Source organism: Zea mays, chromosome 8 (genome assembly GCF_902167145.1).
Source record: "Zea mays cultivar B73 chromosome 8, Zm-B73-REFERENCE-NAM-5.0, whole genome shotgun sequence".
Lineage (NCBI taxonomy): Eukaryota > Viridiplantae > Streptophyta > Magnoliopsida > Poales > Poaceae > Zea > Zea mays.
In genome coordinates, this window is record NC_050103.1 from 167,829,964 (window position 1) to 167,901,540 (window position 71,577).

The window sequence follows — 71,577 nt, forward strand, 5'->3', positions numbered from 1 at the left end:
TCCGCCCGACCCCAGGGCTCGGACTCGGGCTCGGCCCCGGAAGACGACGAACTCCGCTTCGCCCGACCCTAGGGCTCGGACTCGGGCTCAGCCCCGAAGGACGACGAACTCCGCTTCGCCCGACCCCAAGGCTCGGACTCAGCCCTGGCCTCAGCCGACGGTCTCCGCCTTGTCCGACCCGGGGGCTCGGACTCGACCTCGACCTTGGAAGACAGACTCGACCTCGACCTCGGAGGAGCCTCCACCTCGCCCAACCTAGGGCACGGACCGACCACGTCGACAGGAGGCGCCATCATTACCCTACCCCGAGCTAACTCAGGCTACGGGGAACAAGACCGGCGTCCCATCTGGCTCACTCCACTATACGAGTAATGATGGCGCCCCGCATGCCCTGTGTCGACGGCGGCTCTCAGCCCCCTTACGGAAGCAAGAGGACGTCAGCAAGGACTCGACAGCTCCGACAGCTGTCCTTCCGCCAGGCTCCAGCGCTCCTCCGACGGCCACGACACCACACGAACTGGGTGCCAAAACCTCTCCGGCTGCCACGATGGCATGTACTTAGGGCGCTAGCTCTCCTCCGCTAGACACGTTAGCACACTGCTACACCCCCCATTGTACACCTGGATCCTCTCCTTACGCCTATAAAAGGGAGGTCCAGGGCCCTCTTACAGAGGGTTGGCCGCGCGGGGAAGGACGGGACGGCGCTCGCGCGAGGCCGCTCGCTCCCTCCCGCGTGGACGCTTGTAACCCCCTACTGCAAGCGCACCCGACCTGGGCGCGGGGCTAACACGAAGGCCGCGGGTTCCACCTCCCACGCTTGTCTCCCTCCGGCTGCTCTCCCCCCTTCGCATTCCGCCTCGCGCCGACCCATCTGGGCTGGGGCACGCTGCGACAATTTACTCGTCGGTACAGGGACCCCCCGGGTTTCGAAACACCGACAATTATAGATGCACAAATTAATAATTAAGAAAAATAGACAAAAAATAGAGATATGGTCATATATTCTAATCTAACATAGATCTTGATGATCCAAGTAATAAAGTATGTCAAATCTGAGAACTCTTATCAAAAGTACTCACAAACATTTGATTATACCGAGCAACTAAAATGAGCGGGAAGTTATATTATAGTCTTCCTCCTGGAAAAAAATTATGTACATATAGGATGTAAACATCATCTATTACAGTCCTTCACATCCACCACTTGAGGCCCACAAAAATATATCAAAATTTATAAAATAACCTTTTAGTAATTTATTTTTCTTATATTTATATGAACCAACAGCTGGTGTATGTGAGAGGCTGTAAAGAGATTCTTTACACCCGGTATCTAAAAAATTCCTTCCTCCTGTAGTTTATAATTTTTAGTTGCTAAAAAATGAGTTCGCCATGTTTCGTGCCACCCCAAGCCCTTCGCCGCCGTCGACAATCAGACGCTTGCTCTGCCCAGACGACCGCTGGCCACTCGACCCCTCCGGTGTGTCGGGTCAGGATCAGACCATGGTTTTCGACCCATGGATAACACGATCCGAGAAATCTCCACCCAAAGTACGAAAAACCTGAGAACGAGTTCGCGCCGCCAGTGCGTCAGGTCGAGCTCCGGACAAAGACCCGACCGTCTCCGACCAAATGTTTGGTCAGGTCTGAGCAGCTCTTGTCTCTCTTTCCTTTCTCCCCTCCACCATAGGACAAGATCTGGCATGGTTGGCTTATATAGATGGCTGTTGGTACCTAATGAACAAGCCGACCGATACACTCCAACCGAAACAAACAGAATTGCATCCAACATCCTGCCTGCACAAGCTCATCCGTGTGGGCAACTGAAAGTGGGCATTTTTACACGATTCTGAATCACATAGTAACTTAGGGAAGAATTTTCCATAGATTAGACCTATCAGAACAAGCTGAAAAATGGACATTTTTTGTCATGGTTTTTCAGTATGACCGAGCCTAGTGTTACAACCCATGTGTTTGGTGAACAACAAGAGCGACTGCCTGCCTATCCTAGCACATGATCTTCATCAGAAAGTCGCGCGTCTACCACGACGAGAAGGGGAGGGCCTGAATGGCGGCGCCATCTGGGCTGTTGTTGCCCTGCTCGCCACCGCTCACATGGTAGTAGTAGCCATGGTGGTACTGCAGGTGCTGCTGTGTTGCAGCTGCAGTGGCAGGACCGGGTGAGGACGTTGTCAGATTGGAAGCCTGCCGGCTGTCTCCCACCCTCATGTACGACATCCCGGCGAGGGAGACGTCGTCGTCGTCGCCGCCAGGGAGCCTGCCGTACTGCGATGCCGTGGCGACGAGGGGCTGCGCGGTAGGGATCGTGGCCGTCTGTGCCTGTGCTGGTGTCGGGTTGTCTGACAGAAGAGAGAGAGCACAGTTGCCGTTGCTGTGCTTGCTGCTGCTCTCTGAGGAAGCCGTCGTGGTGACGGTGAATGGCTGGCATCCATTGTTGTGGTTGGTCAGGAATGGGAGGTGCTTCCGGTCCTTGTCGTGGAAGAGGGCGCCGGCGCCGGCGCCGTTGAGGTGGACGGCAGGGTAGTACTGGTCTTGGAACGCGTCGGTCTCCGTCTTGACGACCGCCCCCCATTCGGGCTTTGCGATGGATGTGGTGAAGCGGTGTGGGTACGATGTGAACCTTGTCACTCCTCCTGGACAACACATGGGAAGAATAAACTAGGTCAGATGTTTCATGTTTGGCCAGATCAACAACGAGGCAATGGATCAAAACAACACGGGCAGAAGCACAGGTTGAATCAGACAATCAGTACATGGTAGAATGCAGCCAAGTCCGTTTCTTTCTGATGTTCTCAGTTCTTTTTTTGTTATGACAAAGCACGAGTCGCTAGGAAGGTTCTGAGGAATTCGTGTGTAGCACGCTTTCAAACCTCAGAAGCATGCAACTTCAGAGAAATTTTCCTGATCAATTATGACAAAGGTTGATTGAACTACGGTTGCTTTCGAGCGGTAGTCTACATTCATCATGACAGTGCAGGACTGATGGTAGACAAGTTCCTTTTGGTCTCCTTACATTGGATGGCAGCACCTGTAACATGTGAAATGTTTGGTTGCATAGCAATGGTGCCACAAGTGTTGTCAGCTCCGAGTTCTCATGCATGCATGCATGTTCAGATCTAATTGACATGCCTTGCCTTCTCCCTGAAACCGAAACCGACTGGCGTGAGAAGCGAACTTACTTACCATGGTGGTGATCGCCAAACAAGCCGGCAGGGCTGAGAGGGTCCGGCTGCGGCTTGCGGCGGCGCCGGTTGTGTCCGTCGAGGCGCTTCCTGCAGCTTCGCTTCACCTCGTCGAACTCCTCGAGCAGATGAAACCTGCAGGAAAGAGAAGCGGTTCCACCGACGGACGGTAAGCACTTGACTTCGCACGTGCACAATGGAGTAGCCGCCGTGCTTGGAAGCATTCGGAATTTCAGAGCAGCACGTAGGTTCCTAAAGAAAAATGCTGTTGCCGGTGAGCCGCCGGTCCGGTCAACCTCATGGCACGCCTACAGTCCACTAGTTCAACCTCATGTCACTTGGAACGTGCTGCTGTTGACCTCAAGAAGACTTTTTTTCCCCCTTCTGAAACTGAAAATAAACACCTTCGCGGCTCGCTCTCTCGGATATTTTGAAACCGGGATGATGAATCTGGAATCTGATTATCTGAATGAAGACAAGGACAAGGGAAGGCAGCTACATACACCTCTCCTACTCATCAATTGAATCCTCGTCTTCTAGAACACGATATGCATGTGATTGAGGCCCTGGAGAGAGTCGGAGTTGACAAGCATATGGAAGGAATGTGGAAAGCATGGGCAAACCACGCAGTCCACAGCGACGGCAGGGACACACACGGACATCGGAGAGAACAGAGCTGGAGAAGGGCAACTTGTTGTCCGGGTGAGTGAGTGAGTGAGACCTGCCCCTGAGAAGGAGGGGGGGGAGCAGGCATGGACCTTCTCCAGCTCCATTGCACTTGCACCTGCCTTGCTGTATCGTAGGGACACGCCCTGAAAGCACGGGAGCGCGCATGCGGCTGCTAGCGGCCGGCCTGCTGACAGTGGGTGTCACCACAGTTCACAGGATGTTCAGACCTTGACAAGTTCAGTTCAGGACAGGCTAATAATCGCACGTCTCTATCTACTGTATCAATAACAAAAGTTCTAGCACAGTAAATTTGGCCGTCCAAAAAAAATCGAGTTCCTCGAAGAGTTCCGTGCTGACTTCTTTTTTACTGGCATAAAAACTGGACCTTTGGTCGGCGGTTTGCAGTGTTTATAGCAAATCAGATTCCCGTGTACGTACGTTTTACCAAGCAAGAGATGGACACCGCACGTTGGTCAGTTGCAAGCGCCAAAGGTTAATTAGGACGTTAAATTAGTTAAATGGGCAGTAGGAGCTGCTGCAGTGCAGCTGACAGCGAGGAGTTCTCGGTCGCCTAACAAAAAAGCAAGCAGGGTCTGCTGCTTGGTACTGTTGGAGCTTGGAGGTAGTGGTAATCCTAATTGTGGACGAGATTCACCCCCACGCGGGTGCAACCGAGACGGGAACGTAACGAATGCTTGCAGTTGCAGTCAGGAAGAAAACATGCATGGCGACGGGCCGTCCCGACCCCCATGGGCGCGGAGAGGCGTCCGTCCGTACGCAGCCCGACACGATACGACATGATGAGGGGGGGAGGGAGGGGGGATACGCACACACCTGCTGCACTGCTGGCAGAAGCGCTGCTGCTGGCCGGCGACGGTGACGAAGGGCGCCTTGGAGTGCGCCACGCAGACCTTGTGGCGGCGGTGGTAGTCGCGGCACTGGGACAGGTCGGCGTCGCAGCCCTGCACGGAGCACGCCGGCGCCGCCTGCTGCGCGTGGCCCGGGCGCGGCCGCTTCGGCGGCGCGGACGACGACGGCGGCGGCGGCGGCGGCGGAGGGTTCGCCGACGGCAGCGTGGGCGCGGCCGTGGCCACCGCCGCCCTCGAGCTCGTCGGCGCGCCCAGCTTCAGGTCCAGCGCGCCGCCGCCGCCGCCGATGGGCACGACCACCGTGCCCAGGTCCCAGGCAGGGAGCATCTTGGCGTCCCAGTCCATGGCTACAGGCTTACAGCCCGTCGCAATGGCACGCGCGTGTGCGTTGCTGCTTGCTTGTTCTCGGGATCCTTGCTGGGCGTAGCAGAGGCAGAGCAGCCCTCTCGTCGGAGTCGGGGTCGGGGCGGGGCTCAAGTCAGGCAGGAAGGCACCTCGCTTGCAGTCGTCGGCGCTGGTGACGGCTGTCGGCTGCCTGCTCCAAACGGTGGATTTTGGGAGCGCGTTTCCGCTCCGCTGCTGCGTGCGCAGAAGCAGGCCGTCGGAGACAGACACCAGCTGCGTGCCCAGAGCGGACGGGCCGGAAAGAGGCGGAGAGTACACAAGCAAGCAGAGACCGTACCCCCCCCCCCCCCCCCCCCCCCCCCCCCCAAAAAAAAAAAGCGAGGTTGATTGCAAGCAAACGGTTTGGAGGACGGGAGACAGAGAGATCACAGCGGCAGCATGCAATTAAGAATCCAAGAACAGCAGACGCTAGGGGGGTTGTGGGGAGGCAACGTGGATGCTCACACAGTGAGCAGAGCTGCTAGGCCAGGCGCGGCCGGGCGGCTGCAGCGAGCGGTGGCTTGAGCTTTATAACGGGCGGAGGAGTGGAGGACACGGATGGATGGATGGATACAGGAAGCAAGGAGCAACCCCGCGGGTGGGGTCCGAGAAAAGGCGGGCGGCGAAGGAAGAGGAAGAGAAGGCAGCAGGGTAAGTGGTGGTTGGAGACAGCACAGGAAGAGGACGATGGCGGAGGTGGGGGACAATTTACTGACAATAATTGCCGGGAGGCGAGCTGCTGTCCACTGCTCACTCGACTCCTTTGTTGTACCTAGCGATGGCAGTAAACATATATACGGTGTGCGTGCGTGATGCCTGGTCGGGGATGCATGGTAGGGCGGAGGGAGAAGGAACTCGGAGAGACAGCAAGCGGATGGAATGGATGGACGTGGGCGTCGCAAAAGATTCAGACAGGGAAGGGGGATAGAAAAGGAAGGCCGAAGGAGAAGCAGCAGCTACCACTCTCGTCGTCGGCGACGAAGCAGCAGCTAGCAAGAGGAGGGAGAGGACGGATCGGCTGAGGCACCTCTTCGCCTTCGGTGGGGTGCTGCCTTTCGTTTCCGTTGCTTTGCTTGCTCCCTCAGCAGCCTAGGACTAGGAGTTTCTTGCAGGGCTGGGACTGGGTTGCAACTTTGCAAGCAAGCAAGTAAAGGAAGCTCAGGGACGGGACCTTTGTAGGACCCAAGTGCAGTGCAGGGCTCCTCGCTTCAACTTTTGCAGCGGGAGGTGGAGGCAAGGGTGGGTACAAAAGTTGGGAAAGAAGATGGATGGAGGGGCAAACAAGGGAAAAGGGGGAGGTTAGGCTAGGGCGCTACGCGCTAGGCAGGCGCAAGGAGCGGGGCAGCCTTTCCTGCTTCTTTCCTTTCCTTTTTTCCATCCCTGCTCGTGTTCTGTCCAGTGCTAGCTGTGTGGCGCTATGCTACGCTGCCTCGTCCCAGCTGACACGGTCATGTTCCCCAATCACAGCCAAATCCCCTGAAATGCATGGAGCTAGTGTACATCGAGGTTTCCTTTGCTGTGTGGTACTGTTCGGTTCTACTATGAATTAAGTACTCGAGCATGTGGTTCTATACAGTATGGATTAAACATTTGAGTAGATCAAGAAACTGTCGGGAACGGTGGCAACTGGCAAGACGTGGAAGGCAATGGTACCACGACATATATAAGCAAACATATATAATAGTATTTCAGAGAATCGTCACGACGTGTTTTTTCTTCTTCTTCTTCTCAGCTTTTCATCGGTAAAAGTACACACCCAACAGCCCTTAAAATACGTTATAATTAAGGCAGGGCGAATAGGCTTTCATGGAACTCAAAAAACAAAGCTCTTATCTTATTCCTAGTTGTGAGTATCTGAGGGCTGTTGTTTACAAACCACACGAAAAAGGCAAGGCAATGTATTAGTATTACTGCTACTTCCACCTTTGTGTTCATGACGACGTACGTACGTGGTCCCGGCCTCTAGCAAAAGCAAAAGCAAAGCAAAGATATTCGCGGCTTGCTTCTTTTGCATATACTACTCCTCTAAATCTCTAATGAAGATTTATTCATATCATCAGCTCAGCTGCCCGATGCACCTACGAGGAGCTACGTGAGGTCCAAGTTCCGAGTCTTTAGCTACTAGTACGTAGTAGTAACTCTTCTGTCCTGTTTTCACACGTGTTGACCAATGGTCAACAGCCGCATCTCTTCTCTCCTAAAATACAGTGTCCAAATTCCTATGACGAGTACCTAGCTAGCTAGTATAGTGTAGTACCGCTATACAGTAGAGTCGTACCACGTTTTCAGCCTCGTTTCAAGCGTGACAATCAAGCATATGATGGCGCTCCCATTTCTTGCTAGCAATTACGTGATGCGCACGTACCTTCCTCGCGAGTATTTAGCTGCGCACGGAAGTCCGAATTGTTGAGCCGAAGAAAGAATCTCTCGAGTGAAGGTACGTACGCACTACGTGATCGACGATTCATATGGGGGCACGGACAGGCAGCGTCGTCGTCGTCTTCGTCTATCCATGGGCCACCAGTCACAAAACACTGTGGCGGCGACTTACCTAATTAGGCCGTACGTATTTGTCTGCAAAGCGATGATTTACAGCATCGTACACACACGCGTACTGGATAATTCAATTTTACACTATCAAGCGACAACTAAAACGAAACGGAGAGAATAAGCTACCCCAGTACATACGGATGGCCCGGCGAGCGTTTACCGAGGTTTCAGATTTGTTCAATACTCTCTCTCTCTCTCTCTCTCCCGTTTTCAGAGTTGAAGTCATTTTGGCGTTTCAGGGTTTAGCAGGAGTCGTACTGAACGGTTTAGTTTGACAAGCCGTTTAAAGCTTTTCTCGGTGATAAAAAGGAGAAAGCCCACGACGAGGTCTTTCCAAACATGCACACCCTATCATAAAAGGGTTTAGGGCACTGGTAGCAATAGCATCAGTTGATGGCTACTTAAGCTTTCGTGGTGGGGTACCTAGCTAGATGCTTAGCCATGGAAAGAAAGAGTGCCCTAGCTAACTAGGTAGCTAACTAAGCTATAATTTAATTTGTCAAGGAGGAGGCCAATCGTACAAGTACTTATTAACCTCTTTCATTCTCCGTGTCACTTTTTTCTTAACTAAGACCTACACGACGTCACTTAATCAAAAAAAAACTCGCTCCACTAATGAGGTGTTTGGTTTGATGAATCACTCATCTATCCAAAATAAAGTGGTGCATCATGGGTCTATTCCTCAAATTTGGTGGGATGACTCAATTCCACATAGTAGCACTAGACAACTAACTATGGGGAATAAGGTGATGATGGATTAACTCACTTCATTCCACAAACCAAACAAAAAATTGAGAAATGAGAAGATGATGGACTACATTATTTCTCAAACCAAACGCTCCATAAGAGAGCTAGCTGGTCTCGATTGTTCCACGGATCGGGACGACCACGCCGACGATGGCCTAATTGAATTGCGCGCGTACGTAGTTTGTAGTTGTACTACCGAGTAGTAGTATAGATTATGGGACGAAGCGACATTTCAAAGCCACTAGCTACTACCATCGATCTGATGAGTCTCTCTGACTGTGTGTGGGTGGCCGCCACTGAACTAAAAGGTTCAGCATTCATCATATAGATATAGTCGTGTCAACAAAAGCTAGCATCATCTCAGTCTCAGTAGTTTTAGTTACCAGGGCAGGAGTACGTACTTTTCCCAGTTGGAAACCTTATGGTTACTAGCTACATCATTAATTATATAGCTGTTTGTTGAGCCACCTGACCTGCTGATACATGCATGTTAATAACTATTATACTCATCCTGGCCTTGCCTGCAGTGTGGTCCGGACCATTCAACTAATTAATGATGATGCAGATGTCTCGCTACTCCCTTCCTGTGTCTACTTCACCTCTTGCTGATGTCCAATAACTAGTACAGCGTGCATGATATCCAATAATTGTTGGGTTTTCTTCAATTTTCGTACGGTCCGTCCCACGGGAACATTACTAGTTATTAGGGCGCCACCTCCTCGTAGATCTGTGAGTACGGCTTCTATATGCTATACCACACGAGATCATCTATCATCCTAGATTACTTCATGCATTATTGACTTCGTCTACATATCTATTTGGTTGCCGGTACGACGGAGACACGGTTATTGCATAAACAGATACAGAACAATCTATTTTAAAGTAATTTGACAATATCGGCTCGTACACTGAAAAGGTTTGGGAGAAGCTGGCGCGCAGCGAGCCAATATAATCCCTCCGATAGTGTATGAAAAGTTTTAAAAAAGTAGTAGAACATATAGCGTGCTTTTGTTTGTTTGCTTATTTGTTTGGGCCAGGAATAAACTTCAAATGACAGATTCCATTTGAAACCTGAACATGTAGCGTGTAAGACTGTCAGGCTGCGCTCTGCGCAGGTTCTTACCAGCCAAACGACCGCGAATTCGATCTGATTCCTCTCACACGATCTCTCTTCCGTCGAAGGTGAACAAGGTCGACCAATGAATAGTGCACCTAATGAATCAATTTTATGAAACTGTGGACTCCGCGACACTGCAATGACTTCGATCAACCGTTTCCGCCACACCGTAATGAGCTCGGACAAGAAACTACAAATTATTCGGCTATAACTCGCTGACCGTTCGGATATAATTTGCAGATCGTCCACCTGTATTGATTTGCTTCAGCCCGAAGGTGCAAAAAGATTTTTGGAGCTGGCGCGGACCGTCTGGGACCAAGGACAGACTTTCCACGTCTCGTCAAGGGGGGAAGACACCCGTTGATCTAGCCGTTGGGTTGTATTGTATGACATAACTGTTGTAGTGTCAGATCCGACCGTTAGAGGATCACGGACTGTCCGGGCCCTACTGTCCGCCCATACACAATTTGATAGATGCGCCATAACAACTATATGGATGGTTGAGGGCTATAAAAGACACCCCAATCAGCTCATTCACATGATTCATTGAAACATATCATACATAAGGGTTGGGTATTCACTCCTATCTACTAAAGCAACATTTCTATACACATCGAAGTCTGTACAAAAGAGAGATCAAGCAAGAAAGATCTACTCGTGTCTATCTATCGATAGTGTTTTGTGAGAATCATTGAGAGAAAGTGTGTGTTACCTCTTGTTATCATTTGAGTGTGGAGTATTGACTCCCATTAATTTGTAAAGCTGGCAACAACCCCTTATCTTCGTGGTTGGCCTTGCGGAGACTTCGGTCTTTCGTTGACAAAGAAGAAGGAACACTCACCGGTCTTGGTGACCATTGGAGAGAGGGAAATGATGGAAAAAGTCTCGTCCTTTGTGGACTCCTCAATGGAGAATAGTTTCTTGGTGAATCGAACCTCGGTAAAACAAATCACACGTGTCTCTTGTGTTTATTGCATGTGATTTTTCAATCTTCTCCCTCTCTAAATTTCTCTTGCGCTATTCTTGATTTGTTAATACTTTGTGTTGCTCGAAGTTAAAAATCTCATTCTAAGAAGCAACTCTTGCAATGAAGAACTATATTTGTTCCTCTCTTTATCCAAACCTTGATATATTCTCCTTATATATCTAGTTGTGTTGTTTTAAGTTTATTCTACATTTATTTAAAAGCAACACATTTGCAAGAAAAGATCTTAGTTTTATAATATGATAATTATTCATCTTGTTCAAACCGCTAACTAGACGTTTATTCTGTGTTCACTTGGACTCATGGAAGTGGTCCCAAGCGCTTTCACCCTTAGGACATGTGGCGGTATTGGACCTATCCCCAAGCAGGGAGTGGGTCCCGAGGCCAGTTGCCCCATTAGACGGGTCGAGGCCACTAGGTCCGGCTACTCAGCTCTTTAGCACGTGATTGCAGGTAACCACACAAGTATTAGGCTTTACAACAGTTTGAAAAGGGTACCTTAGCTAGTTATGGGGTACCGACAATAGCCTTGCACGATAGCAGTTCCAACTGAGCAGTGAGCACATTGTTTCGTATACGTGCATGAAAATGCGTACAAGCCCTTCGTTATGTATAGAATGTAGATCGGAGTGGATTGAGTAGGTTTAAGTTCATAGCAAGTCAAAATTCATTATAATCTCTTTCTATCCCTATAGAATGGGAATAACTGAACAAAGGCGTATGTTTTTCTAAAAATATATATATATAGCTCATAAAGACAAGTATAGAAAAAAAATGATGAGCCTTTTTATATATTAGGCACATACTAGATTAGACGACGCCTAATTGTAACTAAGGATGCTTCTTTCTATAGTGTGTTGGGTTATTTTTGATCTCTAAGGTCGTATCTTGGAGACTACAAAAGGCTGGAACTTTTTTGTTTCCATATAAAAAAAATCAATACATTATACTTCCTCTGTTTCTTTTTATTTGTCGCTGGATAATATAAAATTGCACTATTCAGCGACAAATAAAAAGAAACGGAGGGAGTATGTCTAAAGGGACATAGTGTGTCGCCCTAAAGACCGATGAGTGGTTGTTAAGCAAATGGTTATTCAATTAATCAATTTGCTTAGTGGGTATGGAATGTGGCAAACGTCAATCCGAAAGCTTGAAACCGTTCTGGGCCCGAGGCTCCGATTATGCTGCCGCGAAGGTGGGCCGTTCTGGGGCTGCTTGGGTACAGTGTACGGCGCGGACCGGAAGCCCAACGTCGCGCATGGCATGGATGGGTTTCAGGCCGCTAAGAATGCGCTGCATGGTCGATGGGTGACGTGCGAGCTGCGAGCAGCTTCTCTTCTAGATCTGTGACTGAGTGTGTGACTCCGTGAGCAGTAGCTATCTTGAGTTCCATAACAGCATTGACCGCCATATATATAATAGGGTGTGTTCGTAAACAATGAAGAGCCGCGGTACTTCTTTATTGGGTGGACCTTTCAGTTGTACAAATGATTATAGATATTTTCTCTCAAGATGGCAGTTAAACAATGGTTGATGGACCTCAATGATTTGGAGGACGTACGTTCCAAGTCCACAAGCAAGCGCTAAGGCACATAACATGCACAACTGTACACGATTCACATATAAATACAATATATACTCCCTCCCTGCAAGCAATAATGCAAAAGAGCCAAGCCCTATAGAAGAAAAGAAAAAAAAAACATTGTTGCGCCCATCACCCATCCATTTATCCATGTATATTATACTCTGTATGATACAAATTAAGCAGGCACAAGGAAGGACGCAGCGACGATTATTTTGGCTATGAAGAAGCAGGTGGTCTTGCTCCGCTAATTGCCAGATTAGCGGCTGCTCTGGCCATCTTGTCTTGGCTTATATATGCTTTCCCTCTCGCTCACGCTAACCCACGCACCCGGCAGCAGCGTTGACCGGGCGCGCGCCTTAGCTAATCAGTAATCATGCATCCCACGCGGGGCACCCCTATCACTGCTGCTTTGCGAGTGCAAAAAAGCCTCTAAAACATTAAAACATTCGACAAAGTATTTTTCGAGTGATATCTGGTGCTCGACAAATAAAAAATAAAAAAAAAATCACGGTGACGGCGACAAGTAATGGTGACAGATACTTTATCAGAGTGTAAATAATTGTACTCGGCAAAACGACAGCCTTTGTTGAGTGCGTGCTCGCTCGATAATCCGCATTATCCTACACCGACGTGACACCATGGCGGTGCCTGCCGGGATCGGTTTCGGGGTGGTGGCTCGTCGCCGTGGTCGCTGATGGATGTGGCAGCAGGAGCAGCTGCCGGCCGTCCGCGCTGACTAGCGGTAGACTAGCTCGGCGGAGGGAGGGACAGGTTAGATGGATGCTGAACCGGCCGGCCCCAGCCGTCCGGCTGAAAAAAAAAATACAAATAGCTAGGTTGCTATCGGCCTGGAGCTGCAAAGTGCCCTGTGCGCAGTCAGCCTGATTGTCGGGAACGTAACGACGTCTTTTTTTTCTCAATCGTCTCCTCCTCCTCGTGTCTTGGACGTAACGTATCTCGCTCGCTTGTTGCATTTGCACCGCCTGCAATCCGCTGCGCTGTTAACAACTTGTTGTAACCTAGCCGGCGCCTAGCCCTGCAGTACGTGTTGTTGCTTCATGCAGAGTTGCAGAGTGCAGTGAGCGTTTCTCATCAGAGAACACGTACGAGGGGGGAACGAAAACCCTCTTTATTTTGAGTAGAAGTGTATGTTCCTATGTGTATGCTAGTTGAGTGCTGTGAGATGTGTGGCAGGCAGGCCGGACTATGTTCCGTGCAGTGCAGTGCAGGCATATGTTCCGTTCCGCGCGTTCTTCAGTATAGTAGTAGATCTCGTACGTGAGCATCTGTGCTGCATGCTGCGGCCCGATACGATCTGCACCGTACCTGCTAATATAATGATCCATCTTCAGGTTGCTTTCAGAATCCATACCTCAGGGCCACGACTTCCACCGTACGTAGTTCCCGTCTGCGTCCAATCATGCGCACATTTGTAACCTGTGTGTGTATGGGATTTTTTTTTTCTTTCTTTCTCCGGTTGGTTCATGAGCTAGCTAGTACCTAGGCTCCTCTACTACTGGCACCTGCCCGAAGCTGCGGAAGAAAAACCTGACCAATAATAACGGCCGCACATACTGTACGGCAACAGTTCCAAAACTCCTTTCCGCCGTCAGCAAAAGTGCGGCTCCGATCCTCCTGAACCATCCGTTTGGAGTTTGCTTAGCTTGCTAGTCAAAAGGGGCCCGTGTGTCACCTGTTGCTCGCAGTGGCGGACCCAGCTGCTATGTTTAGTGTGTGCTAAGAAAAAAATAAAAAAACAAACAAAAAATAAGAATCAACGAGACTTGAACCTTGACCACCAAATTTAAAATATAGCACTTACACCACTATGCTAATTACACTTATGTGATCTTTGGATGTGTCGTGGACTATATGAACCACCCGCTGGGTCTGGTTCCTGGTGCGTGTTGTCTGCACTCTGCAGTGAGTTTTCTTTTTTTCTTTTTCCATTACGTTCATGAAGGGTCTCGACTCTCGAGGGAGGGGGGATGGGTAGCTAGTTAGGTCTCCCGGCCGGCCGGCCGGCCTCGACAGCTACCTGCGCATTGACCTAACCATGGAGCTAGGGAGGCAGCTAGCTAGCTAGGTTGCTCGCTCGTTCTTTCAAACGTCGTCCCACTGTTCGGGCCCGCCAATAATCCTAGTACGTAGCCATCACACTGGTCTGGTGGATGCCCGCAATAGCCTCTGTTCCGTTCTTCGTCGTCGCCGAACAGGCAGCGTCAACAGCAGCCTCATGTCACACACACACACAGTGTGCTCATGTCAGTAGTCCACAAAAGAAATGGGAGATCCAGGAGGAGTTACTTTTCTCCCTGTTCCAGTAGTCGTAGCAGGTGTTGCAGATCAAGTTTGGTCTGTTGTTTTAGAGCCATGTCGTCGTTAATCGCGTGCTTTAAGGTTTAGCCATTTGTTGTCTGGACGTGGCACTAGTCACCAAGATTGTTATCCTAGAAGAGGAGCCATGACATGGGCCTATATAGATACAGTACGTACAAAAGAATAGTACATACGCACTCTCCCGCTGGTGCATCATCCGTCCGTTGCGGTCAGAATTTTGGAATTTTACCCTTCCAAAGTATTCGCCAGCTCCATGCTCATGGCCAGACTGACATCGTTCTTCCATCTCTTTCTTTAACCGTTCTGTTATATATATGAGAGCATCATGCATGCTTTGAGTCGGACCTATCAAATAGCCTGCTATGCAAACGTACAAAGGTCTTAGACCAACTCCAGCAGTCTGCCTCTCCGTATCCCTAAAACGCGCGGCCAACACATTCTCTCTCCTCTCCGTATCCGTCTCCGTTTCCAGCAACACTCCCCATCACACTCCGCATGCAGTCTATGACACCTGGGGCCCGCCAGCAGGCGCGCGCGCACGCAGAGAGCTGCGGAGAAGAGAGAGAAAGTGTGGAAATGGGGAGCGCAGGGACACGACGTCCATTTTGCGGAGAGGGATGCGGAGCCTGCTGGAGCGCGCAATAGTGCCTCAGACCGTGCAAAATGCGGATGTGGAGTCGGATACGGAGTCTTGCTGGAGTTGGTCTTAGGCCATCTACTCTATTCCAGCCCTTATTTTAACCGTCTCTCTGTAAACAGTGTTAAACAGTGTGATTGTGTCTTCCATCCCAATGTCCCATGAATGTATATAGAATTGGAACCGATCAGAGAGGAGGAGAGGTTCCTGTGGTAGTGTCAGCTAGCTACCACGTCACAGGACTGGTCACAAGTCACCACCACCTTAGCTTCAGCTTACATGTACTCCCTCCGTTTCTTTTTATTTGTCCCTGGATAGTGTAATTTTGCACTATCCAGCGACAAATAAAAAGAAACGGAGGGAGTATATACTATACCCAAAAAAAACCCGGAGTCTTCTGGTCAGTTACTTGTGTCTGTAAGCTAGTCCTTATCATGATTGGGTTAGATGCGTATGAGAGAGAGAGAGATATATACCTGGAACGATAGCTTATTAGTACTTTGTGTTCAAACAAATTAAGGCTTCATCAAACGTCTCGATCTGTACGCATTTGTATCTGTACTAAGTGGAACGACGGCAGCTTGCAATTAAAGCATCTGCATTGTGTTAAACCCTGCAGCGTGGTTAGCAGTTTAGCACTGATCGATAGTTAAGTCATGTCACTGCAGATAGAGATAAGCACAGGCAGAGGGGCAGGCATGGTGGGGTGGAGCAGATTCCAGGCACGCGCGCATCTCTGCTGCCGTCGTTCACGCAGCTTCTGAACGTGAGGAATTAGGTCAGCAGAGCAAAAAGAGCGCAGCTACTAGTCTTCTCCTCTCCTGTTGTTCCTCTAGACCTCTCGCTCTCTCTGCGTCTGTTTGTTTCCACTGCTTCAAACAACAACACATGCAGCAGCAATCCACTTATTGGCTGGATACACGAGAACCTTAAACCATCGTCGTGCCAATAATTATGCCTGCAGGATGGGTCTCCTCTCCTCTCCTCTTCAAGCCATGGACGTCATGTCTAATCAGACGAGCCCTAATCGCTGGCCGTACGTGTCGAAATCCACTTATTAAAAAAGCACAGGGTGGCTGCAATGCCGGCGCCTCCAAAGCGCTGCCCGCCGTCCGTGACCTCTCGCTCTCACAGAGCTAGCAGCAATGTAACATGAACACCACCTCTACAAGTATCCTCTCCCGTCTCTCTACCCTTGGTCTGGTCTGCTTTCCTCGCTGATCTGACCTGACCTGATCTGATCTGACGCCGAGATGATTTAACAAAAACGGCTCGTCTTCTCAGATCATCGTCGTGATATATATCTTCTTTTTTTTTTTGTTTGCGTTTGCATTGCATAGACCGGTTATTATTATTATTATATATACAGAACTCTCCTCTATATTAAACACCTCTTTTAGGTAACCTTGGCTGGCTATAATGACCAAGCAAAAACCTAATTTGGATCATCATTAGGTTGCGGTCTGGAGAGTCGGCCTTTGCAGATTGTGGTAGGTTGGCTATCGCCTGTCTCCCATACGCAGGTGATGTTTGTTTCAGCTTATTTCTAGCTTCTGGACGTTGTCGTGGACTGTCAAACATCTAATTTTTCAGCCCGCTTTTTGTGAGAATCGTTTTGATAAAAACCGTTCAAGTTCAAGTGAACACAGAATCGGTCGAATTGTCGCGATAGTATGAATTTATCACTTTCTAGATCTTAAACCGGATGGACACCTTCATCTTATTCCGCACGTAACCTTCACGATACTCAGATTTTTCCGTACAATCATATTCTTAAAAAAAACTCGTCACAAATATTTTTTGAAACAAACCGTCCTTTAGCCATCTCGCCTCCATTTTTTTTGTGTGGCTAGTCAGTAGTCCCTCGTGAAATAACAGGTTCCCACGGTTTTCAGGGCTTTTTCGCAGGACATGAAAGCAACAATCTTGGACATATGTCCACCGTTCCGACGTACTCTTGCACGATCCGTCATGTGTGTTCAGTGCCACGCTAGCTATAGATATAATCGCAACAGAAATACGATGATGTGCAACACTGGATTACCTTCACATTTGATGGGAGAATAAAACAGGATGGGCCCGAGAACCATATAAAACACAAGACCTTTTTTTTGCGAATGTGAATAAAGAACGTATTTAATTAGGAATTTAAGATAATAGGAGAGAAAAAACGACTGTGCCAGATAAACTCAATCGACACCAGATACAACGTACATGCATGATTTGTTACACTTAAATAAACAAAATACTGCCTACAACTAGTAACAAAACTGCTCGTTTTTTAACCCAACAAAAAGCGATTGAAACCCTGAAAGGCCAAGTTAAGGTGGTAGCTGTGCAGTGAGGGCTTGCTTAGATGGGCTAATGCCAATTACTATTTGAGGCCAAGTTAAGGTCCGTGTCCTCCTCTTCCGGAGTAACCAACAAGACACCAAAGATGACAGGGCAATCGGAGCCCCTTTACATCCCCGTCTTGCCAATCTATTTCCTACACCACAGCTACCAAGTAGCAAGTGTACTACTAGAATCTGTCATGATCCCTTGTAAGCGTAGTGTCCAAAAGACGACAAGGCAATCGAAGCCCATACTCTCTCTCCGACTTGTCAATCTGTTTCCTACTCTACAACCGGCAAGTAGCAATCATAGTGTCCTTAAGATGGAGAACCATACTTCGCTGCTAAAAAGATGGCTAAGGTGTTCTTTTTTATAAGGGTTAAATGTATGGTAATAGGTATTTTAGAATCTATCCTAGGGTATCACTTAGGTCGACCAATTCTCAAGCACACATTTCTAGCACCCTGTTATGGTTCAAGCGTACTACTACTTAGGTCCATAAATTCTCAAAATACATTTCCGGTATACTGTTCGAGTGTGTCACTTAGATCAGTAACACTTCGAGAACTAGATATTGGTGCTGTAGTATCGCAGCAACACGGAGGAAGTATTATTGAAGAAACCGAAAAAAGAACAGACCAAAAAAAAAAAACTTTGTGAGGACTTCGTTAATTTTGAAAAAAAAAACAGACAAGAAACTGTCATCGGGTTGACCTAAATTTAAAACCATGATGAGGAATTCGTTTCACGATTCTCCATACAATAAAACTGTCAGCAGGTTGACCTAAATTTAACAAACCACGATCGATGAGGACTTTGTTGTGCAAAAAAAAAAATTTCCACTTTTAAATCCTGACAACAGAGTGCTGCCAGCAGGTTGACCTCAATTTAAAAAAAAAAACACGATATGACGAGAAGTATGTTAGCTTGTCTACTAGTAATAACAGTCTTTAACACTGAAAGCTTTTTAGCGTTCCAATTAACTAGGAGTTTTAATTTGGACGAAAAGTGGAGAGGAGGAAATTGAGTTTGGGTTTTTTTTTTCTCTCTCGTCAAGCACTGGTTGCACGGAGAAAAAAAATGCGCACAACACATTGCAGTTCCGTTGCAGTCCTTGTTCCAGTGATGAGTGGTGACGGAACTAACTGCTCGGCGAAGAAGTAGACTTTGTAGTAGTGCGGTAGATTGATCGAAATAGATATAAAGTATCTACGGCGCGTGCACGAACCGGCAGCTAGCTGCCTTCTGTTCCGTGTCAGTGCGTTACAGATCGGACTTGTGCTAGTAGAGCGGGAAAGGGAACCCGGTGCGATAACCCATCGTCGATCGTGGTGGTGGTGGTGGATACGATACGGTTCGGGGTTCAGCTGTGCGCGCGGCCTGTTCCGTCTTGTCCGGCCACCATCCCGTCCGGAGGAGGCTTTGGCTCCGGTAGTAGAGGGAGCTCAGCCTTCTCCGCGTTCCCCTGATGAGATGGATCTTTCTTCTTCAATAGATTGGCGGTTTGCATCCACCACATGGACGGATGGCATGTAGGTCACGTTGGCAGCACATGCAGTGCAGCCCAAGTGCGTGTGACATGGAAAGAAAACGGGGCCGGGCAGATGGAGCCACCGTTCCGTGTGCGTTGCCCGCTCTGCTGACTGTGCTCTGCTTCCGCGCCACCGCAGTACCGGACCCTCACTCGTGACTCGTGAGTCGTGAGTCGTGTGCGATGCTCTCCTTGGCCGTAGCGACTAGCGAGACAATGCGGGCAGAGAGAGACAGACAGAGAGTGAGTAAAGAAAGGCCGAGTGAGTGAGGGTGAGAGGGCGGCAATGCAAGCGGGCCACGCGAGACGGCCGGGGAGGGACCCGAGGCGCGACACATGGAGCGCACCGCATCGGCAGGCGGCGGCCGCGTCGCGCCACACGCAGGCCAAGGAGGATCCGGTTCTGGTCGACCCACCCCACCCCCACCCCCAGCCGGCGAGACGCAGACCCAACCACCCGACCCAACCACATGCACCAACTGACGATCTGCACCACCGCCTGCGCTGCGGCCGGCCGGGCTGAGCTCACTCCGGGTCCGGGTTAGGGTCCGGGGTTCAGGTCGGTCAGGCCGGCCGGGGGTCTCCCGCCAGCCAACGCCCACCTGCCTCACCGACGCTGTCTCCTCCTGCCTCCACTCTCCACTCCACTGCATCATGTGGCTGTTCGCCGGGCACCAACCACTCCTCACGTGCCGGTGCCTCGGCTGCCCCAAATAAAGTGCGGTGCCGTTCCCTGTCCGGGAGATGTGGCAGTAGGCCGCAGTTCTGCTGCCCGATCCGCGCAGTTTTTGCTTCCGCGGGGAACGTTTCTACTGCCGCACTTGCATTGCATGTGCATGCATTGCCACCTGCTTGTGCTTGATTGTGCAGGAGAGGCAATCCAACTCACCTGTACTACTACTGCCGACCGATAATCAACACGCGCCGTGATTTTTTATAAAATCGTCCACTAAATTTAAGTCCCACACATTACCTCGACGCCGTCGCCATGAACAAACCTATAAATTTCTAGCCGTTTCGGGCTGCCAGTTTGGTCATATGTATTTTTTGCAACATGTCACGGGCTGACCAGAGGAGTACCGTTACAATTACTGATATTAAAAGCTCTCTATACAAACTGTCTGTTTGTTTGTTGCGGTTTCCTTCCTACATTTACCGCGTGTTCGGAAGACGGAGATGAGAGAGGATTGAGAGCTTGTTTAATAGCAAGAGATTCAAGAGCCTAAAATCCTCTCTTTTTTTTTCCCGAAAATCCTCTCTTTTCTCCGAACAAGCCATTAAGAATGCTTATTGCCTAATTTTGAAGTACTAACGGATTATAGACTATCAAATCCCTTGCTAGCAAAACAGATCCTTAGTGCTAGTTTGGAATTGAGGTGGACATGACCTAATTTGTCCCTCAATTCCTACCATTTCCTAAGAAAAAATTTAAGTTTCTAGATTAGTCCTTACAATAACAAAAGCCTAGTTACCGTGAGAAACTGAAACGAGGGCATAGGAATTCTGTAGCGTTGCAGGTCTTTAGTCATATATATGGCAACAGAAGCAACAGACGAGGTACTGTACTCTGCTGAGTTGTACGAGCACTACTAGCCTATCTTCAACACCTTTCTCATCATATCTCATTTTCATCGTCTTCTGTTTCAAACTCAACTCTATAAACAAACGATATTATTTACAGAATAAAATAATATTTTACACGACCATATACATGATGATGACGTGTTGAACACAGCCGTAAACAGCACATTCTAGGTTGTACTTTCTCGGGACGTCTCAAATAAAAATAAACGAAGATAAATGAACGGTAAAAGAACACTATTAATCCTTCTCGTCTGTCAAGGAGTTAAATAACTCCAAATTTAGCCAGATTAACTAGAATCATATAAACACTTGTACATGTTCAAATGCGTAAGTTTTAAAGTTAAAATAATAGGTTTAATGTTCTACGAGCATCACCCGAAAGTACGGTATAACATATATAGATGGCCAAACGGGCCGACACGGCCCGTCGCCGGCACGGCCCGGCTAGCGAAGCGTGCCGTGCCAGATGGGCCGGCGTGCCGCTGCCGTGGCCCATGCACGGCCCGTGAGCCTGTTAGTCGTGCTGGGCCGGTCCGGTGGCACTATGGCCCATCTGAGTATATTGTAGAATTTAGCAAAAAAGTGTAGTTGTGGGGGCTCAAACTCATAACCTAGTGCATAAGAGGCTTAATCGCATCTATCTAACCAATGTAGCTGCAGTTTTTTTGTGTTATATGTTGAATTCTTATACTTAATATATGTAAACTATTATTTTTAAAATAAAAAAATGTAACCGTGTCGTGCCCGTGCCAGCACTACGGGTCGAGATAGTGATGCAATCACTGGCACTATACTAACCGGACCGGGTCGTGCCTGGACCGTGCTTTTTCGTGCCGTGTCTGGGCTAACCCATCGTGTTAGTGTCAAATGGCCATCTATAATAACATAGTAGTAAGACCGTTTTCGGTATGGATTGTTATCGAACTTGCTAGCACGGTGGCCTAGACGGTCCATACCGATCAAGGCAATCACAGTGTTCGTCGGGTGGGCTATAGTCCGATTCATACGAACGATATTATCTGATTTGCGGCGGCGGGCAAAATCGGTTGGATACGAATACGATCAGACCACAATTCAATATTTGATTTGCTTATTCAATTTCAACCATTTGAGTTCGAAAAAAAAATCGTGGGCTCACCCTATAAACGTTGGGGTCCTTCACCTATAGTTCTCATGTTTAGGATAGGGTACATGTGTTTTTATATGGATCCAATATATATTATGATATATGGATTGATCTTGTAACCAGTATTATAATATGTGGTACAATAGAAACCATTTAATTTATTAATGGAAACGTGGTCGCAGAACTGTATTTAACTGGGGCACTTGGTACAGGCTGTACACTCGAATGTACTACTCCAGTTCTGATAGCTAGAAATATTATATCAATCGACCCTGATGGGACGGTACATATATACGCTGTGCGTTGTATCCCTCAAAAGCGAACGTAAGGATGAATAAAAAAGGGGAGAAAACTCATGTCCTTTGTTTTTGGCAGGCTTTTACCCCCACAAAAGCTGGCGGTGAAAAAAAAGGGAGGGAGCCACAACAGCAAGCATTGATGCTTTTTAGCTGATGGAGCCTGCCTGCGTCTGCGTGGGCGCGCATTGGCAGCACTCATGCGGTCAGCTCCGCCCCTGCGGATACTGCAGTTGGCAGGGCATTAAAAGCAGTAAAAACTGAACACACACCCCTATGCCACGGTACGACGGAGACGCTCCTCGTCCTCGTCCACCACCTCCTCCTCTCGCTCTACTTCTACTTCTGTATAAAAGCCCTCTGGATTGGTCGCCCACAGGCACACCACTCCGCGCTCCCGGTCGTCTCGCCCGCCCGCGCGGCCGTTTCACCTTTCTCCCCACCTTTTCTCCCCTCCCTCTCTGGCGACGACGACTTCGGTGGAGATAGAGAGAGAGAGAGATGAGGACGAGGAGCGGGTCCCGGTATTCTAACGGCGGAGGCGAGGATGCCTTGGTGGGGCAGAAGAGGAAGAGGGCGGCGTCGGCCGTCGCCGGTGAGTGCGCCTGCTGCGAGCGCAGGAAGCGGCCTGCCGACGGGCCGGACTACCTGGACGCACTCCCCGACGACCTCGTCCTCTCCATCCTGACCAAGGTCGCGGCCGACTCCTCGGCGCCCGCCGACCTGCTCTCCGTCCACCTCACGTACGTCTGCCCGGGCACCACTCGCTTTTTCATCAACTCCTCGTGTTCCATCGGATGGCGAACGCTCCCTCTCCCTCCACGTCGCGTGGGGGGAGAGTTCGAAGCAGTTTTGCGGTTTACGGAAAACGTTAGGGATAAGGCGGATGCCAAGGATCGGGCGCTTGCTGATGTCTTGGGCGTGTGCAGGTGCAAGAGGCTCAACGAGCTGGGCAGTCACGACATGGTGTTCGCCAAGGCCTCGCCGGCGTCGCTGTCCGTGAAGGCGGCGGCGTGGTCCGAGGCAGCGCAGAGGTTCCTCAAGCGCTCCGCCGACGCCGGCAACCTCGAGGCCTGCTACATTCTCGGCATGGTACGGGCCGCGTCACAACCCTAATAACTCAGTTTCCGTTCTTCTCCGATCAAGCGCGCGTGGCTGACATGGAGCGCCTGCTTCTGTGTTCCCTGCAGATCCGATTCTACTGCTTGGGCAGCCGCAGCGGCGGCGCGGCGCTGCTGGCGAAGGCGGCCGTCGGCGGGCACGCGGCGGCGCTCTACTCGCTGGCCGTCATCCAGTTCAACGGCAGCGGCGGCGCCAAGTCGGACCGCGACCTCCGCGCGGGCGCGGCGCTGTGCGCGCGCGCGGCCGCGCTGGGCCACGTGGACGCGCTCCGCGAGCTCGGGCACTGCCTGCAGGACGGCTACGGCGTGCGGCGGGACCCCGCCGAGGGCCGCCGCCTCCTGGTGTCGGCGAACGCCCGCGAGCTCACCCTCGCGCTCTCCGCGGCCGCCTCGCGCCACGCCGCGGGCGTCGTCGTCGGAGGCGGCGGCGGCGGCGGGTGCCCTCTCCTGTCCGACTTCGGGTGGAGCCTCCCCGAGGCGGAGCCCCACGCGGCGAACCAGTTCATGGTGGACTGGTGGTGGGCCTCCGACCGCTGCGCCGCCCAGGCGGGCGGGAAGATAACCGGCGAGAGCGGCGTGGACGGCGACGGCGCGGAGCTCCGGCTGTGCTCCCACGTGCGGTGCGGGCGGCGCGAGACGCGGCGGCACGAGTTCCGGCGGTGCTCCGTGTGCGGCGCGGCCAACTACTGCTCCCGCGCGTGCCAGGCGCTGGACTGGAAGCGCGCGCACAAGGTGCAGTGCGTGCCCGTGGACCGCTGGCTACTTGGCGCCGTCGGCGACGCTCAGGATCAGCAGCAGCAGCAGCCGCAGTGAGGAAACGGGAAACGGCTCGGCGGGCGCATCCCCCAACGGCTGACATGACGTAGCAGCACCAGTACCCTACGGGTCTACGGCTCCGCCGCAGCGGCCGTGCTGGCCGGCCGGCCGGCCCACCGTAGCGAAAGGCGCGCTGGAATCGAAGGCGTTTCGACTGATTTTTTCCCCCCTCCATGTCTTTTCCATCGCACCAGCTGGTGAATTGAATGAGGTTTCCGTTTGGGCCCGGGTGTCGTCTTGTCAGATGTACGTATCCTACTAGTAGTACTGTAGTAGGCAAGGAAAAGGAGACGCAGATCAGTAGAGAGAGTAGAGGTCCAGCTGCGCTTCTTTTCGTTTTTTTTGTATTCTTCTGGTATTTCTAAGCAGCCTAGAAACGGTAGTAGAATTCCAATTTCCAAGCCGTTTTTGTAATGGAGCTTTGGAGTTGAGGTTTCCATGGCGGTTTCTGTCGTCTTGTGTGTTGGTGTTTCGGATGGACGCTGTGGAGGTACGGCCAAAACACAGCTCTGATGATCCAGCGCTTCGAGTTTTCAATCGGGTTTGGTCTGCTACTTTATTACCCCCTCTTTATCATTACAGTGCCGTTGAGATTGGCGTTAGCGGCGGGAATCGGTTCGGGTGCGTGCCCTGTCCCGTGCGGCAAGCCTTTTTCCGTCTCGGGCTGCGAGGGCGAGGCTTGGCTCTTGCTCGTGCTGTTGTGGGACTGGGAGTCTGGGAGCGGTGGGCCGGTGGCCGTGACTGCAAAAGTGACGTGACGTGTATTTTGTACCTCTCCTAGGGTTAGGAAAAGACGCGCCAAGACGATGAGTGCCCAGCCTTTACCGCTACCAATACGCTTCGACCTGCCTGCACGGTAGTGTACTCCTATTGTAATAGTAGTAGGAAAGATACGTCCTACTGGCTAGGCCTTCTACTCCCACGTCGGGGCAGCCCGAAACAAACAGGCCCGTGTGGTGTGGTGTGACTCCTTTGTTTTTCTTTTCTTTTTGTTTGCTAAACTTTTTTTTGGGGGGGGGGGGGGGTAAGAAAGGAGGAGTGTTTTGTTAAAATTTCTTGGTAGAGTTGCTGCATCAAACGCCCCAAGGCTGGGTGTTGCAGCAGCCCTGTAGAGTGCAGAGCAAAAGCTGCGTGAAGACCCACATTTGGAAGTCGTGCTAAACCTACCCTTGGTGGAGCATATTCGAGACCGGAGACATGACCTCTCCCTCATCAACAGTGGAAAAAAAGCAGTACTGTTAGTTCAAAACAGAGGGAGAACAACCGTTCCATTGAGTGCGTATGTATGTTGACACCCACGTGGCCACGTTCCACTATCCAGAAACAAAAAAAAACTGCGACGAGACGGAGAGAGAGAGAAGTGCACCGGCGACGAGCGCTGCGCCTCGCGCCCTCCCACCGGCCACCACTCCTCTCTCTACGGCTCTACCTGTCCGAAACGCTGCGTGCGGTGCGCTGGAGACAAGCCGGCCGGGCCGTGCGGCGACGAGATTTCCTGGCCGGGCCGGCGCGGTGACCTGACGGGATCCGAACCTAGGCACCTAGCACTAGCAGTCGCAGTAGCCTGTCGCTCGGGGCGGGGGCGGGGGCGGGGGCGGGGGCGGGCGAGCGCCTCGTCGTTTCGCGACCGGCAGGCGGCTTTCGTGCCTGTGCCTGTGCCTGACCTCTGCTATCCGGCGTCCACAGGTCGCTCTCGTGCACGGACCCGCTAGCCCGTTGGAGAGCGGAGCTCCCACACAGACACATGTTTTCAAGCTCAGCTCGTGTCCAGCCAAAAAATCAATCTCCCTCTCGATCTGCCTATTTTCTTTAGCATTTCGATTCTTTTTTTTCTCTATCTGCTCGTATTTTCTTTTATCTCTTTTCAACAACATCAGTTCGTGATGCACGGCATCAACGTTGTGTGTTACAATCATCATCTTATCATATGAAATGAAATCTCCCATATTTAACATATGTGCTAGTCCATCTGTACTCCACACTCTAAATTCTATATACGCTTTCCCTTCTTCATTTACGGTCTGTTTATTGAGATCATCATCATCAAACCTAGTATGATGAGGCAACGAAATATAAATACATATCTATTTCATGCAAAGAAATAGAGAAAAACTTGTATGGAATACCAAAGACATGCCAGCGGGGAGTAGAACGTGGCGATTTGATCGAAATGTGTGATACCAATATACCATTAGTCGCTAGCCCAACACGAACATTTATCGCATTCGCATCCTTAGCAAACTCCATGCGTCATCACCCACGAGCACCCCTGCCTTATGACCTTTTTGTTGGCATGGCACATACCACGAAGTTGCAAAAGAGAGAAGCGAGTGGGCTAGGCTCTGGGCGCAATTGACAATATGTTTTTTTTGGGGTTTAAGTCCATGATATTAGGCGATGCTTGGTTTAGTTTTTAATCGGTACCGCTTCTACAATATTTTTATCTCTATGAGTTACGCCTGCAGTAATTCAAATATCCGACTTTAATCCGAAACTATCGGTCCAAAAGAAAGAGCCCTCTAGTGACCGATTAATACGCCTGCCTGATGCTCCCATGATCTATTTCTTGCTCCCATAATGGTCAATGCCTACCAAGGGACAGCATCTCTGGAGAACTGTGTGTGCCGGTTGCCATGTACTTTTTCCGGTGATTGACCTTCGCGCCGTACTTTCTCTATGATTGACCTTCGCGCCTACCAAGGGACAGTATCGCTGCCTGTTGTGACATGAACAGGCCGACCGTATGTTTTTTCTATTTGGAAGACCTTGAGCTAATATACATCATGCATGGACAAAAGGTTTCTGCCACCGGGGAATCTTCAGAATGAAGTGTTAAGAAAAAAGAGTCGATGCACACGTACCTTGCCTACTCCAACTTGCCCATGTTCATTGTTCAATAATCAGTATACTATGCGTACAATAATAGTTAATAGTATATACCAGTACAAAATCCTAGTTGACCAACGCAAAACAAGCATATAAGTCATCACAAAAGAAACCAACCAAAACCATTGTACAATATTTTTTTTCTAAAAAAAATTGACCATTCGTTAGTAAAAGATACATTTTTATTGATAATACGAGGCTACTACATTTATCATGAACTTTTGTTATAAATGAATACGACACAAATGAGATCAATCACAGAGAAGACACAGATTTAACGTGGAAAACCCCTCTAAAGCGAAGGGAAAAAAACCACGGCCGCCGGCCAGCAACTTCTCACCTCCGCTTCGCTCGCCAACTTAGCCGCCTTCTTCAGAATTTGGATCACAAACTCAACAACTTTCATAATTTACATAGGTTTTAGATTATATAATACTTCCTCGGTAAAAAAGATGCAACTATAGGTTGTATGTGAGTTCAGATATGGTTCATGTTTGACTAAGTTTACGGTGAATGGTATCCTTATTTATGATTTATAATTTATTTATTTAATAAATGTTTTATATTTAATCTAATGATATTTATTGATAATATATATTGATATTTTTCATCTATAATTCTCTTGAGATATTAAAATATGATACAGTTCGTTCTTTATGGGGTGGAGCGAGTAGTTGCCAAAGCATGGTTGTCAATTTGTCATGAGGACAATCCCAACGGTTCATTTTCATAACGATGTGAAATTAACAAAATGTTGACGTGACATTAAAATTAAGAAGCAGAAAATGACTTTTTTTATTATAAAAAGGTTATACCTACACAGGAACCAGGACATCAAAGCAGTCATAAGCTCATGATAGGAAAGGGAATGTAGGTGATTGGATAAAAAAAATAAATCCAAAAAAAGGATCCACTATGACTAAAATTTCTATGTGTAGCGTCTATCCTATCGTGCAAGTATAAAAATTATCTCATGTTTCATATAGTAGTCGGGACTGGCCTAAGAGGCTTAATTTTGGATCGGATAGTCCGTCGTTGTGAAGATTTAGCGTAGTCCCTCCGTCATAAAGTAAGTATTAGAAGTCAAATAATTTTTATTTTAACTATATATATAAATAGTTAGATAGATCATTAAATTTACTTTTTATAAAAAAACTTTTTTATATATATATTGTTGCTAATATAAACTTTTATATATATATATAAAAGTTTATATTAGCAACAATATATATATATATATATATATATATATATATATATATATATATATATATATATATATATATATATATATATATATATATATATATATATATATATATATAGGGTAGGTATAACGGGAGCCCTGGGCTTCCAATAGTTAAAGGAAGCCCAGGCCGACCACCCCTGTAAACTGGTTCAACCAGCGCGCCCAAACAGGTTGTCAGGTGCGCCACCTGCCCCACGTCTGTTAGCGCAAAAAAAGGAATGCATGTATGAGTCAAACACGATCCAATGCATGCGCATAAATTTAGGAAAGATATGTGCGGCAGTTTCTGTTTTTAAAATCCTTTATTTCCTCCATAAATTTAGGATCACTGCAACAGCCATGCAGCTAGACGCGTAAGGACCATTTTATGATATATACTGAGACTAAATATGCTACACTGTGTTAATAATTATACAATTCGATATACTGCGTAAAAATCTGTTACCAGCTGCATGCACACGAATTTATGATAAAAATAATGTGCAATAAAAGGAAATGAATTACACGCATAGAAACAAAAAATTGTATTTAATGTTTTATTTCCTTCATAAATATAAGATCCCTCCAACAGCCATGCAGCTAAAACACATTAAATCTAGTTTATGATATATACTGATACAAATTATACTACATGGTGTAGGTATTTATGCAATTCGTTACACTGCGTAAAAAATCTAGCATGTTGTTCACTGGTGGACGCACCTCCGGGTTGAAGCGTAATAACCTTAAGTTTTGAGCATAAAATCCCTCAATTATAAGCGTATATACCGAGCCAATGTGAGAGGTTGATAGCTCTAGTAGGTTGTTATTACGATCCTATTTTTATGGCAGATCCGAAAAACATGGCAGTCGCATGCATGCGGTTATACAGATCCTAAAATTATGGCAAAATGCATGCATGAGTCAATCACGTTCCCTTGCATGCGCGTAAATTTAGGAAAGATATGTGTGACGGTTTCTATTTTAAATGCTTTATTTCCTCCATAAATTTAGGATCGCTGAAACAGACATGCAACTAAAACTCGTAATGACCATTTTATGCTATATACTGATACTAAATATGCTACACTGTGTAGATAATTATGCAATTCGGTATACTGCGTAAAAATCTGCTACAGGCTGCATGCACACGAATTTATGATGGAAAGAATATGCAATGAAAGGAAATGAATTGCATGCATAGAAACAAAAAATCACATTTAATGTTTTATTTCCTTCATAAATATAGGATCCCTCCAACATCCATGCAACTAAACGCATTAGAACTAGTTTATGATGTATACTGAAACAAATTATACTACACGGTGTAGGTATTTATGCAATTCCTTAGACTGCGTAAAAAATCTGGCATGTTGTTCACTGGTGGACGCATCTCCGGGTGGAGCGTAAAAACCTTAAGTTTTGAGCATAAAATCCCTCAATTATAAGCGTAAATACCGAGTCAATTAGAGGTTGATAGCTTTAGTAGGTTGTTATTACGATCCTATTTTTATGACAGATCCGAAAAACATGGCAGCCGCATGCATGCGGTTTCTATTTTTATACAGATCCAAAAATTATGGCAAAATCGTGGGAGTTTCCATTGCATGCGCGCAAATTAAGAACAACATAAATCAAGGAATTTCCTTTCAAATGTGCATGCAGTAAACTGATATACGAACTCTGTGTTAAAGCATAAAAACATACAGTTTTTAGCGTAAATAATACATGTGGTAGGCATAAAACACAATAAACGAAAAGAAAAATGCGTCGGATCAGAGGATGTCACGCGCGATCATCGCTGCGCGCATCTCGCCCCTTCCGTGACGTCGCTCGCTCGAACATCGCGCCTCATGCGTCGCCGTCGCTACTCGCACGTCGACGGGCGTCGCTTGCTCGCCGGCCTTGGAAGTGCCGCCTCCTCGGGGCTTCGGGGACGCCGCCGCTTGCCTGCACAAGGGCCTCGCTGCGGATCGAGGAACCTCCGCCACCGCGCGTCGAGGTAATGGAGTTGCGGCCACCGGCCTGGGAATCGCCGCCACCGCACAAGGACGCTGCCTCCGCTCGCCCTCTGGATCGGGGGCCGCCACCGCCGGCCTGGAAATCGCCGCCACCGCATAAGGGCGCTGCCGCCGCCGCTCGCCCTCTGGATCGAGGGCCGCCACCGTCGGTCTGGGAACCGCCGCCACCGCCGGCCTGGCAACCGTCGCTAATGAATCGAGATGGGGCGTAAAAACGGATCCCTAGCCCTACGGATTTTCTTTTATAGACGTCTGGACCTGGTCCGGCTCGACCGGATTGCACTGTCTGGCCTGGGCTTCCAATAACTAAAGGAAGCCCAGGGCTCCTAATATACAATCTATATATATATATATATATATATATATATATATATATATATATATATATATATTGTTGCTAATATTTTTATAAACCTAGAAAGATTAATCAGCACAAATGTTATATAGATTTGTTGTTAAGGGAGAGCTAAGCTCATTTTCTTCCAAAGTTTTTTGTTATCGAGCTTAGGTCATCAATATGTGTGACATTGTAGACTTGATTGTTAATAAGTCGTTGTAAGGTGCCTTTGGCTTCTTCTTCTATCATCTACGTTAATAATTTCTCTCTTACTTTCACTCGACGGTCTTTAAGTTCATTCTCCTTATCTTGTATTTGATCTTGCAATTTTTTTTGAGTATTTGCTCTTCTACTTTGTTTTGTTTTGAAGCTGTTTGGTTGTGGCCTTGCCCTTCGTTGGTTTGTGCTTTCGGTTGGCGGTGCTTTCTTCATGGATCTAGCCATCTTAACCTTGTGATTGTGGAGTTTCTCGAGCACACACAAATAGTAGGCGCAAGATGTTGTTGGCAGCATTACTTAGTCAAGCACCAAAATGAACTCAATCAAATCACTATTCTCTCTGTCCCTCACTAGTACATGTAAAGGTAGTATTTATAGAGGTCGTCGCTTCCATTATCCTCTATACAGAATATAAAGCATATACTTAACCGGTTTACATACGATTATTCATATATGAGGTACATGTCAATGTTAGGATTTATGGGCTTGGCCCAATTAAGAATTTCTAATAAATCCCAGGAAAATCTCAAAAGCCCATACAAGAGGATGGCTAGAGGATAGGTGGAACCATTAGCACCATATTGCTAGCTCTAGTGGAGTAGAGCTAGCTTAAATATGGAAGCCACACTCACTCACCAAGTCATGGATGAGAGGAGAGAGTGTGGAGAGCCACACGCGCGCGCGCTCGCTCACCTCGCCTGGCCTGGCCTGGCCGGGGCGAAGGGCGCGGGCGCGCACGACATGCGCGTGAATGGTCCACCGAAATCCGGCCCAGTTCATAATGAGATGGACTCTATTCTTTCAAATGGTACGTGGGAAGTCACTGATCGACCCTATGGATGCAAACCTGTGGGTTGTAAGTGGGTGTTTAAAAAGAAGCTCAAGCCTGATGGTACAATTGAAAAGTACAAGTACTACTTTCTTTGGCTGCCTCGTATGGTCTCCTTGTTCATCAGATGGATGTAAAGACAACTTTTCTTAATGGAGAGCTGGACAAGGAAATCTATATGGAACAGCCTGATGGATTTGTAGTAAAGGGTCAAGAAAGCAAGGTGTGCAAGTTATTGAAATCTTTGTATGGTCTGAAGCAAGCACCAAAGCAGTGGCATGAGAAGTTTGACACTACTCTAACGTCTGCAGGCTTTGCCATTAATGAGGCAGACAGGTGTGTATATTATCGCTGTGGTGGGGGCGAAGGAGTTATATTGTGCTTATATGTTGATGATATATTGATATTTGGCACAAACATTGATGTGATCAATGAAGTCAAGTCTTTTCTATCAAAGAGTTTTGATATGAAAGATCTAGGAGAAGCTGATGTGATTTTAAACATCAAGCTGATTAAGGCAGATGGTGGGATTACTCTCTCGCAATCTCACTATGTTGAAAAGGTTTTGAAGCGATTTGGCTTCTCTGAGTGCAAACCTTCTCCAACACCTTATGATCCCAGTGTGACACTGCGAAAGAACAAGAGAATTGGTTTAGACCAATTGAGATACTCTCAGATTGTCGGTTCACTCATGTATCTTGCTGGTGCAACAAGGCCCGATATCTCGTTTGCTGTGAGCAAATTGAGTAGGTTCATGTCAAACCCCGGGACTGATCATTGACATGCACTTGAGCGGGTTATGCGCTACCTGCAAGGTACAATGAGTTATGGAATTCACTATTCTGGTCAGCATGCAATACTTGAAGGATATAGTGATTCGAACTGGATATCTGATGCAGACGAGCTTTATGCCACCAGTGGTTGTCTTTACTATTGGTGGAGGTGCGGTATCATGGAGGTCATGCAAGCAGACCATTTTGACGAGGTCAACCATGGAAGCCGAGCTAGCTGCACTTGACACAGCAACCGTTGAGGCAGAATGGTTGCGTGAACTCTTGATGGACTTGCCGGTGGTTGAGAAACCAATACCAACTATCCTTATGAACTGTGACAATCAGACAGTGATTGCTAAAGTGACGAGTTCTAAGGATAATGGAAAGTCATCAAGACATGTCAAAAGACGATTGAAGTCTGTCAGAAAGTTGAGAAACTCCGGAGTTATAAGTGTGACTTATATGTCAACAGATAAAAATCTGGCAGATCCTTTTACCAAGGGACTACCACGTAATGTGATAGAAATCGCATCGAGAGAGATGGGTATGAGACCCGAATAAAGTTGCCATGGTGGAAACCCAGTCTATGTGATCGGAGATCCCGTGAATTAGGTCCTGGGAAGAACAAGCCATTGGTGAACTGAGGAGAGTAACCTTTGACCCTCTCTAAGTAAAGATGTAATACTCTCAAATGCTGTAAGGCAGGTTGGCTTTGTGCCTTAATGTGTTCTGTTGGCTTGTATTAGCGAAGATGTTGTCCTGCAGAACATTCTTTGAAAGAACACACCTATATGAGTTAGACTGTCTAACGTCGCAGTCTATGAGATTTGGGTGATCTCTAGTAAACTCATGAAGAGACCTTGGAGTACGACGTATATGCTCCACCCGAGAAGGGGACTACTGGTAGCCAAGTACTGGTCATGACTTCAAGTGAAACCCATTCACGCAAAACTTACAATTCAAGGCATAGTCCATTGTCCAAGTTGTGGGTTGGTGTAGCTTGGAGTTCTAGGCGGAAGTTCAACTTAACAGTCTCTGCTGAAAAACTAGTATATTAAACAGTAGTGAACAGTGGCGAAAACTGCAGATGGGCATTTGAGATCTGGTGGGGGATTGTTAGGATTTATGGGCTTGGCCCAATTAAGAATTTCTAATAAATCCCAGGAAAATCTCAAAAGCCCATACAAGAGGATGGCTAGAGGATAGGTGGAACCATTAGCACCATATTGCTAGCTCTAGTGGAGTAGAGCTAGCTTAAATATGGAAGCCACACTCACTCACCAAGTCATGGATGAGAGGAGAGAGTGTGGAGAGCCACACGCGCGCGCGCTCGCTCGCCTCGCCTCGCCTCGCCTGGCCTGGCCTGGCCTGGGCGAAGGGCGCGGGCGCACGACATGCGCGTGAATGGTCCGCCGAAATCCGGCCCCTCGCCTTGCGGGGGCGCAGCTACCTTTTGCCGTTTGATTTTTTTGGTTTCTTGGCTGTTACGCTTATCCTAACCGATCGCTATAAAATCTCAACTGATTGCGAGATTTTCGTGGGCGGATAAGCACGGGGGGTCGCGGACTCGGTCCTATAAAAGGAGCCCGGCAGCCAGCCTCCAGATCATCCCAGATCCCAGTTCGCTTTCGCCTCTCTTCATAGCTGAGCCGCCTTTTAGTTCCCTTCGTCCCGACCGCAGAGGTGCATCTGCGATCAGGAGAGCAGGTCTCCGGAACCCTTCGTCTTCTAGATCCTGCACCGGGAGAAGGCGAATAAGGTTTTTGGGAAGCGTCTTCACGCGACTGCTCGTGATCTTCTGACCTCGTCGACCCTGTTGATTCGCTACTTCGACATCGTCGACCCAGCTGATTCTGGCGTGCGCCAACTATCAGTAAGTCTAATCAGTACGCATCATCTGATTTGGCTTTTATTTCAGTTCTTCTGATTTGGTCATGATTTATATTCGGAATTTAATTTGGAATTTGTCTAATTATTCAACAATCCAAAAACCTTATTGTAGACAATTTCCTAGTTTTTCTATGGCTGTTTTGCCGACGCGCTGAAGCCAGAAAAGTTTAATGGTATGCACTTTAAAAGATGGCAAGTCAAGGCCACGCTCTGGCTTACTGCTATGAATGTCTTCCATGTTAGTAAAGGCAGACCTGAGGGTCCACTGACTCCTGAACAGGAGAAAGAGTACGACCATGCCAATACTATGTTCACGGGAGCCGTTCTTAGCGCCCTTGTTGACCGTCTGGTTGATGCGAATATGCAATACACGGACGGGAAAGAGTTGTGGGATGCACTTACTACTAAGTATGGTGCATCAGATGCTGGCAGTGACCTGTATATCATGGAGAGCTTTCATGATTATAAGATGGTTGATAATCGCTCTATTGTAGAGCAAGCTCATGAAATACAATGTATAGCCAAGGAACTCGACCACCTTAAGATAGTCCTTCCTGACCGATTTGTGGCTGGGTGCATTATTGCAAAGTTGCCTTCTACATGGAGGAACTTCGCCACAGCTCTGAAACATAAGAGACAGGAGATATCAGTTGAAAATCTGATAGCGTCTCTGGATGTTGAGGAGAAAGCTCGGGCTAAGGACACGGGATCTAAAGGAGGCGAGGGCCACTCCAGCGCCAACATGGTTCAGAAGAACCACAACAAGGGCAAAGGAAAGCCAAAATCTAACAAGCCCAACAAAACTACCAACTTCAAGAAGAAGAAGAACAAGGCCGAATTGACATGTTTCGCATGTGGCGAGGCGGGTCATTTTGCCAAGGATTGTCCCGATCGAGTGGATCGCCGTGGCAAAAAGGGCAATGTCAACACAGTGGTCGCTAGCAATGAGGAAGACAAAGGGTATGATAATTTACCTTTCATCTTCTCAGTATTTCAATCACCTAGCTGGTGGCTTGATACTGGTGCTAATGTTCATGTGTGTTCTGACATCAACTTGTTCTCTTCTTATCAGGGCGCCCGGGATTCTTCCGTGCTAATGGGGAATGGGTCACATGCTTCTGTTCATGGCACTGGCACGGTGGATCTGAAGTTTACTTCGGGAAAGATCGTGCAGCTGAAGAATGTGCATCATGTCCATTCTATACACAAGAATCTCGTTAGCGGAACCCTTCTATGTAGAGATTGGTTCAAGGTAGTTTTGCAGTCCAATAAATTAGTTATGTCCAAGTCTGGACAATTTATTGGTAAAGGCTATGATTGCGGAGGCTTGTTCCGCTTTTCTTTGTTAGATTTCAATAATAAGTCTGTGAACCATATTTGTGCTAATGTTGATGATCTTGCGAGTATTTGGCATTCTCGTTTGTGTCATATTAATTTTGGCTCTATGTCTCGGCTTGCAACCATGAGTTTAATTCCGAATATCACCATAGTCAAAGGTTCTAAGTGCCATAGTTGTGTGCAGTCGAAGCAACCTCGAAAGCCTCATAAGGCTGCTGAGGAGAGACATCTGGCACCGCTAGAACTCATACATTCTGATCTTTGTGAGATGAATGGTGTGTTGACAAAAGGTGGTAAGAGATACTTCATGACATTGATTGATGATGCGTCTAGATTTTGCTATGTATACTTGCTAAAAACTAAAGATGAGGCTTTAGACTACTTTAAAATCTATAAGGCTGAGGTTGAAAACCAACTAGAGAGAAAGATCAAACGTCTTAGATCAGATCGTGGTGGCGAGTTCTTTCCCAAAGTCTTTGATGATTTCTGTGCAGAACATGGCATTATTCATGAGAGGACTCCTCCCTATTCACCCGAGTCAAACGGGATTGCTGAAAGGAAAAACCGTACGTTGACTGACCTGGTGAATGCCATGTTAGACACTTGTGGTTTATCTAAGGCATGGTGGGGGGAGGCAGTCCTGACTTCATGTCATGTTCTGAATAGAATTCCTATGGGCAAAGAAGAGAAAACCCCTTATGAGAAGTGGGTTGGGAGAAAACCATCACTTTCATACTTGCGCACTTGGGGGTGCATGGCGAAAGTCAATGTACCAATTAATAAAAAGCGCAAGCTTGGTCCAAGGACAGTGGATTGTGTCTTTCTTGGATATGCTTCGTGTAGCATAGCATATAAATTTTTAGTAGTTAAATCTGAAGTTCCTGATGTGTATGTTCATACTATTATGGAATCACGTGATGCTACTTTCTTTGAGCATATATTTCCAATGAAGGACATTCATAGCAATTCTAGATACTCTTCTGAGATAATTCCTGAACATAATACACCTATTGAGAGTTTTGAACAGCCACTTGAAATTGTCCTAGAGGAGGATGACAATGATGCTCCTAAAAGGAGCAAGAGACAAAGGGTTAAAAAATCCTTTGGTGATGATTTCATTGTGTACCTTGTGGACGATACTCCTACTACCATTGCAGAAGCATTTGCATCTCCAGATGCAGATGATTGGAAAGAAGCAGTTCATAATGAGATGGACTCTATTCTTTCAAATGGTACGTGGGAAGTCACTGATCGACCCTATGGATGCAAACTTGTGGGTTGTAAGTGGGTGTTTAAAAAGAAGCTCAAGCCTGATGGTACAATTGAAAAGTACAAGGCTAGGCTTGTGGCTAAAGGCTATACTCAGAAAGAAGGAGAAGACTTCTTTGATACTTACTCACCTGTTGCTAGAATGACCACTATTCGAGTACTACTTTCTTTGGCTGCCTCGTATGGTCTCCTTGTTCATCAGATGGATGTAAAGACAGCTTTTCTTAATGGAGAGCTGGACGAGGAAATCTATATGGAACAGCCTAATGGATTTGTAGTAAAGGGTCAAGAAAGCAAGGTGTGCAAGTTATTGAAATCTTTGTATGGTCTGAAGCAAGCACCAAAGCAGTGGCATGAGAAGTTTGACACTACTCTAACGTCTGCAGGCTTTGCCATTAATGAGGCAGACAGGTGTGTATATTATCGTTGTGGTGGGGGCGAAGGAGTTATATTGTGCTTATATGTTGATGATATATTGATATTTGGCACAAACATTGATGTGATCAATGAAGTCAAGTCTTTTCTATCAAAGAGTTTTGATATGAAAGATCTGGGAGAAGCTGATGTGATTTTAAACATCAAGCTGATTAAGGCAGATGGTGGGATTACTCTCTCGCAATCTCACTATGTTGAAAAGGTTTTGAAGCGATTTGGCTTCTCTGAGTGCAAACCTTCTCCAACACCTTATGATCCCAGTGTGACACTGCGAAAGAACAAGAGAATTGGTTTAGACCAATTGAGATACTCTCAGATTGTCGGTTCACTCATGTATCTTGCTGGTGCAACAAGGCCCGATATCTCGTTTGCTGTGAGCAAATTGAGTAGGTTCATGTCAAACCCCGGGACTGATCATTGGCATGCACTTGAGCGGGTTATGCGCTACCTGCAAGGTACAATGAGTTATGGAATTCACTATTCTGGTCAGCATGCAATACTTGAAGGATATAGTGATTCGAACTGGATATCTGATGCAAACGAGCTTTATGCCACCAGTGGTTGTCTTTACTATTGGTGGAGGTGCAGTATCATGGAGGTCATGCAAGCAGACCATTTTGACGAGGTCAACCATGGAAGCCGAGCTAGCTGCACTTGACACAGCAACCGTTGAGGCAGAATAGTTGCGTGAACTCTTGATGGACTTGCCGGTGGTTGAGAAACCAATACCAGCTATCCTTATGAACTGTGACAATCAGACAGTGATTGCTAAAGTGACGAGTTCTAAGGATAATGGAAAGTCATCAAGACATGTCAAAAGACGATTGAAGTCTGTCAGAAAGTTGAGAAACTTCGGAGTTATAAGTGTGACTTATATGTCAACAGATAAAAATCTGGCAGATCCTTTTACCAAGGGACTACCACGTAATGTGATAGAAATCGCATCGAGAGAGATGGGTATGAGACCCGAATAAAGTTGCCATGGTGGAAACCCAGTCTATGTGATCGGAGATCCCGTGAATTAGGTCCTGGGAAGAACAAGCCATTGGTGAACTAAGGAGAGTAACCTTTGACCCTCTCTAAGTAAAGATGCAATACTCTCAAATGCTGTAAGGCAGGTTGGCTTTGTGCCTTAATGTGTTCTGTTGGCTTGTATTAGCGAAGATGTTGTCCTGCAGAACATTCTTTGAAAGAACACACCTATATGAGTTAGACTGTCTAACGTCGCAGTCTATGAGATTTGGGTGATCTCTAGTAAACTCATGAAGAGACCTTGGAGTACGACGTATATGCTCCACCCGAGAAGGGGACTACTGGTAGCCAAGTACTGGTCATGACTTCAAGTGAAACCCATTCACGCAAAACTTGCAATTCAAGGCATAGTCCATTGTCCAAGTTGTGGGTTGGTGTAGCTTGGAGTTCTAGGCGGAAGTTCAACTTAACAGTCTCTGCTGAAAAACTAGTATATTAAACAGTAGTGAACAGTGGCGAAAACTGCAGATGGGCATTTGAGATCTGGTGGGGGATTGTTAGGATTTATGGGCTTGGCCCAATTAAGAATTTCTAATAAATCCCAGGAAAATCTTAAAAGCCCATACAAGAGGATGGCTAGAGGATAGGTGGAACCATTAGCACCATATTGCTAGCTCTAGTGGAGTAGAGCTAGCTTAAATATGGAAGCCACACTCACTCACCAAGTCATGGATGAGAGGAGAGAGTGTGGAGAGCCACACGCGCGCGCGCTCGCTCGCCTCGCCTCGCCTGGCCTGGCCGGGGCGAAGGGCGCGGGCGCACGACATGCGCGTGAATGGTCCGCCGAAATCCGGCCCCTCGCCTTGCGGGGGCGCAGCTACCTTTTGCCGTTTGATTTTTTGGTTTTTTGGCTGTTACGCTTATCCTAACCGATCGCTATAAAATCTCAACTGATTGCGAGATTTTCGTGGGCGGATAAGCACGGGGGGTCGTGGACTTGGCCCTATAAAAGGAGCCCGTCAGCCAGCCTCCAGATCATCCCAGATCCCAGTTCGCTTTCGCCTCTCTTCATAGCTGAGCCGCCTTTTAGTTCCCTTCGTCCCGACCGCAGAGGTGCATCTGCGATCAGGAGAGCAGGTCTCCGGAACCCTTCGTCTTCTAGATCCTGCACCGGGAGAGGGCGAATAAGGTTTTTGGGAAGCGTCTTCACGCGACTGCTCGTGATCTTCTGACCTCGTCGACCCTGTTGATTCGCTACTTCGACATCGTCGACCCAGCTGATTCTGGCGCGCGCCAACTATCAGTAAGTCTAATCAGTACGCATCATCTGATTTGGCTTTTATTTCAGTTCTTCTGATTTGGTCATGATTTATATTCGGAATTTAATTTGGAATTTGTCTAATTATTCAACAGTCAAGACAGGTGCAGCTAGGGGAGATAATATGGATCACGATCCAAATATTTCTTCACATAATAGTTAGATCTTAAATAAAATTTAGTTCAAACAATGAATCGAAATAGAGACCAATCATAATTCGATCAGATCATTAAATTTTATAATCTAAACTTTAGAGTCTATTGTCACCCATAGATGCCAGCCGTGCCGGAGGGCTTAAAATAGAGTCGCGTTTTGTCGGGATTGACAGAACAGTTCCTGATTCAGAAGACAGTGGAGGTAGTAGAGAGCCTAGCTAGAGGGTGACCGGGTGACAGTGAGAGATCGAGCGACACCGGGAGAAGTTTTCTCTCTGCCATAATAAAAAAAAAAACTCATAACGGGATCAATCAACCCTGACGGAGCATTGAAGAAATCGAAGGCACTGAATAAACGGTATAAAAAAAAACACGCGGCGGCCCTGCAGCCACTCGATCAAGGGTCGCTTGGTTTTGTAGATTTCGACGACGGATCTAACCGAGTCTTCACATCGCGCCAACATTGTTGCAAGGTATAGTAACGGAGGAGCTCTAGTACAGGTCGGTTCCGGCTCCTCGATCGTACAACTAATGTGTCTGTCTGTATGTCTGATCCATCCGTCTTCAGTTGATCAAATGCGTCGTTGTTTCTGCAAACAGAACAGGATATCGATGGAAGCAAAGCTAAGCGGGCCACATGAACATGATGAGCAACCAGCACCCACCAACCTCATGTGCAAGCCACGACCTTTGCGACGACTTGCCATGTCTAGGGTGGTAGCTAGGGGGACGACCGGGAGGGGTCAGGGGGGAGTGTAGTTCTGGTCTCGTGTTCAGTCCAATGAATCCAGTGTGAAGTGTGAACTGAGAACCTCGATCGGCTTTTGCCCTAATAATCAACCTGATTTGACACTAGCTGCATGCCTAGACTAGGGATATGCAGGCGTTTCCAAACAAGGCCTACTTAACCGGGGCGACCAACAAAAGGGCTCTCTTGCCACATCAAGAACTAACCACTCACCACTAATCAAAAGCGAAACTAGCAAGCTAGCAGAGAACGAACGGATTCAGCGCTTCAATTCAGGCCGCAGACGGCACGCATCAAGTAGAAAAAATGGCGCCGGGGGTTGGTTGGGCCCGTTCAGCAGCCCGATATCCAAGCCAGACCGGTAACCAAGTCAGCCTAGATCGAGTAGAACATGGCTTGTTACTCATTCATGATCAGCAGCCCAATTTCAGATCAGGAACCAATCCAGGAGACAGACCACCTATACTCGTTCCAGACCAAAAATTGAAGGGGTGGAGTTGAAATCAGGTGGGATTGTTTTCGGCCCAGCTTAAAACGAGCACCGCTAACATACTAGACCGGATTTTAACCTAGACTGATTTACTCCACCTGGAACTAGTTCCAGAATGTGCCAAAACGGCCAAACCGAATGCAGCCGTTTTGTGCCACCTAACAGCTGGTTGTAGCCTAACTAGTGATGAGGAACATGGCATCTACGTACCTGTTGCTGTCTAATTAATAATTAATCAGCGTCCTTGCTATGTTAGGCAAAGTAGCCGGCCCCAGGCAGCTGGGCCGGGGGCAAAGAAAGAAGAGAGCACATGTGAAGGAAATCGAAGATGGGGGCGGGGGGAGCTGGCCCATGCTGCTTGCATATTGCATGCATGACCAAAAATGTTAGCTGCTGCTGCCCGGGCCACCGGCATGCCGCATGCCTGCCTGCCTACTGACCTGCTTGTTAGTACTAAATGTCATTAACTCTACATGTGCATGGCGGCCTTGCGTTCCAAGGAAGAGAGGACACAGACACACGCACAGGGATATTGGAGAGTTATTTATTAATCGTGATTGCTTGCACGGCCGGGCCCTCCAAAAAGGCCGTCGTAGTACGTGGCCAGTGGCCGGCCTCTCACATGCATGCAATGCTTGCAGTTGCAGCTGCCCTGATGGATGGATGGATGGACACATCGTCTCATCTCATTGGAACGAAACGAAACGAAATGATTGTGCCTCGATCGATCACATGATGCGCTGCACTGCAACTGTCATTTGTGTGTGGCAAGATCCACAGTTAACACACGTTACACACCAGTAGTAATTCGTCGTGCATTAATTGGGTCCCTGGAGTTGTTGATTAATTGGTGCAGCAGGATCAGAACAGCGACATCTGCCTGCAGCTGCGGTGGTGTTGCCATACCATACCATACCATAGGGCGTCTGGTGTCTGGCTGCTGGCTCTGGCTCCCACACAGACGACACACATACAGCGAATGGCGCCGGCGTGTGGACTGTGGAGGAGACCTGTACTCTGGTAGCGTGTATGCGATGGATGGATCGATCTGCCACTGCTGTTCATCATCACTAGCTACCGTGCACGTACAGTAGCACGTACTCAGTCTCTCAATCATGGCTCGGGACGCTGCTTGCAACGCACTCGATCATATGCCATGCGGCATGCATGCACGGACCGGACACGGCTACGGTAATGACGATCGATGATGAGCGACGACGAGGAGTGTCATCTATATATTCGCGACCAGAACCAGCCCTACCTCCCAGTCGTCGCAGGCGTGAAGACGAAGCATCGCTTGTCCTTCTGTCCTGGATGGGGATGGAGAGGCAGAGGCAGAGGCAGGCCCTGGATGGCACGCACGCACTGCACTGCACTGCGGACGTCTGCACCTGCACCCTGTGCGGTGCGGCTGCACGCGACGGCGTCCAGTCCACTGCACACACACACACACACACATGAGTGGAGTGGAGTGGACGTGAGTTAGGAGACCGGCCGCCGGTACCTGGCAGTTACTCCACCAACCCATCATCAGCCCGCGTCGCGTGACATGACAGACAGGCACCCGGCCACCTTTTCGTGATCTGCCAGGAACGCCCGGGCGGCATGTGTGGCGGCCCAACCCCAGCCTCCTACTCCTACCAGCGTCAACTGGTTGGTGACTGACGGAGACGGAGACCGATCGGTCCGCGATTCAGCAGTACTGTACCCCGAGCATGTTCTGTCGCAGCGGCAGATGGATCTGTCAGACGACTTTAACAGCACTCACAGTGCAGCATCATGTGGTCGGTCGCCGGCTTGCAAACAGTCGGAGCATGGATCTCGGATCCAAACAGTCAGGTTAGAGGAAGTGCCTCGTGGGCACCGTGAGAAAACAAAGCAAACAAACAGCCGCATACATTTATTTGCCACTTTATGCATGGGCACCATTTCAGGATTCATAGCGAACACAGCTGTAACAGTCGCAACGTCGTGACGGTTTTTAAGGCTCAAAACGGTATAAGCAAGTACAAAATTATCCAGCAGCATATGCCGATTATAAGGGAAACCTCATCGAGGCTCCGAAAAGAACAAGCATGAAAAATTGATCCAACCCGTATGGAAACACCACTCTCTCCTCTCCATGGAAAACTAACACCTGGAAAGATCCCATGCCTGAGGCACCTTAACATGGGGGCATGTTAACAACATTTGCAAAGCATTCTTGGCACTCGATCAGCTTCACGTGGCTGGTGCCGATGGGGGAGGCATGCTTGCTCTTGCCAATCCAACCCAAGCACAAATGCCCGCGCCAAGGATCACCCATCCACAAACATCGTACCAGAACTCGTTGTCCTTCTTCTTCTTCTTCCTTGATTGCTGCAGATAATGTTGTCAGCTTAAATATGGCACCTTAAGACCCAGGGTAAGGCAAACCACATATACCATATGAAATCAGTATATAAACTATAAAATGTCAAAACTGTTCAAACAGAAGAAGGCTATCTACACTCGACAAAACACGGGGGCAGATTTTCCAGTTATAACAGTATATACACAACAGAAATACCAATTTAAAAAACATTTTTACTTGTAACGAGAACAGTGCATAAAACAAAACAAAAAAGGCAATTCATGCTCAACAAATTTGGGATAAACTACATACTAAACCCCACATCATGAGCCACCAATAGTAATAAATAAAAGGGTAGAAAACACACAGAATGGTAGATTTAACCGACACGAAACTATTCTGAAGTCACTCTGACAAGTGGTTAAGTAGTTCATAGGAACAGGATAAGGTAGAGTACCGTTGGATTAGAGGCTGAGGATGCTTGTGTTGCCGCTTGAGAAGCCATTTGCCTATGGATCTCCGAGTGCAGTTCAGGTGCCTGAGGTAATCGGAAGCAAATGTCACTAGAATAGTACACGTGCATTATCGCTAACCACTTATAACAGCATGATTGAATACAACTGTAAAAGATTGATGGCTGAAGCTGTCCAAATCTACTTTTAGCATTGCAGCTTGCAAGTTGTAACAAATATAAAAACTAATAGTAACAAGCTGAAACATGTGCTCTCGCTTATTTGAAACTAAAACCCCGTATTAATAATAAAATAAGCTTAGTTTAGCCTCTGTAGCATGAATGCTCAGAAATCAGGACTTGGAAATACTGCAGAACAGAAAGAAGAAAAGAACACACCTTCGCTGACAAGTCTAATGACTTCCTGTACAGCTCATTTGCAGGTTCCTACCAAAAAAAAAGTCCGAACTTCAGTTTCCAGTTAAACCAAATTGCACGCGACATTGCAGCAGAAACAGAAGTTTTTTGCCAGGTAAAAGGCAAAAGCATAGTTCTTTCATGGATATTCTTCCAGATTCTTGCATGGCAACCTGACTGCATGAGGCTCAAGCCCCATGTGAACAGGTCTGCAGGTCAGCCAGTGCCACATGGAACGTGGTACAGTGCCATGTTCCTCATCCCAGGAACGCACGAACAAGAACAATCTTGTCCCCGCAGTGGAAAAGGGAAAAAAATTCTCGAAGAGCAGACTACATTCCTTGATCCCTATTCCACAACCCAACCATCTCAGGAACTTTGTAGCTATGGGTCAGCCTAGATAAAGGAACAATATAAATATGTTCGAATTTTAGCTAACACAACAGCGGACTACACGTACCACATCAGCAGCCTTCTGGAAACATTCAGTTGCCTTCGCAAAGAACTCATTTGCCATTGCAGTGTCTGGAGTGAAGAATCCATGAGAAGTCTGAGCATTTCCCAAGCACCAGAGTGCATCAGACTTGTTGGGATCAATTTGCAGTGCCTCCTCCAGCTTGGCTTCCGCATCTGTAACAACATTGATTCAATTAGTGCCACTTTCACTGTTCATTAACGTCTACAAAGTGGTAGAAACCTAGACATACAGCACAATGTAACCCTATACATGAACTCTGAATAATAATAGAATTTAAGCATATACCACTTTCATTGAACAAGACAAAACACAGCAGGCATTCATGAAATATGAAGATTTGCATCTTGAGTATGGCAAAATATTGATAACAAGTTAGCAAACAAAGTAACATTTGACGCAAGAAACCATAACAAATAGGAATGATGCTAAAGTATGCTTGAAGCTTCACAATACCAAATGAGGAAGCAACAAAAAACTGGGAAGTGATAAACCAGTCCCAAGATAAACAATATAAGCCAACTGAATTGCTAATAACAACTGACTACTGATCTTTAAAAAAGTGGCTCAGATTTTAGTAGGATAGGAAGGATGCAACGCACCCAACACAAAATTCCAGTAACGGCTCCAATATGCTATCAGATTTTTTCAAGCGAATACCCACGCCACTTATGAATCCGATAAAAGAAAAGTGAAATAAGAGTAAAGCACTTGATGCAGAAAAGGAAGGGACTAAAAAACCAAGCAAACAAAAGTCATCTTGTTAGTTCAAATTTCCTAAATGTATGGGCTAGCAACACAGTGAATCAATCGGTAAACGTTGAGAGGGGTCCACAATCCCGCCATAAGGGCCTAACATATGACGACGCGGATTAAACTATGGATTTATGAATTTGTAAAGCACACATTGAGATCCTAAGACCATTAGCCCGTACTGCAAAATAAATCATATCAAGAAAAAAACAAGTCGTGCATCAAATCACCCAATCTAAAAAAAAGACGAATCCTCTAATCTGATCAAGCAAGACGAATCCTACAATCCGATGAAATGAAGCAATACCTTGGAGGAGCTTGAGGCTGTCGGGGCCGTTACGCATCTGTGATAGCTCCAGCAGCGCTCCGCCCCATCGCGTCAAGTTCTGCGCGGACACAGGAACACGCAATACAGGGTTTGAGCCATGCTGCGGGAAAGCAAACGAGTAGAGGAGAGGAGCTCGAGATGCATCGTACGTCGGCGTCGTTGGGGTTCTGCTCGTACGCGACCTCGGAGTTGTTGCAGGCCATCTCGAAGAAGAACAGCCGCTCCGCATCGCTCATCTCCATGGCGGCCGGGGGCAGGGTTCCGCGTTCCGGCGGGCGGTGGGATCTGATTCGGGGGCTAGGGTTTTTAGGCTGCTCGTCTCCCTTAGCTTTCGGGAGGACCGGAACGGTGGAGCAGGGTTCACCAAAGTGGGGCTTCAAATACCGGCTAGGACTGATTAGCAATTAATTGCGATTTATCGGTGTAAATCAGTAAAAACCGGTTAAATCCAAATTCAAATTATTTTTCAAATTTGCTCGGTTTGACATGGATTTATCGGCTGATATGATCAATTTATCGGTTGATACGACCAATTTATCGGTTCCAGAACGATAAAGCCGACAACACATGAGAAATAAAAACATGTTTAGGTCTCAACAATTGAACAAAAAAATATTCCAAATGTTATCGCAAGTTTAATAACAACATTTAGTCATGGCAATTTAAAAAGATTTCAAGTGAAAAGAGAAAAAAATCCCCTAAGCCTAGCTCCTATTCGACCACCGACTAATTAGTTCTAGCCGTGAGTGGTTGCGGCTACGTAGATCAAGAGGGCTTCTCCCGTAGCGGGGGGCACCAGGATGGGTGTGTTTGTAAGGAGCGTCTTAAGGTTTTCGAGGGCTTCCTCGGCCTCGGGCGTCCAAGTGAAGCGCTCGGTCTTCCTTAGGAGGCGGTACAGAGGCAAGCCTTTCTCGCCAAGGCGTGAGATGAAACGGCTCAGAGCCGCAAGGCATCCCATGACCCTCTGTACTCCTTTCAAATCCTTGATCGGTCCCATGTTGGTGATGGTCGTGATTTTCTCTAGAGTGGCCTCGATGCCCCGCTCGGAGACGATGAATCCAAGGAGCATGCCTCGGGGGACTCCGAAGACACACTTCTCGGGATTGAGTTTTACGTCTTTCGCTCTCAGACACTTGAATGTCGTTTCAAGGCCAGAGAGGAGGTCGGAGGCTTTCTTCGTCTTGACAACGATGTCATCGACGTAAGCCTCGACCGTTCTGCCGATGTGTTCTCCGAACACATGGTTCATGCACCTCTGGTAGGTGGCGCCTGCATTCCTCAAACCAAATGGCATTGTAGTGTAACAGTACATGCCAAAAGGTGTGATAAAAGAAGTCGTGAGCTGGTCGGACTCTTTCATCTTGATTTGGTGATAGCCTGAGTAGGCATCGAGGAATGACAGGGTTTCGCACCCAGCAGTGGAATCCATGATTTGATCGATGCGAGGTAGAGGGTAGGGAACTTTCGGACATGCTTTGTTTTGACCAATGTAGTCTACACACATCCTCCATTTCCCATCCTTCTTCCTTACAAGAACAGGGTTAGCTAACCATTCGGGATGGAATACCTCTTTGATAAACCCTGTCGCGAGTAGCTTGTGGATCTCCTCGCATATGGCCCTGCGCTTTTCTTTGTCAAAACGGCGCAGGGTTTGCTTCACAGGTCGGGCTCCAGCTCTGATATCCAGTGAGTACTCGGCGACATCCCTCGGTATGCTGGGCATGTCCGAGGGACTCCACGCAAAGACTTCGGCGTTTGCGTGGAGAAAGTCGACGAGCACTGCTTCCTATTTGGGGTCGAGCTTGGAGCCGATCTGGACTTTCCTGCTGGCGTCGTTGCTAGGGTCGAGAGTGACGGACTTGACCGCCTCGACTGGTTCGAAGTTGCCGGCGTGCCGCTTCGCGTCGGGCGCCTCCTTGGAGAGATGTTCCAGGTCGGCGATGAGGGCCTCGGACTCGGCGAGGGCCTCGGCGTACTCCACGCACTCCACGTCGTATTCGTACGCGTGGCGGTACGTGGATCCGACAATGATGATCCCGTTCGAGCCCGACATCTTGAGCTTGAGGTAGGTGTAGTTGGGGACGACCATGAACTTGGCATAGCACGGCCTTCCCAACACCGCATGGTAGGTTCCTCGGAACCCGACGACCCCGAAGGTGAGAGCTTCCTTTCGAAAGTTGGAGGGTGTCCCGAAGCAGACGGGTAAGTCGATCCGTCCGAGGGGCAGGATTCACTTCCTGGGCGCGATCCCGTGGAAGGGTGCCGCACCGGCCTGGACCTCGAACCTGTCAACCCCCAAGAGTTCCAAGGTCTCGGCGTAGATGATGTTAAGGTCGCTGCCTGCATCCATGAGGACTTTGGAGAGCCTAACATTGCCGATGATCGGATCGACGACGAGCGGGTACCTTCCTGGGCTTGGCACGAAGTCGGGGTGGTCGCCTCGGTCGAAGGTGACAGGCTTGTCGGACCAGTCTAGGTAGACTGGCGCTGCCACCTTCACCAAGCAGACCTCCCGGCGCTCCTGCTTGCGGTGTCGAGTCGAGGCGTTCGCCGCCTGCCCGTCGTAGATCATGAAGCAGTTATGGACCTCCGGGAACTCCTCTTCCTTGCCACCCTCCTTCTTGTCGTTGTCATGGCCCTTGCCACCTTCCGCCGGGGGCTCGATCTTATGGAAGTAGCACCGGAGCATGACACATTCTTCGAGGGTGTGCTTGATGGGCCCCTGGTGATAGGGGCACGGCTCCTTGAGCATCTTGTTGAAAGTTCCCTTTGCCCGGGAACAGGATCTGGATGTCGCCTAGAGGGGGGGGGGTGAATAGGCGAATAAAAAATTATCACTTTAGTTCTTACTCTACTCAAAGACCAGATCGCAGTGGAATGAAAGATCCCTCGAGTAGGTTGCAGCAGAATAGAAGATCCTGTCTCAAAATGCCCTGCACTTCAAATATAACTTGTACCACAGATAAGTGTTGAAGTGCAGATATAAAAAGTGAGTAAGACAGAGAGTCAGCACACAATACAGAGCGAAGCACACAGACGCAGGAATTTATCCCGAGGTTCGGCCAAGCCTGAAATGCTTGCCTAGTCCTCGTTGGAGTTAGCCACACCTGGGCTTGGAGTCTATTTCAACTCCTTCCTCCGTTTGCTCAGATCTGTCAGTATGATAGATAGAGCCTTCCACTATGTTGAGTTGGGTTACAACAAAGTCGCGGCTGCTTACAATCTTCTTGACAGCACTCCGGCGGAGTAACAATGCGCTCAAGACTTTGCTCTAGCTCTTTGCAGCACCTCTCCACTCTCTGAAGGCTTATAACTTTGCCTTCACACAAACTAGAGAGATTTACACAAGAGGGAGAGAGAGAATCGATCCGAGTGATGTATACAATTGTTGGCTGCACTTGTGTTGTTGTTTGAGGCGCCTAGGGGTCCCTTTTATAGCCCCAAATGGCCTAGGAGCCGTTAGAGCTTCATTTGGAAGCTCCCAGCCTTCCCTGGTTGCGGGTGCACCGGACTGTCCGGTGGCGCACCGGACAGTGAACAGTAACGGATCTGATTGACAGTTTCCCTCTCTGGAACAGCTAGCCGTTGGTGCACCGGACAGGTTACTATTCACTGTCATGTGCACCGGACAGGTCACTATTCACTGTCCTGTGCACCGGACACAGCTACTATTCACTGTCCTGTGCACCGGACGCTGCGACTATTCATTGTCCTGTGCACCGGACGCTGCGACTATTCACTGTCCTGTGCACCGGACGCTGCGACTATTCACTGTCCTGTGCACCGGACACAGTTACTATTCACTGTCCTGTGCACCGGACAGAGTTTCTATTCACTGTCCTGTGCACCGGACAGCTACTATTCACTGTCCTGTGCACCAGCCAACAGCACACTAAGTGCTTTTTCCTCCGTTCTTTCTCCGTTTGACTTCAACTTTTGGGAGGATTTTCCTGAGACTTAAACAAACACATTTAGAGTATAATCCAATTGATTTAGTCCTAGAAACTTACATCTTTCTTGTTCTTCTCCTAGCTTTTCTGTTTCTCCTCCAGCAGAGCTCAGAATGGTACTTTCTCTACAGAAAGAGTTAGAGAGCAAACCAAAGCACCAAACTTGTAGTAAGAGGTGTATGCAAAATGGTTGAACACTCAAACCTTACATACTTAACCTTTTTCATCGTTTTACCCAATTTGGCTTGTTTGAGGTCGATGTTGGACTCTAAACCATCAAGTCAACTTGACTTGATCTAGATTGACATATCTGAGCCCCAACCCCCGTTCACTTCTCGAGCTTGATCTTGAGCCTTATGTAGTGATCCTTGATGCACCATAAGTCTTCTTAACTCGATCAACCTTGACTTTGCAAGTCTTCTTCTTCACCCCTGGCTTTGGGTTCCTGGTCTCCTTGACCTTCTCCCGTGCACTCGATACCTCGAAGCTCTTCTTGCCTCCATCCTTGGCTTGATCGGTTGTCTCTGAGTTACGCACACCAAGTCTCACTTAAGCAATGTCCATCTTACTTGTGATGTCCATTATCTATAGATAATCCAGTCTTTGGACCATCACACTTGTTCACTTGTGTTGAACCCTGTTAGCTTTGCATTAAGCACCTGTTCAACACTTAGCACACTTGTTAGTCCTTTAATTGGGTTGTCATCCAAACCACCAAAACCCACAAGAGAGCTTTCAATCTCCCCCTTTTTGGTGATTGATGGCAACACAATTAAAGCTTACACAACAATAAGATTTAAAGCATAAATTTTGAATTCTAAGTTTATAGAATGCTCCCCCTAAATATGTGCTTACATTAAAATCTTAACTTTGGCCTTAAATGCCAAAATGCACATACTTAGGCTAATTCGAAGCATTGCTACACCTTAGCACCTGTGGGATGCATTGTGTGAAGAATCAAACCGTGATGCATATAACACACAAATGCACAGAATCAGAGTTAAACACCAATTAAATAAATATACCATAGGAATATCAACCTACCACTATTCACCCGATTTAAAGCGCCAGAACCACATGAATATCTATCACAGGATAAACACAGTAGATACCAATTGATTCATATCAATGGAAGAACTAATTTTGCATTATCACCATATAATACAACAAGAAGCATATGATAAGTATTATCAACAAACTAACACATTTTTCTTTAAGATCAAAGGAACTCAAGGAAACCCCTTTGAGTCCTTTAGCACACAAAAAATTAATCTTCACCCTTAAGATAAGCTTTCCTCTCAGGTCGAGGTAAGCTTTAATGCACAAATTCTCCCCCTTTGACATCAAACACCAAAACCATATTCAAGCAAGAACATAGGATGATGTCAAGGGACAGCAGGGTATTAAGCAGGGAAAATGCAACACTCTAACATTACTCCCCCTTACACATTAAACATATGCAACACAAGCATTGGAGAAAAATTAAGGTACAAATACGCAAAAAGGTCAATACCTCCTTTTGTACCTTTACCATGTTATGGTGTACTTTCCATCTAAGTAGGCGGAGTTCCTTTTGTCATCAATTCAAGATTTCCATCTTGAAAGTTTTATCTCTAGGGAGCTCCTTTACACTTATGTCTGATCCTTTATCCTGACCTTTTCTTGTTGCTAAGATACAAAACTTAGAACAAGTTATAGTATTGTGGCACAAGATGAAGCTTCTATTCTAGTGATTACCAAAAGATACCAATTGAAGCACACTACCAAGGCTACCAATTGAAAAATCATTACTGTCATAGCTCCATGATATTTAAAGATACGCATCTAGGATCACCAACTATTATAGAGCACGAGCAACCTTTAAATACGTAATTACTCACAACTTTAGATACCAATTACTCGACTTGTGGAGGTACCCAAGTCCTGATCGCTCCATTTCTTGCTCATCTTCCCTTTTCCACCTTGAGACTATATAGGATCACTCAAAAAACAGTTAGTCTCAAAAGACACAAGTTATGTGTGCTCCCCCTAAAGTTGTGCATCAAGTATTTGAATGACTTGCACCTTGCACATTCTAGCATCCTCAGAAGTAAAGGGGAAACATACCTTGGTCTAGGCATAATATATCAATTACATCACAAAAAGATACCAATTGAATAGATGAGATAATACAACTTATGACTAGTGGAAACAATGCATGCCTCATGATATATAACATTTAAAAACACCAAGGCACGCTTCACACATGATGATCATTGCAACACATATACCAATTGAAAAACGACAAGATCATACATATAAAGCACAATGTCTAAGCACACCATGATTAAGAAGTATTTTCTTAGGTACACCAAAGGAAACAACATTTTAAAGCATAAAGCACCTAAGCCAAGATACTACCAATTGAAAGGCAAGAACATAGCTATGATCACAATCAACGGAACTTCAAGATATTCAATGAAATTGCATAGTTCCATTCTCCATACCTTTGCCTTTTACCTGAATGCCATGAGATTCATTCTTTTAGGTAGTGTGTAGTGAGAGCACCTGTTGTCACCAATTTAGGGCTCCTTTTGCTCATGCACCTCATAGCTCGAGAGGGTGCATTAGAGACACAACATGGATTTCTTGTTTTGGTATACACAGAGTACCAAGACAAAGTAATCATGTGAACATGGACTAAACAAAACTATCATGCTTGCACATAGGTTAATCATTAAAAAAACACATAGCATGACTTACAAAAAGATACATGTTTATCCACATACACTAAGAGAGTTAATCATGGTGGATATATCAAATGAAAAGCTACCCATTGAATGATTCAAGAGATATTCCCTATAAAGCATACAGTTACGATTAAGCAAGCATGATTATGATCTTGAAAATCATGGATCATTAATTGAAAGATATTCAACACAAGCAATCTCAAAAGCATAACTACTCCAAGGATAGGTATAGCACGACAATCCAACTTAAAAGCAATGCTGATTAGAAATAATGCACTTAAGATACACGGGTACCGTCCTTTGGAGAGCAAGTTGCAGATTCTCATCACAGTCCTTCGCTTGATTCACCAATAATGATCAAGGACATCTACAACTTATTTAACTCGAGATGAACATGGGATTAGTATTGCACAATAATTCAACCTTGGGTCAATAAATAGACATTAAAATTGATAGCTTAAGCATAGAGTTTGAATTAACCATCTTAAGCTCTCCCAGGGTCTCCAGTCCATCTCGAGGCACCTGCATGGTCTAGTTGGCACGGTTTGGTACCCATCTCGAGATGGGTCCATAACGTTCATCTAAAAGGGCCTTTGGTACCCAAATAGCAGTTGTGCTAGTTCTAGGTGATCTCATTACTGATCTAGCACAAGTGTATGATTTGGGTCTCCTAAGCGAATAAGATTGAGATAAATTTACTTGTTTAGGAACCTTACCCTTCTTACATACCTTAGGTAGATGACCATGCTCACCACACATGTAGTAGAAGCGTCGCTCAACCTGATTTGACACTTGTTGTTTGTCTTTTTGCTTAGTGAGGGTCATCTTGGAGGGTGCACGTCTTTGATTCTTCATGAGCGGACATGAAGTGATCATATGGTCCTTATCGTTGCATCCAAAGCATCTCCTCATTCCTTCATCCTTGTCTTTGTGTGGACAAGACGCAATGAAGTGACCTAATTCCTTGCACTTGAAGCACCTCCTTTTTCCTCTTCCCTTTTTGCTCTTGGATGACATAGAGAGATGATCAGTGCAAACAACATGACTAATTGAATTTTTACCTTTTTCCTTGTTCATGTTGATTTCTTCATTTATCGCTTTAGGAACATCCTTCTTATGGAGTTTAACACTTGCTGCGGTTTCTCCCGTCTCAAGCTTCTTCACCACGCGTCTGTGGATATCTTGAGGAGGTTGAGCAATGCGTCTTCTCCTTAGTTGCTTTGCTTTCTTGTTCCTTTCTTTTGATCCTGCAGCTTGATGCTCATTCAAAAATTTGCTTTCTTTTGAGCAACAGGGGTTAGCACATGGTGATATATTATCTAAATGTGCACATGTGCAAGAATGAGGTTCACATGAATTTAAGTTTGAAATTACAACCTCATGAGCAACATTAAGCATGATATGGTCATCAACTAATTCATTATGAGAATAAGATAGCATATCATATTTTTCACTTAGAGCAAGTTTTTCTAAATTTATCATTTCTACTTGACTCTTAAGCATAGAATTCTCAGTTTTAAGTTGAGCAACATCAGATAATACATCATGATTATTTCTTTGCTCAAATAAAATAGATTCATACCGTTGGACCAAATTATCATGAGAGCACTTTAGCTCCTCATGTTCTTTGGTCATCTTCTCCAGGCTGTCGTTGGTTTTGATGAGAGTCTCCTCTAGCCTGAGAAGCATCTTGCCTTGTTCCTTGTTCCTACTCAACAACTTAACCAAGAGCACTTTGTCTTCTTTGTTGAGATTGGTGTAGAACCGGCGAATCTCCTCTTCTTCCACATCACCGGTCTCATTTTCCCTGTCATTATTATTAGTGGAAGCAATACAGGAAAATGTACCTTGTGGTGATGAAGACTCATCCTCGCTATCATCCTCATATTCCTCCTCATCATCGCTTTCGTCTCCACTATCATTGTTAGCAATAAGACATTTATAACTAGTGGAAGACAAACCTGTCGGTGAGGTGGATTCATCGTTTGGTTGCCATCGTTTTTCTTCTCCCTTTGAAAGGTTAGTATCACAAGCAACATAGGGAGTAGAAGTAGTACAATTGGCCACAAAATATTTTTCTTTAATCCTATTCCATAAATCATGAGCATCAACAAATAAATCATTATCACTACTCATGATGGCAAAATAAGCACCTCTAGAAAGAGATTCAACTAAGATGTTGCAAGCACGGTGATTGAGAGATAAACATCTTAGTTCATCATTAGAGGGATTTTTACTAATATCAGATGGAAAAATACTTCTACTAAAGATCTGTCTCAAATCAGAATCAACACTCATGAAAGCATTATAAATAGAGACAGACCAAGATTTGTAATTAGAGCCATCGCCTAAAAGAATTTCTACAGTTACCTCTTGTGACGACATCGTTATCTCCGGACGGCTAAGCCCACACTGGAGAGGCCTAGCTCTGATACCAATTGAAAGTTCCCTTTGCCCGGGAACAGGATCTGGATGTCGCCTAGAGGGGGGGGGGGTGAATAGGCGAATAAAAAATTATCACTTTAGTTCTTACTCTACTCAAAGACCAGATCGCAGTGGAATGAAAGATCCCTCGAGTAGGTTGCAGCGGAATAGAAGATCCTGTCTCAAAATGCCCTGCACTTCAAATATAACTTGTACCACAGATAAGTGTTGAAGTGCAGATATAAAAAGTGAGTAAGACAGAGAGTCAGCACACAATACAGAGCGAAGCACACAGACGCAGGAATTTATCCCGAGGTTCGGCCAAGCCTGAAATGCTTGCCTAGTCCTCGTTGGAGTTAGCCACACCTGGGCTTGGAGTCTATTTCAACTCCTTCCTCCGTTTGCTCAGATCTGTCAGTATGACAGATAGAGCCTTCCACTATGTTGAGTTGGGTTACAACAAAGTCGCGGCTGCTTACAATCTTCTTGACAGCACTCCGGCGGAGTAACAATGCGCTCAAGACTTTGCTCTAGCTCTTTGCAGCACCTCTCCACTCTCTAAAGGCTTATAACTTTGCCTTCACACAAACTAGAGAGATTTACACAAGAGGGAGAGAGAGAATCGATCCGAGTGATGTATACAATTGTTGGCTGCACTTGTGTTGTTGTTTGAGGCGCCTAGGGGTCCCTTTTATAGCCCCAAATGGCCTAGGAGCCGTTAGAGCTTCATTTGGAAGCTCCCAGCCTTCCCTGGTTGCGGGTGCACCGGACTGTCCGGTGGCGCACCGGACAGTGAACAGTAACGGATCTGATTGACAGTTTCCCTCTCTGGAACAGCTAGCCGTTGGTGCACCGGACAGGTTACTATTCACTGTCATGTGCACCGGACAGGTCACTATTCACTGTCCTGTGCACCGGACACAGCTACTATTCACTGTCCTGTGCACCGGACGCTGCGACTATTCATTGTCCTGTGCACCGGACGCTGCGACTATTCACTGTCCTGTGCACCGGACGCTGCGACTATTCACTGTCCTGTGCACCGGACACAGTTACTATTCACTGTCCTGTGCACCGGACAGAGTTTCTATTCACTGTCCTGTGCACCGGACAGCTACTATTCACTGTCCTGTGCACCAGCCAACAGCACACTAAGTGCTTTTTTCCTCCGTTCTTTCTCCGTTTGACTTCAACTTTTGGGAGGATTTTCCTGAGACTTAAACAAACACATTTAGAGTATAATCCAATTGATTTAGTCCTAGAAACTTACATCTTTCTTGTTCTTCTCCTAGCTTTTCTGTTTCTCCTCCAGCAGAGCTCAGAATGGTACTTTCTCTACAGAAAGAGTTAGAGAGCAAACCAAAGCACCAAACTTGTAGTAAGAGGTGTATGCAAAATGGTTGAACACTCAAACCTTACATACTTAACCTTTTTCATCGTTTTACCCAATTTGGCTTGTTTGAGGTCGATGTTGGACTCTAAACCATCAAGTCAACTTGACTTGATCTAGATTGACATATCTGAGCCCCAACCCCCGTTCACTTCTCGAGCTTGATCTTGAGCCTTATGTAGTGATCCTTGATGCACCATAAGTCTTCTTAACTCGATCAACCTTGACTTTGCAAGTCTTCTTCTTCACCCCTGGCTTTGGGTTCCTGGTCTCCTTGACCTTCTCCCGTGCACTCGATACCTCGAAGCTCTTCTTGCCTCCATCCTTGGCTTGATCGGTTGTCTCTGAGTTACGCACACCAAGTCTCACTTAAGCAATGTCCATCTTACTTGTGATGTCCATTATCTATAGATAATCCAGTCTTTGGACCATCACACTTGTTCACTTGTGTTGAACCCTGTTAGCTTTGCATTAAGCACCTGTTCAACACTTAGCACACTTGTTAGTCCTTTAATTGGGTTGTCATCCAAACCACCAAAACCCACAAGAGAGCTTTCAATCTCCCCCTTTTTGGTGATTGATGGCAACACAATTAAAGCTTACACAACAATAAGATTTAAAGCACAAATTTTGAATTCTAAGTTTATAGAATGCTCCCCCTAAATATGTGCTTACATTAAAATCTTAACTTTGGCCTTAAATGCCAAAATGCACATACTTAGGCTAATTCGAAGCATTGCTACACCTTAGCACCTGTGGGATGCATTGTGTGAAGAATCAAACCGTGATGCATATAACACACAAATGCACAGAATCAGAGTTAAACACCAATTAAATAAATATACCATAGGAATATCAACCTACCACTATTCACCCGATTTAAAGCGCCAGAACCACATGAATATCTATCACAGGATAAACACAGTAGATACCAATTGATTCATATCAATGGAAGAACTAATTTTGCATTATCACCATATAATACAACAAGAAGCATATGATAAGTATTATCAACAAACTAACACATTTTTCTTTAAGATCAAAGGAACTCAAGGAAACCCCTTTGAGTCCTTTAGCACACAAAAAATTAATCTTCACCCTTAAGATAAGCTTTCCTCTCAGGTCGAGGTAAGCTTTAATGCACAAATTCTCCCCCTTTGACATCAAACACCAAAACCATATTCAAGCAAGAACATAGGATGATGTCAAGGGACAGCAGGGTATTAAGCAGGGAAAATGCAACACTCTAACATTACTCCCCCTTACACATTAAACATATGCAACACAAGCATTGGAGAAAAATTAAGGTACAAATACGCAAAAAGGTCAATACCTCCTTTTGTACCTTTACCATGTTATGGTGTACTTTCCATCTAAGTAGGCGGAGTTCCTTTTGTCATCAATTCAAGATTTCCATCTTGAAAGTTTTATCTCTAGGGAGCTCCTTTACACTTATGTCTGATCCTTTATCCTGACCTTTTCTTGTTGCTAAGATACAAAACTTAGAACAAGTTATAGTATTGTGGCACAAGATGAAGCTTCTATTCTAGTGATTACCAAAAGATACCAATTGAAGCACACTACCAAGGCTACCAATTGAAAAATCATTACTGTCATAGCTCCATGATATTTAAAGATACGCATCTAGGATCACCAACTATTATAGAGCACGAGCAACCTTTAAATACGTAATTACTCACAACTTTAGATACCAATTACTCGACTTGTGGAGGTACCCAAGTCCTGATCGCTCCATTTCTTGCTCATCTTCCCTTTTCCACCTTGAGACTATATAGGATCACTCAAAAAACAGTTAGTCTCAAAAGACACAAGTTATGTGTGCTCCCCCTAAAGTTGTGCATCAAGTATTTGAATGACTTGCACCTTGCACATTCTAGCATCCTCAGAAGTAAAGGGGAAACATACCTTGGTCTAGGCATAATATATCAATTACATCACAAAAAGATACCAATTGAATAGATGAGATAATACAACTTATGACTAGTGGAAACAATGCATGCCTCATGATATATAACATTTAAAAACACCAAGGCACGCTTCACACATGATGATCATTGCAACACATATACCAATTGAAAAACGACAAGATCATACATATAAAGCACAATGTCTAAGCACACCATGATTAAGAAGTATTTTCTTAGGTACACCAAAGGAAACAACATTTTAAAGCATAAAGCACCTAAGCCAAGATACTACCAATTGAAAGGCAAGAACATAGCTATGATCACAATCAACGGAACTTCAAGATATTCAATGAAATTGCATAGTTCCATTCTCCATACCTTTGCCTTTTACCTGAATGCCATGAGATTCATTCTTTTAGGTAGTGTGTAGTGAGAGCACCTGTTGTCACCAATTTAGGGCTCCTTTTGCTCATGCACCTCATAGCTCGAGAGGGTGCATTAGAGACACAACATGGATTTCTTGTTTTGGTATACACAGAGTACCAAGACAAAGTAATCATGTGAACATGGACTAAACAAAACTATCATGCTTGCACATAGGTTAATCATTAAAAAAACACATAGCATGACTTACAAAAAGATACATGTTTATCCACATACACTAAGAGAGTTAATCATGGTGGATATATCAAATGAAAAGCTACCCATTGAATGATTCAAGAGATATTCCCTATAAAGCATACAGTTACGATTAAGCAAGCATGATTATGATCTTGAAAATCATGGATCATTAATTGAAAGATATTCAACACAAGCAATCTCAAAAGCATAACTACTCCAAGGATAGGTATAGCACGACAATCCAACTTAAAAGCAATGCTGATTAGAAATAATGCACTTAAGATACACGGGTACCGTCCTTTGGAGAGCAAGTTGCAGATTCTCATCACAGTCCTTCGCTTGATTCACCAATAATGATCAAGGACATCTACAACTTATTTAACTCGAGATGAACATGGGATTAGTATTGCACAATAATTCAACCTTGGGTCAATAAATAGACATTAAAATTGATAGCTTAAGCATAGAGTTTGAATTAACCATCTTAAGCTCTCCCAGGGTCTCCAGTCCATCTCGAGGCACCTGCATGGTCTAGTTGGCACGGTTTGGTACCCATCTCGAGATGGGTCCATAACGTTCATCTAAAAGGGCCTTTGGTACCCAAATAGCAGTTGTGCTAGTTCTAGGTGATCTCATTACTGATCTAGCACAAGTGTATGATTTGGGTCTCCTAAGCGAATAAGATTGAGATAAATTTACTTGTTTAGGAACCTTACCCTTCTTACATACCTTAGGTAGATGACCATGCTCACCACACATGTAGTAGAAGCGTCGCTCAACCTGATTTGACACTTGTTGTTTGTCTTTTTGCTTAGTGAGGGTCATCTTGGAGGGTGCACGTCTTTGATTCTTCATGAGCGGACATGAAGTGATCATATGGTCCTTATCGTTGCATCCAAAGCATCTCCTCATTCCTTCATCCTTGTCTTTGTGTGGACAAGACGCAATGAAGTGACCTAATTCCTTGCACTTGAAGCACCTCCTTTTTCCTCTTCCCTTTTTGCTCTTGGATGACATAGAGAGATGATCAGTGCAAACAACATGACTAATTGAATTTTTACCTTTTTCCTTGTTCATGTTGATTTCTTCATTTATCGCTTTAGGAACATCCTTCTTATGGAGTTTAACACTTGCTGCGGTTTCTCCCGTCTCAAGCTTCTTCACCACGCGTCTGTGGATATCTTGAGGAGGTTGAGCAATGCGTCTTCTCCTTAGTTGCTTTGCTTTCTTGTTCCTTTCTTTTGATCCTGCAGCTTGATGCTCATTCAAAAATTTGCTTTCTTTTGAGCAACAGGGGTTAGCACATGGTGATATATTATCTAAATGTGCACATGTGCAAGAATGAGGTTCACATGAATTTAAGTTTGAAATTACAACCTCATGAGCAACATTAAGCATGATATGGTCATCAACTAATTCATTATGAGAATAAGATAGCATATCATATTTTTCACTTAGAGCAAGTTTTTCTAAATTTATCATTTCTACTTGACTCTTAAGCATAGAATTCTCAGTTTTAAGTTGAGCAACATCAGATAATACATCATGATTATTTCTTTGCTCAAATAAAATAGATTCATACCGTTGGACCAAATTATCATGAGAGCACTTTAGCTCCTCATGTTCTTTGGTCATCTTCTCCAGGCTGTCGTTGGTTTTGATGAGAGTCTCCTCTAGCCTGAGAAGCATCTTGCCTTGTTCCTTGTTCCTACTCAACAACTTAACCAAGAGCACTTTGTCTTCTTTGTTGAGATTGGTGTAGAACCGGCGAATCTCCTCTTCTTCCACATCACCGGTCTCATTTTCCCTGTCATTATTATTAGTGGAAGCAATACAGGAAAATGTACCTTGTGGTGATGAAGACTCATCCTCGCTATCATCCTCATATTCCTCCTCATCATCGCTTTCGTCTCCACTATCATTGTTAGCAATAAGACATTTATAACTAGTGGAAGACAAACCTGTCGGTGAGGTGGATTCATCGTTTGGTTGCCATCGTTTTTCTTCTCCCTTTGAAAGGTTAGTATCACAAGCAACATAGGGAGTAGAAGTAGTACAATTGGCCACAAAATATTTTTCTTTAATCCTATTCCATAAATCATGAGCATCAACAAATAAATCATTATCACTACTCATGATGGCAAAATAAGCACCTCTAGAAAGAGATTCAACTAAGATGTTGCAAGCACGGTGATTGAGAGATAAACATCTTAGTTCATCATTAGAGGGATTTTTACTAATATCAGATGGAAAAATACTTCTACTAAAGATCTGTCTCAAATCAGAATCAACACTCATGAAAGCATTATAAATAGAGACAGACCAAGATTTGTAATTAGAGCCATCGCCTAAAAGAATTTCTACAGTTACCTCTTGTGACGACATCGTTATCTCCGGACGGCTAAGCCCACACTGGAGAGGCCTAGCTCTGATACCAATTGAAAGTTCCCTTTGCCCGGGAACAGGATCTGGATGTCGCCTAGAGGGGGGGGTGAATAGGCGAATAAAAAATTATCACTTTAGTTCTTACTCTACTCAAAGACCAGATCGCAGTGGAATGAAAGATCCCTCGAGTAGGTTGCAGCGGAATAGAAGATCCTGTCTCAAAATGCCCTGCACTTCAAATATAACTTGTACCACAGATAAGTGTTGAAGTGCAGATATAAAAAGTGAGTAAGACAGAGAGTCAGCACACAATACAGAGCGAAGCACACAGACGCAGGAATTTATCCCGAGGTTCGGCCAAGCCTGAAATGCTTGCCTAGTCCTCGTTGGAGTTAGCCACACCTGGGCTTGGAGTCTATTTCAACTCCTTCCTCCGTTTGCTCAGATCTGTCAGTATGACAGATAGAGCCTTCCACTATGTTGAGTTGGGTTACAACAAAGCCGCGGCTGCTTACAATCTTCTTGACAGCACTCCGGCGGAGTAACAATGCGCTCAAGACTTTGCTCTAGCTCTTTGCAGCACCTCTCCACTCTCTAAAGGCTTATAACTTTGCCTTCACACAAACTAGAGAGATTTACACAAGAGGGAGAGAGAGAATCGATCCGAGTGATGTATACAATTGTTGGCTGCACTTGGGTTGTTGTTTGAGGCGCCTAGGGGTCCCTTTTATAGCCCCAAATGGCCTAGGAGCCGTTAGAGCTTCATTTGGAAGCTCCCAGCCTTCCCTGGTTGCGGGTGCACCGGACTGTCCGGTGGCGCACCGGACAGTGAACAGTAACGGATTTGATTGACAGTTTCCCTCTCTGGAACATCTAGCCGTTGGTGCACCGGACAGGTTACTATTCACTGTCCTGTGCACCGGACAGGTCACTATTCACTGTCCTGTGCACCGGACACAGCTACTATTCACTGTCCTGTGCACCGGACGCTGCGACTATTCATTGTCCTGTGCACCGGACGCTGCGACTATTCACTGTCCTGTGCACCGGACGCTGCGACTATTCACTGTCCTGTGCACCGGACACAGTTACTATTCACTGTCCTGTGCACCGGACAGAGTTTCTATTCACTGTCCTGTGCACCGGACAACTACTATTCACTGTCCTGTGCACCAGCCAACAGCACACTAAGTGCTTTTTCCTCCGTTCTTTCTCCGTTTGACTTCAACTTTTGGGAGGATTTTCCTGAGACTTAAACAAACACATTTAGAGTATAATCCAATTGATTTAGTCCTAGAAACTTACATCTTTCTTGTTCTTCTCCTAGCTTTTCTGTTTCTCCTCCAGCAGAGCTCAGAATGGTACTTTCTCTACAGAAAGAGTTAGAGAGCAAACCAAAGCACCAAACTTGTAGTAAGAGGTGTATGCAAAATGGTTGAACACTCAAACCTTACATACTTAACCTTTTTCATCGTTTTACCCAATTTGGCTTGTTTGAGGTCGATGTTGGACTCTAAACCATCAAGTCAACTTGACTTGATCTAGATTGACATATCTGAGCCCCAACCCCCGTTCACTTCTCGAGCTTGATCTTGAGCCTTATGTAGTGATCCTTGATGCACCATAAGTCTTCTTAACTCGATCAACCTTGACTTTGCAAGTCTTCTTCTTCACCCCTGGCTTTGGGTTCCTGGTCTCCTTGACCTTCTCCCGTGCACTCGATACCTCGAAGCTCTTCTTGCCTCCATCCTTGGCTTGATCAGTTGTCTCTGAGTTACGCACACCAAGTCTCACTTAAGCAATGTCCATCTTACTTGTGATGTCCATTATCTATAGATAATCCAGTCTTTGGACCATCACACTTGTTCACTTGTGTTGAACCCTGTTAGCTTTGCATTAAGCACCTGTTCAACACTTAGCACACTTGTTAGTCCTTTAATTGGGTTGTCATCCAAACCACCAAAACCCACAAGAGAGCTTTCACTTGTCGAACGCGTCGACCCCTCCAGGAGGTTTCCGAAGGTTCCTGTGCTCGGCCGCAGCGACGAGATTCGCGTCGGCGGCGTCGCGTTTCGCTTGTGACTTGTTCTTGGCCTTCTTCTTCGTGCCCCGCGGGGCGGACGCCTCGAGGGTGTCTTTCTTCGGCTCTCCCTGAGGCTGCTTGTCTTTTTGGAAGATGGCTTCGGCCGCCTCTTGGCCCGAGGCGAACTTGGTGGTGACGTCCATCAATTCGCTCGCACAGGTGGGAGTCTTGCGCCCTAGTTTGCTCACCAGGCCTCGGCAAGTGGTGCCGACGAGGAAAGCCTCGATGACATCCGAGTCGGTAACATTGGGCAGCTCGGTGCGCTGCTTCGAAAATCGCCGGATGTACTCTCGGAGGGACTCTGAGAGCACCTAGAGGGGGGTGAATAGGTGATCCTGTAAAACTTGAAACTTAAGCCACAAAAACTTGGTTAAGTGTTAGCACAATAGTCGCCAAGTGGCTAGAGAGGAGTCTCAACAAAACACAATAACCACAAGAGATCAATCACAGAGATGGCACGGTGGTTATCCCGTGGTTCGGCCAAGACCAACGCTTGCCTACTCCACGTTGTGGCGTCCCAACGGACGAGGGTTGCAATCAACCCCTCTCAAGCGGTCCAAAGACCCACTTGAATACCACGGTGTTTTTCTTTGCTTTTCTTAATCCCGTTTGCGAGGAATCTCCACAACTTGGAGCCTCTCGCCCTTACACTTGAAGTTCACAAAAAAGCACGGAGTAAGGGAGGGATGAGCAACGCACACAAGACAAAAATCAGAATGTCAACACGCACACAAGTCGCAACAAGAGCTCGCAACACAACCCGACGAGTTCACAACTCAACAAGAGCTCTAGATGCTATCACGACGAACCAAATGCGTGGAATCGAAGTCTTGGTGCTTAGGAATGCTTTGAGTATGCTTGATGTCTTCCTCCATGCGCCTAGGGGTCCCTTTTATAGCCCCAAGGCAGCTAGGAGCCGTTGAGAACATTCCTGGAAGGCAGATCTTGCCTTCTATCGGCTGGCGCACCGGACAGTCCGGTGCAGATATCCTTCCTTATTTGGCGAAGCCGACCGTTGGAGTTTGAGAGCCGTTGGCGCATCGGACACAGTCCGGTGCACACCAGACAGTCCGGTGCACCAATGTGACCGTTGGCTCGGCCACGCGTCACGCGCGGAATCCTCGGCCGACCGTTGCCCCGGCTGACTGTTGGCTCACCGGACAGTCCGGTGAATTTTAGCCGTACGCCGTTAATCAACTCCCGAGAGTGACGAGTTCGCCTGTGAACGGCTCACCGGACAGTCCGGTGACCCACCGGACAGTCCGGTGATTTATAGCCGTACACCGCCGTCGAAGTCCGAGAGTAGCAAGTTCACCAGAGTCAGCCTGGCACACCGGACACTGTCCGGTGCACCGCCTGTAACACCCGACTTTAAGGAACAAAGCTAGGTGCATCTCATACATGCGCCAAGAAGACAACATATATAATAACAGAGTGTATAGAGATAAATGTCATAAAACATCAGAGTATTTATTACATAGCGGAAGACTTAATACAAAATAAAAGAATAAACATAAAACAAACTAAGGATCGTCGGCGCCAATGTCGACTGAGAAACGCCACCTAGATCGAATCGAACTCCTCGTTGTGGCTTCTCTTGAACCACCTGTACATCTCCTGTGGGGGGGTGTGAGACAGCAAGAGTGAGCTCACATACGTTCATAGCTCAACAAGTTGTGGGGAATAATGTGCATGAACTCGCCAAAGGTGGGAGCTCACGTGAAGTGTAAGGCTTACCAAAGAGGATGGTTAAAGATGAGCATTGCTTTTAAAGTTGGTCAAAATTTTATTAGCAGTTACTAAGTATAAGTAAATACCAACCCAATTAAATAGTAGAACAAAAGTAACAACATCACCTGCGATGCAATGCATATGACAAATTTGGATTTAGTTCCATAAATTAATCATGTGAGTGTCCGAGCCGCTCATGACCGTGAGCACGACTAGTATACCAGTTTTACACTCTGCAGAGGCTGCGCATCTTTACCCACAAGTCGTGTTACCCATTTGCCACGGAGTTGATCAGACTCCATACACCTCTACCTAGGAAGCGAGGCAGGGTACCACTACGAGGCCTTTACAAAGTTCCACTAGCTTCAGACTACCCGCTACAGTTTATAGGAAGCTCCAGTGCAGGGTTCTTGTCTGACCGCCATCGCAACAAAATCAACCCAAGGACCTCCCTACACTGACCACTCCCCTACTGCCCTTGCCCCTTTCGGATAAGGTAGCCCTCCACTAGCTTTCCTAGTTAATCAGCCAAGGGCGTCCCATTAAACCCTTGTGGTAGCACTGTTTTCTCGGGTGGTTCTCCATGTTCCCATTAACATAATGATCTTATCATGAACATAGAATAATGAACAAATAATAACAAGTGTAATCATGAGTAGTGAATATCTCCATACCCAAAACCATATAAAGCAATAGCATGTACTACCCAAAACTTTAGTAGTAAAACCAGTGGTGAATCAAGGTATAAAGATAGTCAAAATCTAGGGTATCCTATTGGGTCCCAGCAAAATTATCCTATGCAGATCATTATGAATAATAAGAACATGAATGGGTAAAAGAAGTGATCAAGGGCACAACTTGCCTTCAATGAGCTCCTGCTCAGCTATCTCTACTTGTCGAACCTCAGATTCCTCTGTTGCTTGCTCGTCTACTCGCATCAACACAATACATACATAGTATAGCATAAATTAACATTACACCAAACATGTGAATAAAATACACAGTAAAAATCTAGACATTAAAATAGAATCATAGGAACTGGAATCACTAATTTTGGAGTTATAGATTTTAAGTTATGGATTTTCTAAGGTTTTATGCATTTAATACAAGATTAAGTGCTAGATAAATTTTAATGAGTCTTTTATGTCAAAACAGAGGCACTATTTGGTAGAGAATAATATTACAAAATTATAGGAACTGGAATGGACCAATTTGGAGTTCATATGCATTTTCTATGAATTATACAAATTCTATGAATTGTTTTTATATTAAAAACTCATTTTCCAATTCATTTTCCTGATTTTATAATTCTCTGGACGGGGCCTCAATTTCCAGAAAGCACAGGGGCTACGGTGCAAGACTCCACAGACTCAGTGAATAGCGCCCCCGGGACGGCGGGTTGGTTTCCTGAAAACTGAGGGGCCTAAATGCAAAACGCGCGCAGCGAAGAGGTATCAGGTGTTATAAGCCGTTGGATTAGGGATCAAGCGCCCAGATTAGATCACGAATCGATACGCGATGGAACGATCCCAACCGTTGGATCAACGGCGAGCGGCCAGGATTTAAATACCCGAGAGTCCATCCTATCCGCTGATGAATAGATCTACGGTCACCGCACCCGAGCTGAATCGTTCTTTTGACTTCTAATCTCCGCCGTTGAACAAGAATCTAACGACCCCGAGGCCCCCACCTACCTCCGACAGTGGAGCACGACGGCGTGCTCCGAGCGCGGTGGCTCCTCGCCGGAGTCGGGTTGACTACGGGTTTGAAGAACTGTCCGACCGAGGGAAATGCTCCAAACGAAAATTCACACACTAACAGATCGAACAGAGGGTGCCATACCTAGGTTTGACGCGATGTGATGTCGCCCCACGCCGAACGGTACCCACGCGGCGGAGACAAGGATCCGACGAGAAATTCTGGTCGCTGCCGAGGTCGGAACAACCCCAGCCGATCACGAGCGCCCCCAGCAGCGCTGTTAAGTAGCCCAAGGCGGCACGGACCCCCCCCGGAAATGGCCGCAGACGGGGAATGGAGCTGGCGGGTGCTCCCTTTCTCTCGGTGTGCGGCAAAGCTAGGCGATGGCGCGCTTGGCTATGGCTTGGATACCGAGGAAAGGCATAGGTCTTATAGGAGGCGGGTCAGGGGTTGGTTGCGCTCGGTCCGCGGAAATCGCGTGCGTGCGGAGCTCTCGGCCACGGCCGATTCGGTCAGCAGGATCCGAGTCTCGCGGGGAAGAAGGTTACCCAACGGGGCGGCCCCACCACCAGTGAGCCAGCAACGCGGGGGCAACGACGCGAGCACCAGACGGCCCGGTTCTTATGGCCCCATGGTCAAGCACCCGAGCGAAATCAGGAAGATGGCGCGGAGGTTGTTGCGCCTGTTCCACGCTCGGTTCTAGCAGAGTCCCCGCGAGGGGGAAGAGACGGTCCTGGCGATCCGGGCCCATGAATCAGAGACAAACGGTACAGACGGAGGCTGAGCAAATGGCAAGCGGGCCCAACTCGTCAGGGCGGCAGCGCGCGTGGATGAAGCGCGGACCTGGGCCATGCGGTAGGGAGTCAGGTGGGCCGGGAGCGAACACGGCCCACGCGCAGTTGATATTCTTTTTTTTCTTTTTTTTCTGTTTTATTTCCCTTTCATTATTCCCTTTTGAATCCCAAACTTGAATTCAAGATTCTGTGGCGAATTTTGTACTCAACTTTTAAGTGTATAGCTTGGACATAAAATTCACAGAATAAATTTCTTTATTTATAAATTTATTTGCCATTGTGTAATAGTTTCTCCCTCTATTTTAAATTCCAAATTTCAATTCGGGGTCTAATTCAAATCTCGATCATTACTATATTTTTCTTATTGGTACTAATGTTATTATTTAATGCACATTCCAATAAACTCTAACATGATGCATTAAGTATATATTTATTCTAATTAACTTGTTTTATAAATGTTTGAAATATGAAGCTCTCTCTCATATTGTTTTCTTTCTATTTAGAGGATTAGTATTTTGAATGTGGAATGAGAAGTAAAAATTACTTCAAAATTAGATATTCATGTAAATGATGGCTTATGATGCATCATTTGATAATATGCATAATCTTTTAGTTGAATAGAAAACTTTTATATTACTTCTTTTCTAAAATATGTCTTGGTTTTAAAAATTCAGTTCTCAACTGTTAACACTCAAGGATAATTAGGGATATTTGAATTTAATATTTTATTTCTTCATGTATTTATTTTATTATTAATAATTTTTTTATACAGATTTTGAGCCTTACACCGCCGGACAGTCCGGTGCACCCAGACCGAGCTGACTTTGGCTGAACAGAGCCATCTCATTTTCAATTCAATCTTTCCTGTTTCCAGCACTTAGACACAATACATTAGTCCATAAAACAATGTACTAAGTCTAGAAACATACCTTTTGACTTGATTTGCACTTTGTCCACCACATTGCATAGATCAACACAAAAGCACTTGTGTTGGCACTCAATCACCAAAATACTTAGAAATGGCCCAAGGGCACATTTCCCTTTCAATCTCCCCCTTTTTGGTGATTTATGCCAACACAACATAAAGCAACTAGAACAAGTGCAATATCAATGAGAACTCAAAATTGTTTTGATTCATATTTGGTATATATGGATCACTCTTTGCCACCACTTGGTTTGTTTTTGCAAATCAAACTCAAATTTCTATCTCTAAGTCAAATTCACTTGTAGAGACATAAAGAGAGATATTCCAAAGAAAATTGATCAAGGATTTCAAAAACTCCCCCTTTTTCCCATAATCAACACTTCTCCCCACAAGAGGCCAACTTTTGACAAAAGAGACAATAAAATAGTTTTGACAAACCAAAAGCTCTAATCTACGATTTTCAAAATTTCTCAAGTGGTAGCTGATCCATCTATTGCTTTGGCCTTTATTTTCTCTCCCTTTGGCATCAAGCACCAAAACGGGATCAATCTTGGCCCTTGAACCCCATTGCCTCACCAAAATCTTCAAATAAGAATACAAAGGCAATAAGAGTACATGAGATGAACTTGGAATAAGTTACCCTCTCATCGGAGTGCAGTGGAAGTCTTTCATGGTCCAAGTCCACCTTTTCCCTTTCAAACCTCCTTTGAGACTAAAACAAGCAAACTCAAACACACGGTTAGTCTCAAAGGGTCAAGTTGTAGCACAGCTCCCCCTAAATATGTGCATCACTTGCAAAAAGAACTTGTGAGGTCCAGGGAGTGTTTGTACAACTTGAGCACCACAAGTAAACAACAAAATGCAGAAGGAACATGATCAAAGGTATAAACACATGTATGCTATGAATCAATCCAAGTTCCGCGAATCTAGGACATTTAGCTCACTACGCAGCCTGCAAAAGGTCTTCTCATCTAAAGGCTTGGTAAAGATATCAGCTAGCTGGTTCTCGGTGCTAACATAAAACACTTCGATATCTCCCTTTTGCTGGTGGACTCTCAAAAAGTGATGTCGGATGTCAATGTGCTTTGTGCGGCTGTGATCAACAGGATTTTTCGCTATTCGGATAGCACTCTCATTATCACATAGGAGTGGGACTTTGCTCAGATTGTAGCCAAAGTCCCGGAGGGTTTGCCTCATCCAAAGTAGTTGCGCGCAACACTGTCCTGCGGCAACGTACTCGGCCTCAGTGGTGGATAGGGCAACGGAAGTTTGTTTCTTAGAGTTCCATGACACCAGGGACCTTCCTAAGAATTGGCACGTCCCTGATGTACTCTTCCTATCGACCTTACATCCAGCATAGTCGGAGTCTGAGTATCCAATCATGTCAAAGTTAGACCCCTTTGGATACCAGATCCCGAAGCAAGGCGTAGCGACTAAATATCTAAGAATTCGCTCCACAGCCACCAAGTGACACTCCCTTGGATCGGATTGAAATCTAGCACACATGCATACGCTAAGCATAATATCCGGTCTACTAGCACATAAATAAAGCAAAGAACCTATCATTGACCGGTATGCCTTTTGATCAACGGACTTACCTCCTTTGTTGAGGTCGGTGTGTCCGTCAGTTCCCATCGGCGTCTTTGCGGGCTTGGCGTCCTTCATCTCAAACCGCTTTAGCAAGTCTTGCGTGTACTTCGTTTGGGAGATGAAGGTGCCATCCTTGAGTTGCTTCACTTGGAACCCAAGGAAGTAGTTCAACTCGCCCATCATCGGCATCTCGAATTTCTGCGTCATCACCCTGCTAAACTCTTCACAAGACTTTTGGTTAGTAGAACCAAATATTATGTCATCGACATAAATTTGGCACACAAAAAGATCACCATCGCAAGTCTTAGTAAATAGAGTTGGATCGGCTTTCCCAACCTTGAAAGCATTAGCAATTAGAAAGTCTCTAAGGCATTCATACCATGCTCTTGGGGCTTGCTTAAGTCCATAGAGCGCCTTAGAGAGCTTACACACGTGGTCGGGGTACCGTTCATCCCCGAAGCCAGGGGGTTGCTCCACGTACACCTCCTCCTTGATCGGCCCGTTGAGGAAAGCGCTCTTCACATCCATTTGGTACAACCTGAAAGAATGGTGAGCGGCATATGCTAGCAAGATACGAATTGATTCTAGCCTAGCCACAGGAGCGAAAGTCTCCTTAAAGTCCAAACATGCGACTTGGGCATAACCTTTTGTCACAAGTCGAGCCTTGTTCCTTGTCACCACCCCGTGCTCGTCCTGTTTGTTGCGGAACACCCACTTGGTTCCCACAACATTTTGCTTGGGACGAGGCACCAGTGTCCAAACTTCATTACGCTTGAAGTTGTTGAGCTCCTCCTGCATGGCCATCACCCAGTCCGGATCTAGCAAGGCCTCTTCTACCCTGAAAGGCTCAATAGAAGAGACAAAAGAGTAATGCTCACAAAAATTCACCAATCTAGAGCGAGTAGTTACTCCCTTGCTAATATCACCCAAAATTTGGTCGATGGGATGATTCCTTTGAATCGTCGCTCGAACTTGGGTTGGAGGTGCCTGAGGTGCTTCTTCCTCTTCCACTTGAACATCCTGTGCTCCCCCTTGATCATGCGCCTCTACTTGAGGTACCTGTTCGTCATCTTGGGTTGGGGGATGCACCATTGTTGAGGAAGACGGTTGATCTTGCTCCAATTGTTCCTGACGCCGCACATCTCCAATCGCCATGGTGCGTATCGCGGCCGTTGGAACGTCTTCTTCATCTACATCATCAAGATCAACAAATTGCTCTCTTGGAGAGCCATTAGTCTCATCAAATACAACGTCGCTAGAGACTTCAACCAAACCCGATGATTTGTTGAAGACCCTATACGCCTTTGTATTTGAATCATAACCTAATAAAAACCCTTCTACAGCTTTGGGAGCAAATTTAGAAGTTCTACCTTTCTTCACAAGAATATAACACTTGCTCCCAAATACACGAAAATAAGACACATTGGGTTTGTTACCAGTTAGCAGCTCATACGAAGTCTTCTTGAGGAGGCGGTGAAGGTAGACCCGGTTGATGGCGTGGCAAGCCGTGTTCACGGCTTCTGACCAAAAGCGCTCGGGGGTCTTGAACTCTCCAAGCATAGTCCTCGCCATATCTATGAGCGTCCTGTTCTTCCTCTCTACCACACCATTTTGTTGTGGTGTGTAGGGAGCGGAGAACTCGTGCTTGATTCCTTCCTCCTCAAGGAACTCCTCCACTTGAAGTTTCTTGAACTCGGACCCGTTGTCGCTCCTTATCTTCTTCACTTTGAGCTCAAACTCATTTTGAGCTCTCCTGAGGAAGCGCTTGAGGGTCC

General features: G+C 46.4%; 3 protein-coding genes across 4 annotated transcripts; 1 reads left to right on the plus strand and 2 right to left on the minus strand.

Annotated features, from left to right (window-relative positions):
* Window positions 1-1,812: 1,812 nt before the first annotated feature.
* sbp18 (SBP-transcription factor 18) lies at window positions 1,813-6,613 on the minus strand. 2 transcript variants are annotated; one of them, NM_001362257.2, is made up of 3 exons: window positions 4,703-6,231; window positions 3,201-3,334; window positions 1,847-2,650 (listed from the first exon to the last, which is right to left on the minus strand). In NM_001362257.2, the coding sequence occupies exons 1-3, from the start codon at window positions 5,080-5,082 to the stop codon at window positions 2,037-2,039; spliced, it is 1,128 nt and encodes a 375-aa protein (NP_001349186.1). In that variant the 5' UTR covers window positions 5,083-6,231; the 3' UTR covers window positions 1,847-2,036. The 2 variants fall into 2 exon arrangements, with proteins under 2 accessions (XP_023156593.1, NP_001349186.1); XM_023300825.2 differs by lacking the exon at window positions 3,201-3,334 and having other exon boundaries at window positions 1,813-2,650; window positions 4,703-6,613.
* A 15,622-nt stretch (window positions 6,614-22,235) lies between these two features.
* On the plus strand, window positions 22,236-24,347 carry LOC100501731 (F-box protein At1g67340). The gene is made up of 3 exons (XM_008658707.3): window positions 22,236-22,696; window positions 22,883-23,045; window positions 23,144-24,347. The coding sequence occupies exons 1-3, from the start codon at window positions 22,455-22,457 to the stop codon at window positions 23,885-23,887; spliced, it is 1,149 nt and encodes a 382-aa protein (XP_008656929.1). The 5' UTR covers window positions 22,236-22,454; the 3' UTR covers window positions 23,888-24,347.
* An 18,319-nt stretch (window positions 24,348-42,666) lies between these two features.
* Window positions 42,667-45,935, minus strand: LOC100282876 (mitochondrial import receptor subunit TOM20). Its single transcript, NM_001155782.2, has 6 exons — window positions 45,704-45,935; window positions 45,534-45,612; window positions 44,459-44,628; window positions 43,981-44,028; window positions 43,588-43,668; window positions 42,667-43,156 (listed from the first exon to the last, which is right to left on the minus strand). Exons 1-6 carry the CDS (start codon window positions 45,794-45,796, stop codon window positions 43,019-43,021), a joined length of 609 nt encoding a protein of 202 aa, NP_001149254.2. The 5' UTR covers window positions 45,797-45,935; the 3' UTR covers window positions 42,667-43,018.
* Window positions 45,936-71,577: the final 25,642 nt, after the last annotated feature.

What these genes read in the sequence shown, in the direction of transcription:
- LOC100501731 (XM_008658707.3), top strand. Translation starts at nt 22,455, where the DNA reads ATGAGGACGAGGAGCGGGTCCCGGTATTCTAACGGCGGAGGCGAGGAT. An exon ending in CTGCTCTCCGTCCACCTCAC is followed by an intron (nt 22,697 to 22,882) that starts GTACGTCTGCCC and finishes GGGCGTGTGCAG; the next exon opens with GTGCAAGAGGCTCAACGAGC. An exon ending in CCTGCTACATTCTCGGCATG is followed by an intron (nt 23,046 to 23,143) that starts GTACGGGCCGCG and finishes TGTTCCCTGCAG; the next exon opens with ATCCGATTCTACTGCTTGGG.
- sbp18 (NM_001362257.2), bottom strand. Translation starts at nt 5,082, where the DNA reads ATGGACTGGGACGCCAAGATGCTCCCTGCCTGGGACCTGGGCACGGTG. An exon ending in TTCTGCCAGCAGTGCAGCAG is followed by an intron (nt 3,335 to 4,702) that starts GTGTGTGCGTAT and finishes TCTTTCCTGCAG; the next exon opens with GTTTCATCTGCTCGAGGAGT. An exon ending in GTTTGGCGATCACCACCATG is followed by an intron (nt 2,651 to 3,200) that starts GTAAGTAAGTTC and finishes TGTGTTGTCCAG; the next exon opens with GAGGAGTGACAAGGTTCACA.
- LOC100282876 (NM_001155782.2), bottom strand. Translation starts at nt 45,796, where the DNA reads ATGGAGATGAGCGATGCGGAGCGGCTGTTCTTCTTCGAGATGGCCTGC. An exon ending in CAGCCTCAAGCTCCTCCAAG is followed by an intron (nt 44,629 to 45,533) that starts GTATTGCTTCAT and finishes ATGTTGTTACAG; the next exon opens with ATGCGGAAGCCAAGCTGGAG. An exon ending in CATTAGACTTGTCAGCGAAG is followed by an intron (nt 43,669 to 43,980) that starts GTGTGTTCTTTT and finishes CGATTACCTCAG; the next exon opens with GCACCTGAACTGCACTCGGA.